General features: G+C 50.2%; 1 protein-coding gene across 1 annotated transcript; it reads right to left on the bottom strand.

The window, feature by feature from the left end:
• Nucleotides 1-13,127: 13,127 nt before the first annotated feature.
• On the bottom strand, nt 13,128-52,829 carry LOC133353950 (lysophosphatidic acid receptor 6-like). The gene is made up of 3 exons (XM_061570479.1): nt 52,696-52,829; nt 22,378-23,429; nt 13,128-15,586 (listed from the first exon to the last, which is right to left on the bottom strand). The coding sequence occupies exons 2-3, from the start codon at nt 23,062-23,064 to the stop codon at nt 15,218-15,220; spliced, it is 1,056 nt and encodes a 351-aa protein (XP_061426463.1). The 5' UTR covers nt 23,065-23,429; nt 52,696-52,829; the 3' UTR covers nt 13,128-15,217.
• Between the last annotated feature and the right edge of the window lie 17,708 nt (nt 52,830-70,537).

Here is a 70,537-nt window from a genome sequence, read left to right as displayed (position 1 = left end):
TTTCCATTCTACGTGACTTTACCGAAAGAACCAAGATGAATCCCTGCAGTCACGAAAGCTTTAAATCGAAATAAAAAAATGCATGACTGTTATCGTTGTTCTGTAACGATTATGTTCATTTATTCACTCGCCATCATCATCGTCGTCATCGTCGTCGTCACGAGGACGTCTTGCTGCTGCTGCTGGGCCCTTGTCGGGGCTGCTGCGCTAACACCGCAGGAACTTGGACTGCACCGGTTCGTGGGGGCCCAGTGCGGAGACTCTCGGGGGCTATTTAACGTTTTGCTGCCCAATGCCGTTACAAATTAAAAACCAAAAAGTACGTTTGTTCATAATACGGTTTTTTCTTTCTTGCCGGGGGTTAGATCGCGTAAATATGAATGTGTCGGTTTAACACGTAGGCCCAATATGGATCAATGTGTCGTTAAACCCGCCAACCAGCCGACACCACCAATTTGTCAGGTTTGTCACGTAAACGGCACATGCCAATTCGTTATGAGTACAGCACACCGGTGTGTTGGAGGGTAAATCCACAACATTAACAATCTGCGAAAGCCTACGTGTTGAACTCAAGTACGTTTTGGGACCTCCCTTGCCAGTATCAAAATATAAAACCAGGTTTTTACCCTTTCCAGCAATAAAACAGGTGTTAAGATCTTCTTGGTTCTTTCAGTAAAGTCACGTAGAAGGGAAATAATAAAATAATACAAATAAAACATAATAAAATACAATTCTCACGACGTTTCGGCCACAACGCAAGCAGCCGTCCTCAGGTGAAGAACAGCTTAAATATACGCTCCAAGCCCGGTGGTGTTCATTCAGACGCTGTCTTTCCGACAGACCTGTTCTTCACCTGAGGACGGCTGCTTGCGTTGTGGCCGAAACGTCGTGAAATTTGTATTATATTACGTAGTATTTTAATTATTTTATTATTTCCCTTCTACGTGACTTTACCGAAAGAACCAAGAAGATGAATCCCTGCAGTCACGAAAGCTTCAAATCGAGGTGTTAAGATGTTAAACACCAAACGGGAACCTTTTGCAAGGAATCATCTCTGTATTCATCGATAGTGGGGTCCTCTTCGTGCTGTTCACCTTTTGGTGTCCTCTGGTCTAACACTTTGAGACGAGGCTCTGAACAAAAGCTGCCTCTGCTGTGGACCAAGCGGTTTCAAATACGATGCATTATATGCTACCAGAGCGTGTTTATTTATTTTTCTTCCTAGCTCTTTCGGTAAAGTCACGTAGAAGGGAAGCAATATTATGTTTTGTTTTTATTATTTTATTGCTTCCCTTCTACGTGACTTTACCGAAAGAGCCAGGAAGATGAATCCCTGCAGTCACGAAAGCTTTAAATCGTGTTTATTTTATATGCATGTTCACCACACGTACGTGTGGTTAATGCCGACGCGATTCCTCGCGAAAGGTTTATCTTTGGTGTTTTAACATCTTAACACGGCTTTTATTACTCTTTGGTTTTTTCGGTAAAGTCACGTAGGTACAAAATAAATTAAAATAAATTAAATCACAACGTTTCGGAGGCAACACAAGCTTCCGTCTTCAAGCTTGTGTTGCCTCCGAAACGTCGTGATTTAATTTATTTCAATTTTATTTTTTACCTACGTGACTTTTGTAGTCACGAAAATTTCAAATCTGGAACGACTTTTATTGCCAGAAAATGGTCAAACCTATTCTTGCGTGAAGTACGTTGGTTATTTACGCTGGTCCATCGCGAGAGCACCGCCTTTCACAGACAGTCGGCAGTAGCTTTGCAGTGCCGGTAGGGGGCGATGTTGCTGAGCGGGATCACAATTGAGTGATTTTTTTGTATTTTTTGGCGGTGATCTTTTGGTTTGTTTGTTCAAATTTGGCTAATTTCGAGCCCCTGACGCCGGCACGCGATCGCCTGCTCGTGTTGAGTGCCGCCAAGTAGGCGGAGAATGTAAAACGTTTGTAGGCGAATAGACCGGCAGTATTAATCGGGGCGGCCCGTCGGATTCCGAGCAGCGAACCTCTTTGCTTTGGCTTGCGTTGTGACTAAAATGTCAATAAAAACAACAATAAGATCCTTGAAACTGTCAAAAGGAACTAAGCTTCAAGATTAGCAAGCAATAGCGACAGTTCTAGAGGCGGCTGCTTCATAGCACCCGGTAATAACGGAACTTAAAAGGCTCCGTGATAGCTCAGGTCGAGCTCTGTGTTTGTTACTCGTTGGTAGTGAACTGGCGAGCGAGTCAGCCTGGTTTGTATCGCCTTACGTGTAAGAAGGCCGATTGTATTTTTTTTTAAAACAAACCGTATATCCCTGTGAAGTATAGCCAGTTTGAATTCATTGTAAGGATGATATATATTTTTACATTGTCTTTATTACAATTTTATGGAGTTTTGTTCCGTACCAAAGCTGCTTTAAAACCCTTTAAATAAAATGTATTTTCTGATGCGGGTATCGTAAATGTGTTCGTGTTTTTTCTGCGTGCATGCACGTACGTTTGTAATAATTCCCGAGTCAGGAATCGAACCCAGGTCCCGATTTTTGCGTGGCGCAAGTGCAGAGAGAGAGAGAACGACTGGGTGGGCAAGGAGGGACTGCAGACAAGCGAGGAAAGCAGCAGCAGCAGTAGCCAGACGGCATTAGCAGCAATTGCCCAAGCCCTGCAGTCCTATACATATGTGTTGGTTTTGGCCAGTTAACTAATTTAAACTAGACTATGTTTTATTTTACCAGGTAAGGCTCGCTGACCTAGTTTTCATAAGAACCTGGCCACAAAGGGCCGTACCATAAATGACGTCACGCACCTAGGGAGGGGGTGGTCAGTAATTTGTGACGATGTGTGACGAGGGTGGGGGGGCTGAGAAATGTGACGTCATATCAAAATGCGCAACTTTAAATAAATATAGACAACACGTTCTACTTCATTAAATAGACTTTGTAATAAATGTTTTCTCCTACAACATCAGAGTGCAGCGCCACCTTAAATACGCACTACAATAACAATAGTTTGAAGCGATTTCAAGCATGTTTTATTTGGGGGGGGCAACGCTTTGTGACGTCATATTTGAGGGGAGTGTCTGACTTTTTGTGACGCCGTGTGACGAAAGGGGGGGGGGGATCAAAAATCGTCCAAAATCGCGTGACGTTATTTATGGACGGCCCCTAAATGATAGCTCAACAAAGTGGCTGATCACGCGAAATGTAGAGCAGCCAAGTCCTGTGAACGCACGTTGTTGTTTCTAAGCGGGGAGCGGGGAAATCGAAGGACTCGGAAGAAAAATCAGGCACCATTGCCGATGCATGTAATCGTTTCGTTCATGCACATTCAAAGTGTTGTTGGCAATGTGGGTCTTCCTTTCCTTTCACTGAACCAACATCTGCACACAGCGTTCATTCTCACACTGCATGGATCGCGAAGCACCACGGAGAGACACGCAAACTCCAAATATCCAGCAGCAGGCGTCAGGGTTGGGATCGAACCCACGACCTCCTGTATACCAGGCGAGGGAGTTAACATCTCCTAGCCACCGTGATGATGATGAAAGAGAGAGACGCAGACTCCAAATATACAGCAGCAGCAGGCGTCAGGGTCGGGTTCGAACCCACGGCCTCCTGTACACCAGGCGAGGGAGTTAACATCTCCTAGCCACCGTGATGATGATGATGAGAGAGACACGCAAACTACAAATATACAGCAGCAGGCGTCAGGGTCGGGATCGAACCCACGACCTCTTGTACACCAGGCGAGGGAGTTAACATCTCCTAGCCACCGTGATGATGATGATGAGAGAGACACGCAAACTACAAATATACAGCAGCAGGCGTCAGGGTCGGGATCGAACCCACGACCTCCTGTACACCAGGCGAGGAAGTTAACATCTCACCACCTGAAGCCCTCTTCGTTGTGGCCAGCAGCAGACCTCGACATTGGTATCGAGCTCCTTGAACCGCATGTGCCGCCATGCTCAAGGATGTGAGGGCTTCAGGGTGCTGCTGTACGTCACGGGAGCCACGAGAGGGGGGCCCTCCCCACGACGTATCCACTCGCTCCCTTGCCAGGCAAGGCTGCGTCTCCGGGAACGACGCTGCTCGCATTTGTACTGCAGAGATAAAGATTCATCCCCTATAGAGTACAGCCTTAACAGACTGTTGGGGCAAGTGCTGTTAGCGAGTAGCACCATTGAAGGCCGGCACGGCACACGAAGGGGTGGGTGGCCAGCACCACGCCCGAACGCCTTTGTCTCCCTCGTGGCGATGTTTACACACCGCACTAAGTACACATTAGGGGCTGTCGTCAATAAATGACGTCACGCACCTGGGGGGGGGGGGGGTCAGACATTTGTGACGGTGTGTGACGAGGGGGGGGGGGGTTTGAGAAATGTGACGTCACATCAAAATGCGCAACTTTAAATAAACACTAGCTGTACTACCCGGCTTCGCCCGGGACTTGTATCCACCACGGCCGGCCGCCTTTGTCTCCCTCACCGCTCTCCCTCCCTCACCACTCTCCCTCCCTCACCACTCTCCCTCCCTCACCACTCTCCCTCCCTCACCACTCACGCACGGCCGCCTTTGTCTCCCCAGTGGCGATGTTAATACGCCACACCAGTTACTCGTTTGAGGCTGAGTCGACCTAGGGGAGGTTCAAATAATCGTCACCGGTGGTGGCCGTGAGCGGGAATGGAACTCGGTTCGCCGGGTTTATAGCGCAGCGTAGCGTTAAGCACTACACCCACCGCTCCTCACACACCACACACGCACACACGCACACACGCACACACACAGACACAAAGACACAAAGATAAAGATCCCCCGTGTAGCCTTAACAGACTGTAGGGGCAAGTGCTGTTAGCGAGCACCTATGAAGGCCGGAACGGTACACGAACGAGGGGGTGGGTGGCCAGCACCACGCCCGACCGCCTTCGTCTCCCCAGTGGCGATGTTTACACACCGCACCAGGTACTCATTTAAGGCTGAGTCGACCTAGGGGAGGCCCAGGACCGATTCAGATAATCGTCACCGGTGTTAGCCGTGAGCGGGAATCGAACCCGGGTCGCCAGGTTCATAGCGCAGCGCGCTAACCGCTACACTACCGCTCCCCCTACACAACACACGCGCGCGCGTCCATAGGTACACATACACGCGCTTGCTGCAGACACACACGACTTTCAGGGTGCGTACGGCAGTAAACGACTGAAAAAAGAAAGCGGCAATGCTGCGCGAGGAACGCCTTAGACCTGCAACACATTTGTGTAATGCGAGCATAAACACACAAACACATACAAACACATACACACACATACATAGACACACATACACACAAACACATGCACACACGTACACACACATACATACACACAGACATACACATACACACAAACACACATACATACACACAAAAACATAGACAATACACACACACATACATGCAGACACACAGACAGACACATAACACACATACATACACACAGATACATACACAGAAACACATACACACAATACATAGACACACACATACATACACACAAACACATCCACAGACGTACATACACACATACATACAGACACGCAGACATACACATAAACACATACAAAAAAACCCACATACATACACACACACATACATACACACAAACACATACACACACATACATACACACATGCATACAGACACACAGACATACACATAAACACATACACACATACACATGACCCGGCTTCGCCCGGGACTTGGATCCACCACGCCCGGCCGCCTTTGTCTCCCCAGTGCCGATGTTAATACGCCACACCAGTTACTCGTTTGAGGCTGAGTCGACCTAGGGGAGGTTCAAATAATCGTCACCGGTGGTGGCCGTGAGCGGGAATCGAACTCGGTTCGCCGGGTTGGTAGCGCAGCGTAGCGTTAAGCACTACACCCACCGCTCCTCACACACCACACACGCACAGACACACACACAGACACACGCAGACACACACAGACAGACACAGACAGACACAGACAGACACACACACACACAGACACACAGACAGCGCGCTAAGCACTACACTACCGCTCCCCACACACCACACACGCACACACACAGACACACACACACAGACACAGACAGCACGCTAAGCACTACACTACCGTTCCCCCTACACAACACACGCGCGCGCGTCCATAGGTACACATACACGCGCTTGCTGCAGACACACACGACTTTCAGGGTGCGTACGGCAGTAAACGACTGCAATAATAAAGCGGCAATGCTGCGCGAGGAACGCCTTAGACCTGCAATACATTTGTGTAATGCGAGCGTAAACACACAAACACATACAAACACATACACACACATACATACACACACATACACACAAACACATACATACACACACATACATACACATACACACAAACACACACATACATACACACAAAAACATAGACAATACACACACACATACATGCAGACACACAGAGACAAACATAACACACATACATACACACAGATACATACACAGAAACACATACACACACATACATAGACACACACATACATTCACACAAACACATGCACACACGTACATACACACATACATAGAGACACGCAGACATAGACATAAAGACATACAAAAAAACCCACATACATACACACACATACATACACACAAACACATACACACACATTCATACACACATACATAGAGACACACAGACATACACATAAACACATACACACATACACACATACACATGACCAGGCTTTGCCCGGGACTTGGATCCACGATGGCCGGCCGCCTTTGTCTCCCCAGTGACGATGTTCACACACGACAGCAGTTACGCGTTTGAGGCTGAGTGGACCTAGGGGAGAGCCAGGTCCGTTTCAAATAATCGTCAGCGGTGGTGGGCGTGAGTTGGAATCGAACTGGGGTCGCTCAACCAGCTTAATGACTATTTGTACAAAGAACATATAAAGAATCGATCATAATAACCAGGCTACAGTCCACATTATAGACTGCCAGTACACGCAGTCAGCTTCATAAGCAGGCTAGAGTGTACATGATAGAGTGGCAGTACGCTCACCGAGCTTAATAAGCAGGCTACAGTCTACATGATAGACTGGCAGTACGATGACCCAGCTTAATGACTATTTGTACAGTGAACATTTAAGTAATCGATTGTTGGCGCATTGGGTTTAAAAGTAATATTAATTGCACACATTGTGGTGGGGGTGGAGTGAAGAGTAGGAAAAACTTTGATGAATTTACCTCAGAGTGGCGTGGTGGGTGTCGAGGCCTAGTAGCGTGCAGAGCCTGCGGCCTCGCCAAAATTGTCCACCCGGCAGAGGCAGGGTACGGGTGGCGTGCCTTCCCCCCCCCTCAGCACTCGAACAATACTGTGTAATGGCTATTATTTAATTATTTACGGAGCCTATGAAAGTGGCGAAGGCGTGGCTAGCCGTTGGCAGGGGCAACCGCCGTCCAATGAAACTGCAGCCCTTGGCGAAGGCGTCGCTAGCCGTTGCCAGGTCCAATGAAAGCGGCGAAGGCGTCGCTAGCCGTTGCCAGGGGCAACCGGCGTCCAATGAAAGTGCGTATGGTCCGAAATCCACACACACACACAGACGGATAGACAGACATTCACGATTTTATATATAACAACACGTTGTGCTTAATTAAAGACTTTTTAATAAATGTTTTCTCCTACAACATCAGAGTGCAGCGCCACATATTTTCAAAATGAAAATATGTTTTTTGGGGGGGAGGGACAGAGCTTTGTGACGTCATGTTTGAGGGGGGGTCTGACTTTTTGTGACACCGTGTGACGAATGGGGGGGGGGGGGGGGTAAAAAATCGTCCCAAAATGGCGTGACGTCATTTATGGACGGCCCCTTATTCACCGTGCAGACTGGCACGGTTGTGCCGGCCTCTCTTGCAAACGTGTGCCCCAACTCCAGACGCCGCCGTGGCGAGATGTCAACTACCTCGCCTGGTATACGGGAGGTCGTGGGTTCGATCCCGACCCTGACGCCTGCTGCTGTATATGTGGAGTTTGCGTGTTGCTGTCACTCTCCGGGTCCTCCGGTTTTCCTTTCCACATTTAGCAACATCATGCGTTGCGAGTATTTGGCTGCTAAAAATTGACACGTGAAAGCCACTTCGTGGGCTATCCTTGGTAGCCAGGTCGCTGCTGCTAAAGAGCTACACCGCTCGATGGGCCTTACCTGGTAAAATAAAAAAAAGTTTATTTTTACACGCTTTTATTTAACCTGTCTGTTGTCGTATCCTCAAAAATTATTCTAACTAAATTTTTACCTACTTCCCAATGTGATTTCAACTGCAAACTTGGTCATACCGATGACAAGACTATATTATATTATTACAATTTAAATTTAATTTTTTACATTTTACACGTTTTATTTTATTTAACTCACTGTCTGTTGTATCCTCAAACCTTGTAACTCAATTTCAACCGTATCGACTGCAAACTTGGAGTAGGTATATCATACTGATGACAATACTATATTCTATCATTGAAAAAAAATTAACAATCTTTTCTACGGCTCTAATTGTTTACACTCAACTCACGTTGGCTGTAAATCTGCAGACAATCATCTGACCCATAGGTGGCAGCCATCTCAAGCCAGAGGACGAGAGGACTCTAGCCGCCACGCATATAAAGGATTTAGAGTGAAAAACTTTGTTTTTACGGGTTATACTTATTAAATCCTTTATATTAAGTTCGCTTGCTTGCTTAGGACCGTGCAAATCTTTCGGTCGTTTTTTAACCCACTTCCCGTGATCCAATCGAGCTGACATTTTGCACACAGACTCGTTGTGCGTGACAATGCATTTTCGTGAGAGAAAAAAAATTCCAAAATTTTACACTGTTTAGGGAAATTTTTTAAAATATTTAATTACCAATTGTTTAATGCTGCCAGACAATCATCTGACCCATAGGTGGCAGCCATCTCAAGCCAGAGGATGAGAGGACTCGACCCGCCCGATGCCACGCATATAAAGGATTTATAGTGAAAAACTTTGTTTTTACGGGTTTACTTGTTTAATATTTTATAGTCAGCTGTGAACAAGCGGTGTCGGTGCACGTGCTGTGTGCTTGGGTGGAACTCTGCGTTCAGTGTTTGGGGGACGTTGACGAAGCCCCTGTATGCTGGCGCGTTTTGACGATTGTTTATGCAGAGAGGCACCGCGGATCGAATCCAGCGGCCGCCCTGGTTATCACTGCGCGTCGTGCGTTCATCGTGGGCCCACGTGCCCCGTTGCCTTCACAGTGGCCGTTGTGTCCCGGCGTTAGCGGTCTAAATTCCGCCGAATGCGAAAAGCGTTGCACCGCAATTGATTCCACTCTGAGATGATAACGTAGCGACCATCAGCCCATGACTGTCAACGCCTGGCAGGACCCTCCTGAAAAAGATTCGCGAGACTCGGCGAGGCTTCCCTGAGTAAGCAAGTTTGAAAGTCTTCTTGGTTCTTTCGGTAAAGTCACGTAGAAGGGAAGTAATAAAATAATAAAAATAAAACATAATAAAATAATTCTCACGACGTTTCGGCCACAACGCAAGCAGCCGTCCTCAGGTGAAAACCAGGTCCGTCGAGGCGACAGAGTCTGAATGAAACAGTACACGAGCTTGGAGCATATATATAAGCTGGGTGCCTTGACAAAGGAATTTGCATATCAAGAGGAATTTAGCATATTTATGGGAAATGCAGGAATGTGATTAGTACTACATATGCATGTGCATTATGCAGAAAGTAACAACAAAAATAATAAAGGGTTGTGTGTCTTTGCAGGCTGTAGCGTAACCGGTGGTGTGGCCGTTCTCTGCTGCCTTTTTGAGGTCACTGCCACTTGAATCGGTTTTCTCCTAGAACGGCGTTTCCGTCGACTATAAAATCCACCATCACAAGAGGCGCTTTGTATCCTTGCACAGGGAGAGGGGTCTGCAGGCCGCTCGTGTCTCCTCTGTGCATGGGGCGTGAATGGGGTCACGTCCGTAACGCCCCTGGTGTTTTGGCTTCATCCGAGGTCGTAAATCGACGGTAGAGTCATCGCCTTGCATCATTCTGGGTGCTTACTCGCGGCCGGCAAATAAGTCTGACGTTTTTTTTTTTTGCGCAACTAATCGTACAACCGCACGAGCGCGATTGTTGTTTCACGAGAGAAATGCAACGGAGAGTGACACGCCGAGTGGCTGTTCCATTCACAGATGTGCAGTTGCCACCGTCCATGGCAAATTTTGAGCGATGGGAATAACAAAAACGATGCGAATGAGGACGACGATGATAATAAGGACGTAACGGCGTCCGCTCGCTCTCGCACAGAGAGGACGAACCGCACAGGAGGGAAAGGCAGCCACGTGGTGAGCCAGTGCCAAAATTCCCCCGCCCAAGTTCTGCAGTTCACTGTGTGTTCAGCTGTTATTCGTCAATTCACACCCCCCGATTAACACCGTTGGTTACGCACAGCGCGAAAGAAGTTTCAACGCGTACATGCAATTAATGTTTGCACGAGGAAGGACACCGGAGCGCCTGGAGAAAAACCACGCGTGCGAGGGGGCAACACACGACCCGATTAGGTCCAGGAGGGGTGGGGGGTCCGCATTGGCTGCGTCGTCTTCTGCCGAAGCCAGGGTATGGCACCACCCCGATGCCCACAGGAAAGGAGTTTCACAACATTAGTCGTGCACCAACCCTCGCTACCGGGTTAGTGCCACGCGCATGGGACACCACCGGCCAACGACAACATAACTCATAAACAAACGCGGGTCTGTTTATAAAATAACATTTAAGTCCATCAGCGCAATCGACCACTCCCCACACTAATATCTTGCAGCAGCGCGTGTTCAACAGGCAGGCAAAGCCTGGGACTGCTTTCAACTTTGTCGAGTCTGCTCCTTGGGTTGCCCGATTATCCAAGGCAGCAGCTGTCTTCAGGCACCAACATGGGTTGCCCACTTGATCACGTGCCACTCGACTGCCCGATTATCCGAGGCAACAGCTGCCTACAGGCAACAGCTGCCTACAGGCACCAACATGAATTGTCTACTTGATCACGTGGCACTCGACTGCCCGATTATCCTAGGCAACAGCTGCCTACAGGCAACAGCTGCCTACAGGCACCAACATGAATTGCCCACTTGATCACGTGGCACTCGACTGCCCGATTATCCTAGGCAACAGCTGCCTACAGGCAACAGCTGCCTACAGGCACCAACATGAATTGCCCACTTGATCACGTGGCACTCGACTGCCCGATTATCCTAGGCAACAGCTGCCTACAGGCAACAGCTGCCTACAGGCACCAACATGAATTGCCCACTTGATCACGTGGCACTCGACTGCCCGATTATCCTAGGCAACAGCTGCCTACAGGCAACAGCTGCCTACAGGCACCAACATGAATTGCCCACTTGATCACGTGGCACTCGACTGCCCGATTATCCTAGGCAACAGCTGCCTACAGGCAACAGCTGCCTACAGGCACCAACATGAATTGCCCACTTGATCACGTGGCACTCGACTGCCCGATTATCCTAGGCAACAGCTGCCTACAGGCAACAGCTGCCTACAGGCACCAACATGAATTGCCCACTTGATCACGTGGCACTCGACTGCCCGATTATCCTAGGCAGCAGCTGTCTTCAGGCACCAACATCGGGGTTGTCTACTTGATCACGTGCCACTCGACTGCCTGAGTATCCGAGGCAACAGCTGCCTACAGGCACCAACATGGGTTGCCCACTTGATCACGTGGCACTCGACTGCCCGATTATCCTAGGCAGCAGCCATCTACAGGCACCAACATTGGGGTTGTCTGCTTGAGCAAATGCTGCTGGGTTGCCCGATTATGATAGGCACCATTGCGATGCGTGTAATCGTTTCGTTCATGCACATTCAAAGTGTTGCTGGCAATGTGGGTCTTCCTTTCCTTTCACCGAATTAAAATCTGTCACCCACACCGCGTTCATTCTCACACTGCATGGATCGCCAAGCACCACGTGTGTGAATGAACGAATGCACCATCATTCGGTAACCAAGAAACCATCAATATGAAACGTTGATCTTAGTTGCGCATAACATCTTAAACTTACTTTTGTTATTTTACATATATATTAAGCAAAACAAATATTGAAGTATTGGCTTTCACAGATCATCGCGGAATACAACCAACATTATTTAAGCAAATAAACTCAACTCATTCGTCAAGAACACTTTGGGTGGCCTTGAAAGGAAACATACATAACGTTTATAATAGGGCACATTTCAGGCAACGGCCCATTCGCCATAGCACACGCAATGCCACGAAACATCACGATTGTATTTGTTTCTAAGGCAATGATTCTCAAAGTGTGATCCCCAGACCAGCGAACCACCACCAGCGGTCCCGCGACGCTCCTACAGGCGGTCCGGGTTACGTGATGCACAACGCAGCTTGTTCCGCAAATCACGACAATAGTTTACATTGTTTCGCACATAAAATCACATTTGACTTCATACGGTATTTCATAAAAAAAAAAAAACGAAAATTAAGTATGTAACTGCCCTAACTACCCTGAGAATTCTTTTCTCGACTACTTTAAGCTCATTTGTTGTTTATTCCTTCCCCCGCACCTCGCATTATCACGGTTGGTAATGAACGGCGCATTTACAGTTTTGTTGCCAGTTAAAAATGGTAAAAACCTATTGCTATATCTTGCTACTGGCAAAGGAGGTCTCATAATGTAAATACTTACCCCGAGCTCTCAATACTCTGATGGTGCGTTGTCTTTGAGTTGTGTGCCTTTTGGCGTCATCTGGTCCAACCCATGTGAGACTGGGCTCTAAGGAAAGCTGTCTCGGGTGTGGACCAATCAATTTCAAGGACAGTGCATACATTATCAGAGTTGTCTTTTAGTTTGCATTTTGACCGCAAGTATTGGTGGGTTAATGCAAACATGATCCCTTGTATAAAGGCGTCAGTTTTGTCGCCAGTTAAAAAGGGTAAAAACCTATTACTACGTGCAGAGTTTTGTTGTCATGATCTGTGCACCACTGGCAGTCAGCCAAACAATTCACCGAACAATGCAACCGCTTGAGATACTTTCGCAGGCAATGACGACGACGAGGCGCAACGTTTCGCTGAATGACGGTTTTATTTCATTGCGTTATTTGGCCAAAGTGAAATGAGGTGATATCGTCAGCAGTGCTGGCGATTGTGTGAAAGGCACTTTAATAATGACATAAAACAAAGACAGATTTAATCTTATTTGTATTCGGGCTCAAAAATACTCGCAAGAGAAAGGCGGCAGCAGCAGCAGTTCTCGCGTTCGAGATCGAGATCGAGGTCACAGCCGTAACACCGGCAGCTCCACCACCACCGGCACTACCACCACTGGCACCACCCCTCCCCAACGCCTTTCTCCCCTCACCAGAGCCCACAACCGCCCACCTCACAGCTCTCGGCAAGTGGGGGGGGGGGGACTCTGTGCGTCGCCCCTCGTCACACACTCATTTACCTCTCTGCAGTTGGTCCCTCTCCCTCCGCCCTCCTGCATCAACATTCGCGCAAACGTCACAAGCGTCGGATCAGATACGCCGAAGTTACTGAACGTCATCCCTTTGCTGCATTCTACGTCTCAGTTGAAACCCGAGGACGTCCCATTACAGAACTCCCTATGGGCAGGCGGACCACTCAACCGCCGCATCGGGGTGACGCTCGGGAGATATTGGGCCTTTTCCAGGCATCCTTCGGTAACCCGACTGCACCGCTGCCACTCTGCGATTGTGCTGTGAATGTTGACAGCCAGCAGCTTGTGAGGCAGCGACTTTGCTTGGCACCGATCTACCGAGCGGTAAGCTTCACTAAAGTGCAAAAGCCACTTTTCACGATGGGACTTTTCCTCATTAGTAGTAGTAGTCGTAGTAGTCACCGGTGACTGCACTGAGGCCGTACAGCATATTACACGTCAGCACCCTGTTTGACCACAGAGGGGCACTTGAGGCTCATCCCTGTGATCCCAACCATGGCCCAAGTTTCACATTGGGCTCGAGGCACTTTGTTACAACTTGCACTCCCCAAGGCCTTCATCCATCAGGGCAATCGTCACAGGCAATAGTTGCCACAGCATTCCCCAGCTGTGTCAAAATCTCATTGCCCAAAAATCTGAACGACAATTCTGATGCAAGTTGCCCTCCTAGTGGGCGACCTGGGGCGGCAACAACGTCCAATCAGATCAAAGACGGAGGTCAGGTGACGTTTTCTGCGCCTGAAATAAATGGCGGCTTCCAAATTCAGCAAGAGTGGGAATCTGGACGGATGGAAGAGAAAGCCTTCGGATAAGTAATGTATTGTATTGAAATAATGGGCTGCATAAAGGAATGACTGTGATCGGACCTGTGACAACTACCAGGCCTGCCTCATCCCGAATAAACAAGTTAATTTACAGTCTGTAGATCAACCATTGTTCAGCATACACAATTTTCATCAAGGCTTGCTCTGATTGGCTAGATAAATGTCACTTCATTCCGGCAAAGCGCCTTTGCCTGTGATGATTGCCCTGACATTGCCAGAGTGGATAATGGCCTTTCGCTTAGCCCGTGTGTTTATTTCATCATTCTTTAGCTTAGCCTTGCGTGGTCAATCCATCATTCCGTCACGCAACCAGACTTGTGACCCCCCCCCACCCCCCTAAAAGGTTCCATCCATCACACTCAACATCCTCGGTCCGACCATGTGCTCGACTCCAAAGACAAAGATCCCCCATATAGCCTTAACAGACTTTGGCCAAGTGCTGTTAGCGAGCACCTATGAAGGCTGGCATGGAAACAAGAGGAGGTGGGTGGCCAACACCATGCCCGGCCACCTTTATCTCCTGAATGGCGAATGTTGACACACCACACCAGGTACTGATTTGAGGCCGAGTCGACCTAGAGGGAAACCCAGGACCCATTCAGATAATCGTCACTTGTGTTGGCCGTGAGCGGGAATCGAACTCGGGTCGCCGGGTTTGCGGTGCGTGCACACACACACACCAGAGTCTCGGCTCTCTCGGGCAACACCACGCTCCAGTGTCTCAGGCCTCTGTGAACAGTCAAATCCTTCACATTCTGGGGTTTGTTGCAGCCCTCGCGCTTGTCCCACACGCGCTTGTCCCAACGAGCCAACAAGCCGCGAGTCGGTTTCTTGACCGTCCCACGGGGGTTTTCGTCACGAACGCAACGCAGCCCTCTCGCTCCTCCCGCGCGTTCACACGCCGGTCTCGGCCTCTCCGTTCTCCTCGAAGAAGCCCACGGAGCGGCGCTCCGTGAGCTTGCGGAACAGCGTCTGTCTGCCGCTCAGCGTCTGCCTGAACGTCTCCGTGGTGAAGTAGTAAATGACGGGGTCCAGGCAGCAGTTGGCGCTAGCGAGCGACAGCGTGACGGGGTAGATGGTGCGCAGGGTGCGCAGCGCCGCACAGCCACCCACCGTCTCCGTGCGCACCATCGTGTACAGCATGAGCGTCACGTGGTGCGGCAGGAAGCTCGTGACGAAGATGGCCAGCGTGGCGCCGATCATCTTCTGAATCTTGTCCTTGTTCAGGGAGCTCTGCGTCAGCATCGATGTCTTCCGAATGGTCTGTGTGGGGGGGCGGGGGCGGGGTTAGAGAAAGGTCAGGGAAGGAATTGTTAATCGGCAGACAGACACTTGACCTCCTATGGTCTGAGCCAAGCGTTATTGCATGTACATTTTATACCAGCACAGCTCCTTAACGCATTTGCCATGTGGAAGAATATAATTGTCAAAATAATCCCATTATCTTCTTGGTTCTTTCGGTAAAGTCATGTAGAAGACATAAATGTTTTATTATGTTTTAAAATAAAACATAATTGTTTTATTATGTTTTATTAATATTATTATTTTATTACTTCCCTTCTACGTGACTTTACCGAAAGAACCAAGAAGATGAATCCCTGCAGTCATGAAAGCTTTAAATCGAAATTTAATCCCATCATCATCACGATCCATGGGCAGGTAGCCCTGATGTGTCCACTGCACATTTCGTCATTTGTTTCCACTTTTCTTCTCTGTCTTGTAGCGTCAATCTGCTCAAGTAGTGGCCACATCTTACTGGCGCCAATCTCTTCGTGTCGCCGTCAAGACGTTCGCTGCGAGGTCTTTCCGTCTCCTTCCATTTCTCCGAACGACACTTTTAATGCCCCTGTTGTTGTCCATCCTACATGTGGGTGTCCACATAGCGCCGGGTTCCTTCTCAGCACCGCCTGCATCATCACCAGTTTGCCTTCTTCTACCTGCAAACTTTGTCTCGCTTCTACGTTGGTCACTCTTTGGGTTCAGCTTTAAATGCAGCAATCCCATTGAACAGCCGTACAGCAGCTGCAGGCGCTACTCTGATGTCCGACTCTCTAGACGAATCATGCACGACCATCCGACCGAGGCGGTGAATTCTGTGTGATCACAGTCTTCTTCCAGTGCAGAGTTGTTGGGTTTTTTTTCCTCTTCTGAATGTGCCTCAATAAACAACGCAAATGGTTATTTCTTTAAAACAACATAGCGGCTAGGGGTAGCAATCAGATTTTTTTGCTGGGAGGAATTTCCTGTTGTTATTAGCAGCTTTCTATACGATACCAAACTCGAGTGGTCGTGCATTGTAGTTGTGGAGCCTATTGAGACGCACAAAAATACACGTGACCAACGATTTAGACGTTTGCAGAAAGCCATCAAAATACCCGAATGAGTGGGCAAACTGGAATGAACAGATGGGGTCTGGGTAGTATAAAATGTCCGTGATCAATCTTACATTCTTGTGTAATCCAGTTAAAGTATGGCACTTTGTGTTAAGAATGGAAGCATTGGAGCCAGCATTTTGGTAATAACAGTTTTGGCCAAGTCTGTGGTGGGAGGGTGTTAACGGTTTGGGTGGCAGTGTCCACACATGTTATTACACCGCATGGCCATTTTTTGGTGGGTACAACGTTGAAGTATTGAATGATGTAAAAAACTTAACCCGTAAAAACAAAGTTTTTCACTATAAATCCTTTATATGCGTGGCAGCTAGAGTCCTCTCGTCCTCTGGCTTGAGATGGCTGCCACCTATGGGTCAGATGATTGCCTGCCACCATTAAGCAATTGGTAATTAAATATAATTTTTTTTTCCTAAAAAGTGTAAAATTTTGGAAAACAATTTTCACGAAAATAAATTGTCACGCACAACGAGTCTGTGTGCAAAATGTCAGCTCGATTGGATCACGGGAAGTGGGTTAAAAAACGACAGAAAGATTTGCACGGTCGTAAGCGCGCAAGCAAGCAAGCGAACTTAATATAAAGGATTTAAAAATAAACGTTAATGTCTTTGGCAGCATTAAAGATCGCAGACGATCCCAACGGTTACATTTACCGGTGAAAACAAAAATCATTACAATGGTCCTGACCATTCCGACTGTCCAGATATGTCACAGAACATAGATAATTTGACCTCATTGTGCTGTCACTTGGCTGAAAGTATACTTGCTATACTTGCTCCTTAAAAATCAAATCCATTTGCTCGTCGACAATGTATGTAGGTATGTTGAACTTCTTTCGTACTCTACGTCACCAGCAGTGCTAATCGGAGGTGCGGGGGAAGGACAACAAACTAAACACAAAAAACACTTCTCAAGAATCTAGATTTTAAGTTTTCGTGACTGCAGGGATCCGGTAAAGTCACGTAGGTAGAAAATACAATTTATTGAATCACGACGTTTCGATTGCAACACAAGCAATCATCATCGGCTGTGACAACCACAGCAAGAAAATAAATTAGTAGTCAATCTACATGATGATTTAAAAGTGCGTAGCCCCAGTGGCTTCCTATCGGAAGGGAGAGCGTTCCAGACGGCCGCCGAAGAACATCTGAAAGCGCCGCGATGCGAGGATGGCCAGCTAAAAGCCGCTGCTGCCACTGCTGCGAGAATGACCGGGGTTCGTGTGGTTATGGTGTATGCTCCTTGTCGACAAACGAACTCTGCCAAGCCGTGTGCAGAACAGCGGCGCAGCTTGACTGCGAGTGAGACCGCATATTGTCACTGGGAAACGCGGCGACTTCCAAAGCAGCTCTGTTGACTCTGCAAAACAGCCAACTGGAAACACAGAGCCACTTTTGTTGTGTTTAAACTCTTTTTTTTTCTTAGACCGGATTTTCATGGAATGCCAGGTTGGGTTGGGTTCACGAGACTCGTGGCAATGATTCCAGGCCTCTAAAGTCATTCCCACGCGGAGGAAATGTCTGGAATTGGCCGACGTTTGCCACGGAGTGAGCAGTGTAGGTCACGGTGTAGGATCTAAAGAGACGGCAGTGGAAAGAAGGGGCAAGCAAGGGGGTGGAGTGGAGGGAATCCGAGGGTCCGAGTCTGTTGCCATGGAGGCCGCAATGTTTGTTTCTTTCATGGCAATTTTTCTCTCTTGTACAAGTTGTCAAAGTTGAAATTGTTTTTTTATGATAGATTATTTTGATTGCTGCATTGCCACATTCTTTATGAATGGCGTCCTTGTTTTAGACACTTCCTCGCATTCACCAGCTGTACAAAGTCTCCGTCACGCATACTTTGGGAGTTAGAAAAATCGCATTCACTCCCCGCAATCCAAACCCGGACCAACTTCAACATCACTATCGCTGTCTTCAACATCCACCACGGATTCAACCCTGTCCCCTTCACTCCCACCCCAAATCCTCCCCCCCCCCCCTCACACAACCCCCCTCTGAAAACAGATGATGGTTAAGGCCCTGGATGCAGCCTCTACCTCCTCCGCATCCTCATCTCTCCCGATCCTCTGTATGTGCGAATGTTGAACTTCTTTCGTACTCTACGTTGCCAACCGTGGTAATCGGATGTGCGGGGGAAGGACAACAAACTAAGGGGCCGTCCATAAATGACGTCACGTGATTTTGGACGATTTGTGACCCCCCCCCCCCCTTCGTCACACGACGTCACAAAAAGTCAGACCCCCCTCAAATATGACGTCACAAAGCTCTGCCCTCCCCCCCCCCCCCAAAAAAATCATGCTTCAAATCAGCTTTAAACTATTGTCATTGTAGTGCGTATTTAATGTGGCGCTGCACTCTGATGTTGTAGGATAAAACATTGATTAAAAAGTCTATTTAATGAAGTAGAACGTGTTGTCTATATTTATTTAAAGTTGCGAATTTTGATGTGACGTCACACTTCTCAAACCCCCCCCCCCCTCGTCACACATCGTCACAAATGTCTGACCCCGCCCCCCTCCAGGTGCGTGACGTCATTTATGGACGGCCCCTAAACACAAAAAGCAGTTTGAAAGAAATGAGTTTTCAATCTAGATTTAAAAGTGCATAGCTCCAGTGGCTTCCTAATGCGGGAAGAGCGTTCCAGACGGCCGCAGAAGCGCATCTGAGAGAGTGCGATGCAGTGACCGTTTTTGTTAGATTACTGGGCCAAAAGCTATTGCGAGGATGACCGGAGTTGGCGTGATGGTTTACGCTCCTTGACGAGATTAGCAAGGTAGTGTGGTTCACTTTGTGGCAAGCACTTTGTGTGTAGTGAGGGCGACCTTATTTACAAATCTCTCTCTTCTCTCGTCCCGTTTACATTCATTTCAAATGTTCCATGCATTCTATCCTTGACATGATTCCCCTTCCATGGAGTGTGGAGTGTGGACACAGTTACAAAGCTGCTGGTTGAAAATAAAACAGCACTGGGTGAATGGAAAGCTTAACCGTGATAATTTTGCGAGCAATTTTTGTTGCGATAAATATAATCTTTTTGTATTTGATTATGTTTCATTTTTATTATTTTATTATTTCCCTTCTACGTGACTTTACCGAAAGAACCAAGAAGAGAAATATAATCTTATGCGTAGGCTTTCACGATCAATATTATGATTTATGATTGGTTTCTTTTTGGTCAGATCGTGTTTGTACAACGTCAATATATAACTATAACCATCCTGCACCACCCAGCGATGTTGCCAATCAAATCGAGATGTCACGTCGTGGGAAATACGCCGATTGATTTGGTGAATTCAGGACCCGGATCAGGAAGCGTTTGCACGCGAGGACCGCTGAGGGAGGCGCCACGGTGGCTAGGAGATGTTAGCTCCCTCGCCTGGTATACAGCAGGTCGTGGGTTCGATCCGGACCCCGACGCCTGCATTTTTGGAGTTTGCGTGTCTCTCTCTCATCATCATCACGGTGGCTAGGAGATGTTAGCTCCCTCGCCTGGTATACAGCAGGTCGTGGGTTCGATCCCGACCCCGACGCCTGCATTTTTGGAGTTTGCGTGTCTCTCTCTGATCATCATCACGGTGGCTAGGAGACGTTAGCTCCCTCGCCTGGTATACAGCAGGTCGTGGGTTCGATCCCGACCCCGACGCCTGCATTTTTGGAGTTTGCGTGTCTCTCTCTCATCATCATCAGGGTAGCTAGGAGATGTTAACTACCTCGTCTGGTACACAGGAGGTCGTGGGTCCGATCCCGACCCCGACGCCCGTATATTTGGATTTTGCGTGTCTCTCTCCCATCATCATCACGGTGGCTAGATGTTAACTACATCGTCTGGTATACAGGAGGTCGTGGGTTCGATCCCGACCCTCACGCCTGCATATTTGGAGTTTGCGTTTCTCTCCCCCCGTGGCAACGTGGATTTTTCTCTGGGTCATCCGTTTTTTTTCTACACATTTAGAAACATCCGTTTAGAGTAGGGGGTTGCTATACAATTCCACGTGATAAGCCACTTCGTTGAGCTATCATTTATGGCCAAAAAACTATATAGCTCAGCCAGTCCTAAACTGGTAAATTAAAATAGATGCCTGCTATTCACATCTGATGAGGTTGGGTGCGATTTGTAGTGAAACGTCGTCGAGAAAAATTGTCCAAAATGTTTGCTCGCATTTTCAACTTTCCTTGTGTTTTTTTCTGAAAAAAACTAATCAATCGGAGTATTTTCCCACAACGTGACAACTTTTAATCGATCGGTTCGATTGTCGGGTAGTGGAGGGTGACAGTTAATCAATGGGCAGTGTAGCTACATGACGATCTAACCACAACGTAAACTAATTACGAATCCTCGAAGATGCATTTGCCTCCGAACCTTGTTTGCACAGAAATTTGCCGAGAAAATAATCCGACGTTTGAACAGGCAGTGACGATGGCAGCCAAAGAACACGCAAATGACCACACGACTCTCTTGAAGGAAGGGAACATCTTCAGGCAGTGACCGCTTGTTAAATTTCGATTTAAAGCTTTCGTGACTGCAGGGATTCATCTTCTTGGTTCTTTCGGTAAAGTCACGTAGAATGGAAATAATAAAATAGTAAAAATAAAACATAATAAAATAATTCTCACGACGTTTCGGCCACAACGCAAGCAGCCGTCCTCAGGTGAAGACCAGGTCTGTCGAGAAGACAGAGTCGACAGACCTGTTCTCCACCTGAAACGTCGTGAGAATTGTATTTTATGTTTTATTTTTATTATTTTATTATTTCCATTCTACGTGACTTGTTGTTTCATGGTTGAGAGCCTCGCAGAACGCCGCGGCTCGAAGCAGGAAAAAGCCCTCACGTGGGCGTCTATCCGCTTCAACTCGACACCGCAAGGGCAGCCAATACGCAACACGCACCGGGAGAGGACTACCGCCAAACTCTGCATGCGACGAGCATGACAACGTAGAGCGGAGGAGCAGGGGACCATCACCGGCGGGACGTCCGCTATCCGCGACATGGCCATCGGCCAGCACCACCGCCGTCTCTCATCAGGGCTGACAACTGATTGTGCTCCACTGTGACCACTCTGACCACATGACCAGAATCTGCCCCAAAAATAATCGAGCGGCCAAGCTGCCGAATGGAGCCAAGCGACGAATCGCCCGCGGTGAGGAGCTTGAGCCGGGATTAAATTCCAAATGGCTCACGTGGTGGAGCCGACACAGACTGAGAGTGGGTTTAGGCCGATGCAAACACTCTCGTGAAATCATGGGGGGGGGGGGGGGGGGGACTTCTGCTACAACCGAACGATGTGCTTGTCAGGAGAAGAAAACCACGGATTATCTCTTGAGATGCCCTGCAGCACCACAAAGCACTCCTCAAGATTTGGCAATGCCAACACCAGAAGCAGAGTATTGTGAAAAGACTGTAAAGGTTGGACAGGAGACACGACTAAGAAGAACAGAAGAAGTTCCCCGTCAACAATAATGGAGGGGATATTCAATCTTGATTTGATCCAGATTTGAAGGGGATATTCTTCAACTTCCCTAAACGCGTCACACATTTGGCTCAAATTTTGTTCGTTCACTTAAGACACGACTGACGAAAGCTCTCTCGCCGAAACACCGCCGCCAAGAGACGCCGCGCCGTCACCGCCGCGCCACCGCGCCGTCACCGCCGCGCCGTTTGCCCACCAGCAGGATCTGGCAGGAGCAGTACACCATGACGCAGAGCGGGATCACGAACCCGACGAGCTCCACGAACACGACCACCGCTCCGATCCTCGACCAGTCCTCCTGCGAGAAGTTCTCGAAGCACGTGGTGGCGGCGGCGGCGGCGTCGTCGGCAGCGTCGTCGTCCGACGGCGGCGGCGGCACGTTGGCCGCGCGCAGGGCGAACACCGGCGCCCCGCACAGCGCCACGAAGAGCCACACGGCGGCGCTGACGAGGCGGGCGATGCGCGGCGTGCGCAGGGGGCGCGAGCGCAGCGGGTGCACGATGGCGAGGAAGCGGTCGGCGCATATGCACGTGAGGAAGAGGACGCTGCCGTACATGTTGACGAGGAAGACCGCCTTGCTCAGCTTGCACGCGAGCTCGCCGAACGGCCACAGGCCGCCGCGCGCGTAGTACAGCACGCGCAGCGGCAGCGAGCCCACGAAAAGCAGGTCCGACACCACGAGGTTGGACATGTAGATGGTGGTCTCCGAGTGGCACTTGATGTGGCGGCAGAACACCCAGCAGGAGACGCCGTTCACGCAGAGCCCCACCACGAACACCAGGCCGTAGGCGACGGCGTAGAACGTGTTCTTGAAGTGCGCGTCCGCGGTGCACTCGGTGACGTTGAGGCCGGGCGACGGTGGCGGCGGCGGCGACGAGTCCATGGTTCGCGCGCGGGGCCTGCCGACTCCTAATCGGCGGCACGCCGCGTCGGAACGAGCGACAAATTCCACGCGGGAAGGGGCGGGAGGTTGGCTGACGGGCGGGCGTGGCGGCGGCGGTGAGGTGGTTCGAGGCGCGAGCCGGGCGCACCGTCCGCTGCCCCGTCAACGCGCTGCCACCGCATTGCGTTCGGCGAGTTACCCGTCGTTCGCTTGAGCTGCCGCGCGTCTCTCGGCGCTACATGTCCGCGTCCGGGCGGACGCGAGCTGTCGTTGTCGCGGTGCCGGGGCTTGCTACGGCACGGCTCTGCCTGCGAGCGGCTGCTGCGGGTCTCGGTTGAGTGCAGGCTCCATCACGGGCAGCTATTCTGTTAAAGGCAGCGACAGCAGCAGCGTTCCCAGTTACCACTTTGACGAGGGCACATTTTTTACAAAGTTTCATTTCGTCGCTCGACATCGTGTTGAACGTACGACACCGTATTGCAGCGAGCGGCGTTATCCACTCGTCATCGTTGTCTTTCTCAAAACCTGCTGGGTCAGTCGGCCGGCCCTTCTCGTGAGGGCACGCGTGCCCACTGGTTCTATTTGCATAGAGGCGGCATACTTTGATTCCTTTCCCGCCACCGAGGCATTTCAGTCGGGGATTTTACCCAACACGCTTCAGCTACCGCAGAGGCAATTGACAATTCAGTCCCAATCCACAGAGATGTCACAGCCAGGCTAGATTTGAAGCCTTCGTGACTGCAAGGATTCATGCTCGTTGGTTTTTTCGGTTAAGTCACGTAGGTAAACCAATTAATAAAATAAAATAAATGAAAACAACTAAGGGAGGGAGGCTTGTGTTGCCTCCAAAACGTCGTGATTTAATTGAGTTGTTTTCATTTATTTTATTTTATTGTTTTACCTACGTGACTTCACCGAAAAAACCAAAGAGGATGTCACAGCCAGGCTAGCTCGCAGTTGCGAGTGTTCCACTACAGGCAAGACGTGTCAGCCTCGTGTGATATTACAACATTGGAAGAGTAGGCCAATGCACAGAGATGCCATATAGCCAGGCTGGACCCTCGTACTGGGATGTTCCATCAAGAACTATCAGCTTCATCGGATCACCGTTGCACCTGTGCGCGTTGTAGAGGACTGCAGTGAAAGTCGGTGCGTTTCCCACGATTGCTGTGGCTGGTATACATTTTACCTCGTCTTTAATTTCTTGTAAATGTTTGTTCCTGGATCGCACGGAAAGTGATTTTGCAGCCACCGATAACTGCCACTGACAAATTGAGGCGTTTTCTGTCATAGCAGCAGAGCCAGACAGGGAAAGGCTGTGTGGCCAGTTGCATAAAACACCTTAATAAGTGACAATCTCCTTTGATTGACATTTATTTATACAGGAGGCGAGTGGAATTTTACATTGAAGTTGTTTTATGCAACCAAACCGCGTTCTTTGACTCTTTTCCAAACGGTGGCGGCCCGGGTTCGTAGCGCAGTGGGCTAACCACGGCACCACCGCTCCCCATAAATCTGGACGCGCGCTCGCATGAACGTGCGGGAATATGTTACGCACAGCCAAACTCTCGCTTTGAAACAGAGGGAGAGAAAAGTGCGTGTGGTAATCTGAAGAACACGGCATTCATTTTCAATCTCTCACCTTCAGAACGAGGTCACTGCTGACTCAAACCAAGGATTTGGGGATGCAGCGTTGACAGCGGCGATGCGCAAATCTCTCTTCGTCGTTAGGAACGTGACCATCATCGTCAAAGATGCACAATCGCAGCAGCAACATTTGCTCTACACTCACTTTTCAGACACACCTAAAGCCCCCCCTATCTCTTCAAGGTCCCCTCTCTCTTCAAGGCCCCCTCTCTCTTCAAGGCCCCCCTCCTCTGTCAAGGCCCCCCTCTCTCTTAAAGGCCCCCTCTCTCTTAAAGGCCCCCCTCTCTCTTAAAGGCCCCCCTCTCTCTATCTCCTGGCTTTCGAGCGGCACTTTACCCCGCGCCTGAGAGCCACAGTCATTGTGACGTCTGTGATGTACTGTGCACGTCACACACCACTGCAATTATTATTTCCAATCAAACTCAAGGCATCCATCAACACCACCCCGAAAAGGCAAAGAATAGCCAGCAAGCGACACCTTGAGGAACGACCCTCCTCCTCCTCCTCCCGCACACAGCTCCATCAATCACGTTAACGATCGGTGAATGAAGTGAAACACAAATTAACTCAATCATTTTGGTCATTGGTAATTGCGCTGAGAATATCAACCCCACCTTGGACTTCAAGTGTCAGAGCCCCGGAATGGATTCAAATCCGGGATCTTAGTGGAGCCACCTCCGCACTCCGACCCCAGACTCACGGGGCTCATGAGAGTCACCCAATCGAGTCACCCAACCGAGTCACTCAACCGAGTCACCCAACCAAGTCACCCAACCAAGTCACCCAACCAAGTCACCCAACCGAGTCACCCAACCACAGTCACACGACACAGTCACGTGATATCTGCGCTCCGGCACGCACACACACAGAGAGAGAACCCACCACCTTTTGAGACGTCAGCGGAGAGGAATTCGAGCCGTGCGAATCCCGTTGTTGGATCGTGTTCATAAACAAGGCACAGATTCCGTCACCCACCTGCCTCCCCCCCTACCAAAGATAGCAAAGACAAAGATCCCCCGTATAGCCTGTAACAAGACTGTCGGGGCAAGTGCTGTTAGCGAGCACCTATGAAGATCGGCACGGCACACGGGAGGGTGGGTGGGTGGCCAGCACCACGCCCGGTCGCCTTTGTCTCCCCGGTGGCGATGTTTACACACCGCACCAGGTACTCATTTGAGGCTGAGTCGACCTAAGAAAGGCCCAAGACCGCTTCAAATGATCGTCACCGGTGTTGGTGGCCGTGAGCGAGATTCGAACTCGGGTCGCCGTGTCGGGAGCGTTCACACACCTGCCCCCGACCGTGGCTACCTCTGGGTCAGCTTTCTCTGCGACGTCGTTTTCGGCCCAGATCAACCCTCTCTGCTGTGGGGCCCCCCACGAATGAATCACTCGACCGTATCAGGTGGAACTTTGCTTAATTCGTCGATCCGGGGCACACACACACACACAGACACGCACTTGAATTCCGATACTAGCCCGACTTGTTTCAAGTTGTGGAACAAAAAAACCCCATCAACATAGCGTTCCGCTCAAGTGAACGGAGGGCAAACGCTCAGCGTCCAGTGCCCAGCCCCGAGCCGAGTGTAACAATCCACCTTTCCTCCAGCACGAGGTAAGGGGCCGTCCCTAAATGACGTCACGCGATTTTGGACGATTTTTGACCCCCCCCCCCCATCTTCACACGGCGTCACAAAAAGTCAGACCTCCCCCCTCAAATATGACGTCACAAAGCTCTGCCCCCCCCCCCGCCAAAAAAAATAAAACATGCTTCAAATCGCTTTAAACTATTGTCATTGTCGTGCGTATTTAATGTGGCGCTGCGCTTTGATGTTGTATGAGAAAACATTTATCACGAAGTCTATTTAATTAAGTAGAACGTGTTGTCTATATTTATTTAAAGTTGCGCATTTTGATGTGACGTCACATTTATCAACCATCCCACCCTCGTCACACATCGTCACAAATGTCTGACCCCCCCCCCCCACTAGGTACGTGACGTCATTTATGGACGGCCCCTAAGCCCGTGGATCTTACACCCCGCAGCTGACTTCCCATCAAAGTGATGCTCGTGTTTTATCTCGCCGGTTGAGGAAGTTAAAAGTTTGATGCTCAAAGTTCCCCACCACCGTGGCCACCCGACCAGCTGGGTCGGTTTGTGTTGGGAACGGGTGGTGCTGAGATTACACCGATAAGTATTTTTTATTTCGTATTCATAAAGCGCCTTCTCATCAAGGCACTAAACATTAAAAAAACACATTAACATTGCGGGGGTGTGCAAGGGAATCGGTGACTACAACAGAGGACGGCTGCTGGTGTTGTGGCCGAAACGTCGTGAGAATTTTATTTTATTATGTTTTATTATTTTATTATTTCCCTTCTACGTGACTTTACCGAAAGAACCAAGAATATGAGTGCGAAGGGGATAAGGGGAGGGGATGTGTTCACGGTAGAGGGGGCGTAGGGGATAAGGAAGGGGAGGTGGTCATGATAAAGGAGTGCAATAGGGGTAAGGGAAGGGGAGGGAGGAAGTGGAGGCAGGGAATAGAATGGGCAATGGACGAGAGGGGATCGTGTTGGAGCAGGCGCCAGCAACCCATCGTGTGGGAGGGCATCGCCACGAAACGTTCTGGGGGGTTCGATTCTCCATCGCTCACCCAAAAGTGAAAACAAATAACTTGGGTGCTGCTGCTGCTGCTCCTGCAGTGTTGGCAGTAGTGGACAAACAAACAAAGGCAACGCAACGCATTCGGCAAAAACACCGTGTGGCGTTCAAAGGAACATTATTATAACATGTTGCATTTTATAAAACGTCGCAGACATATTTTCGACAACGTAAATATATAATGGGCAATACTTCATGGCAATGGACCTTAATGTGCTGTGTAGGAGGGCCACTGCCTGCGATGTTGCTGATTAAAGATATGATTTTCCTTTCAATGCCACATGTGCTTCGCCATATATGTGGTGGGGTAAAGTGTGGGCACTCCTACGTCTCCCAAGACGCCTAGTTCAGCAGTGGCGTAAGAAGGCTGCGTGTTGATATTCATTGTATGAATGCACTCGGTAAGAGTGATAGATTTAACACGTGTGTGTTATGACATGTGGAGAGCGGTGGTGTAGCGGTTATGGCGCTGCGCTGCAAACCCAGTGACCCAAGTTCAATTTCCGCTCACGCCCAACACCAGTGACGATTATCTGAACCGGTCGTGGGCCTCCCCCTAGGTCGACTCAGCTTTAAATGAGTACCTGGTGTGGCGTGTAAAGATCGCTACTGGGGAGACAAAGGTGGTCGTGTGTGGTGCTGGCCACCCATCACCTCGTGTGCCATGCCAGGATTTCATAGGCGCTCGCTAACAGCACTTGCGCCAAGAGTATGTGAAGGCTACACGGGGGATCTTTGTATTTATATTTATTATAACATGTGTACATGCGCCGGTGCGTGTTTGCTATGCGCGCTTGGTGTGTCAATGGAGATGCCCCCTCCCCTATCTCAAGGGATTTGGCACCAGAAATATTTGAGTGCCGGCTGCCTGCCCGGTTGATCCCAGCACACAGGCACAACCCAACCAGAGGTCGCAAATGGGTACCCGTTCCCTACCCGTACCCTACCCGAAATGAGTGACAAACGGTGACTCACCAGTGACTCATGGTCTACCCGTACCCGTACCCGGCCGCACCAGGGTCGCAAACGGCTACCCGTACCTGGCCGGGTACGGGTAGCCGGGTATCGGGTAGGGTACGGGTATCAGGTACCCGGTTGCGACCTCTGGGCACAACCCAACAAGAACTCCCCAATAACACCGCGTGTGTGCGTGTGGCCTTAAAGAGAAACTAAATATATCTATAAGGTAGGCTACGTTTCAGGCAATAGCCGTTGCTCCCAATGCCACTTATTATCTATGTCCTCTTAAGGCCACAGTATTATCGAAGCTAAAACAGAAGACTCATCAATCCACCCGCACGCAAAACGCGCACTCAATGCGCGGTGCTGTGGAGAGTACCCGTGCCGAAATGCATCAGCAGACGATACGAATACGGGACGGAGTTGGTGTATCGTCTGCTTACCAGGTTCGTTATCGGCGCACACATTGGTGGAGGAGAAGTTACCATTGCAACCTCCTCTTTGTCACTGTGATTACAAAGTCTGGAAGCGATTGTCAAGATTTTATGAGCTAAAATAAATGATTACATCCACATCGCATCCAGTAACCGAGTGTGAGATGCAATCGTTTACTCGTGTAGATTTGACGCAAATGGTACGTTTATAAGCTAATGGGTGGAATTGGTGCTTGGGCCCAGGAAAGCAGTGCCTTGTGTGTCCTAGAACAACAAACATTCCCACAATGCATTGTGCCAGCAAAATTGCATTTTTACTTGCAATATACAGTCATCGACTTAGTTTAATGGGGTTTATTTAGTTTAACACGCAGGCTTTCGCGACCAAGATTATTAATAATAAAAGTTTTTTGGGTTAGATCGCGTTATTTATAAATGTGTCGTAACCCTCCACCACCCGACACGGCCAATCAGCAAAAAAAGTGTCACGTTGACAAAAGACAAATAGTTCCTTGCTTTAGCCCACCGGTGTGTTGAAGAGTGAATCCACAACATTTACAGTTTTTTTTTATTTAGATCACGGGTCACACATCGTCTCTGGCTGTCATTTCTTTAGAACTGCTCTTTTCGTGTTTCGTTTGTCCTTCCCCGGCACCTCCGATTAGTGCGGTTGGCCACGTAGGGTGCGAAAGAAGTTCCACATATTCATACGTCAGGGCGTGCCAGGCTGGTTGTTGTTGCCCTGCACGTGCTGAAGGAGGAGGCTGTCACGTGGCTCTGTGGCTACGTGGGCCGACGTTCACTCACGGAACACATTGCATATATATTTATAGTTCTAGATTTGAAAACCTAAGAATATTTATAGTTATTTAATTTTGATTGTGTATTTGGTGCTCTAACCGTGTTAAAGTCACCGATACTCAAAATGCCACTGTTAGTGTAACTAATCATATGCCCATTTACAAATCGTTAATTTACAAACAACAATTACATTTTCTTCAGGACCCATGGTGCAAACAAGTGCAGTCTCCAACCCTTAATATGAAAAAGGGTCATTGCCTGAAACGTCGCAGATGATACGTACGGGAAACATTTTTAAGGGTGCCGTGTGGTTGAAGGGCGTGTTGACCTGGAGCCACGTTGACCTTGTTAATGGAACGAAAGGGGAGGCCAGTCGCAAAGCAGACACAGCATGGGGCACAGAGAGACAATGCGGACGAAGAAGGCGCTATAAACAAGACAAAAATACACACTCTAGAATGAAACAACAACAACCACCCCACAGAGTCACAATGAATTGCAAGAATGAACGGGGAAGGAGGGAAATGTTTACACGCCTCATGGTTACAACCGCAACACTTTCCTCCTCCCACGCATTTTCCTCCCCCACCCAAATATGCCAAGTTGCTTGTGGAATCGCGGCCATTAAATTCCACGAATTGTCCACAGTCTCCACGTGGCACCTGCATTAAGAAGGCCGGGGTGACACGGGACGTGCCTCTCATAGCTGCTCAGCAGCAGCCCCATCTCCACGACTGATACAATAACACGGACGTCATTACATTCCATCTCCAACGCCTGCCCCCCTCAACACTTTCTGCTGCGATGCCTCGTACCGCCGCAGGCTGACATCTACCGTCACAAACACCTCTCTATCGACAACGTACACGTTAGAAGAATAATAATAATGATATTTATTTATTCAAGAAAAGCCTGGAGTATCAAGACTCTTAGTTTCAAGAGGCTCCCTACTTGGGTTTGTTTGACCAATTCATCTTTCAAATGAGTATTTTCCCTTGCGGGAATAAACCAGAGGAGTCAGTCAATTAGTTAATTTTGGGTGAGGACATTCAGCGAAGAAGCTGTTTTTCAATTGCGATCTGACCAAAAACAGCTGATAGTGTAGCGCGCACGACGGGCCGCGAGGACATCCACGTACGTACGAAGGGAAGACGCTCAAAGTTCGGCACACAAACGTGCTCGCAAGCCCACACACCACCATCTCCTGGCCGCCACTCAGAGCCCAGGGGCTTGTCAGTTTCACTTCTCACCCCAGTCCCCGCTGCCTTCTTACTGATAAGGGTGCAATGTGGCCAATCTCTAACCACTGTCATCACCTTCGGTTGTTTGGAAAGCTTGCAGTAAGGTCTCAGTTTACGATGTCAATACCTACAATTACAGGCATGCTGCAATGCCACAATTCCCAAGGCCCTATCGAGCGAACAAACATCATTAGGCTACTCTCCTCTAATGATGCGACTCCCAGGTACAATTGGATGACAAGAAAACTGCTTAAAAGAAACCATAAAAGGAAGTTCCAGATCTAGCAAAGGATAGGGGGCATGGAATGTGTAAATAATTTACAAAGTGGGTATGGTAAACGCGCCAGTTGGCAGAGGTGCAACGATGCATGGATCCATCCGTGTCAAGCTCACGGTGCAAGCGTCGTCGACATTGCGTGCGTACGAGTAGTCGCACAAGGCTGAACATTTGTTGTCGCGCACTCATAAAAGTCCAGTCCATCACGAATCACGAATGCACCACGTTGGTCGCACATCAGTCGTCACTCCTTTGGAATGACAGTTTAAAAGTCTGTTGAAATACCGGCTCGGACGTACGTAATGGGATTTGCGTGACCCCCCCCCCCCCCCCCCGGTAGTCTCGATTGGCCTCAACATTAGCAGCCACATAAAAAATAGGATTCTTAAATTGATCCACGATCCTGAAACGTGGAAGTTCGTGACGTTTGTTGTTGCCGTGGGTCGGGTAGATCACAAGTCTGAGATTAAACGCCGCACCATCACGACTCGTAGGGCACCCAGTTGGCTAGGAGATGTTAACTACCTCGCCTGGTATACAGGAGGCCGTGGGTTCGATCCCGACCCTGACGCCTGCTGTGTATTTGAAGTTTGAGTGTCTCTCTCATCATCACGGTGGCTAGGAGATGTTAACTACCTCGCCTGGTGTACAGGAGGCAGTGGGTTCGATCCCGACTCTGACGCCTGCTGTGTATTTGAAGTTTGAGTGTCTCTCATCATCATCACGGTGGCTAGGAGATGTTAACTACCTCACCTGGTATACAGGAAGTCATGGGTTCGATCCCGATCCTGACGCCTGCTGTGTATTTGAAGTTTGAGTGTCTCTCTCATCATCATCACGGTGGCTAGGAGATGTTAACTACCTCGCCTGGTATACAGGAGGCCGTGGGTTCGATCCCAACCCTGACGCCTGCTGCTGTATTTTAAATTTGCGTGTCTCTCTCACCGTGGTCGTGTGGATGTTTCCTACTCCGGGTCCTCAGGTTTTTACCTCCACGTTTAGAATCAACATGTGTTTCAAGTTGTTTCTTGCTGTGGTTGTCTCACCTGATGACGGACGCTTGTGTTGCGCCCGAAACGTCGCGATTTAATTTTATTTGATACCTACGTGACTTTACCGAAAGAACCAAAGAGTATGAATCCTTGCAGTCACGAAAGCTTCAAATCTCGATATTTGGCTGCTGCAAGTGTCCACGTGATAAGCCACTTCATTGAGCTGTCATTTGTGGCCAGGTCGCTTCGGAAAAAGAGCTACATAGCTCAGTGGGGGTGAAATATAAAATAGTTAACAGTTTAGTCATTTGAATCGTGAGTGAAACGCCAGTTGCTCTTGCTTCTCTCAATCGGCTCTTGTACGTTGTTAGCTTTTTCCTCCCTTTGGCGAGCAATTAATTAATTTATTTCTGTGCTGTACGGCGCTTTGAGACCACCTTGTAAAAAGGGGCTCTATTCGTGTAATTTATTATTGTGATTGTCAAACGACTGCGATGTTTTGGTTCACGGTGGGCTGAATCAGGTGTTCAGATTCTTCATTAAAATATGCGGCGAGCCAGCCTCTTCTCAGGGCTGGTGGGGCGACGGCGGCGGGGGGCGAGGTCGTAATGCCTTCGCAATAAGTCTGGAATAATACTGGTAGAAACCTCCTGGTTACACCAGGCCACAGGGGATTATTGTGTCCGTGCGTCTGTCGTGCAGGGAGGGGCTGGGTGGGGAGGGGAGGGTGGGGAGAGGCTGGGTGGGGAGGGTGGGGCTGGGTGGGGAGGGGCTGGGTGGGGAGGGGAGGGTGGGGAGAGGCTGGGTGGGGAGGGTGGGGCTGGGTGGGGAGGGGCTGGGTGGGGAGGGGAGGGTGGGGAGGTTGGGGCTGGGTGGGGAGGTTGGGGCTGGGTGGGGGGTGGGAGGGGTGGGGCTGGTTGGGGAGGGGCTGGTCACCCCGTGGTGCCCTTATAAAACTCAACGTTTAACCTACTCACGCCGGCTTGTGCCCGCCCTCACAGTCGGGAATATTTTCGGAATACACCACGCCGCCGTTGACCCTGGCCATTGACCGAGCAACCCAACGTTACTACCAGCTCCCTCCGCAGGAATGTGTTACGTCTGCAGAGTTCGCTACAAGTTCCGAACCAGTGGATATTGGATGATGTTAACAAGGGCGAGGTCTGGGTATCTTGTGCGATGTGAACTTCTTTCACAACATACAGAATTAAATTACGTATATAAGTTTTAAACGATGTATTTAAACATTAAATGATGTGTTTTATATGTTGTCGATAAAACTACGGGATCTTTCGTCCTGTACGTATGTTGAACTTCTTTCGCACCATACGTAGCCAATCGTGCTAATCGGAGGTGCGGGGGAAGGACAACAAACTAACCACAAAAAGCAGTTTAGTAATAGGTTTTTACCCTTTTATCTGGCATACGCCTTTTGGCGTCATCTGGTCCAACACCAATGGAGACTAGGCTCTAAGAAAAGCTGTCTCGGGTGTGGACCAATCAACTTCAAGGACAGTGCATATCATTATCAGAGTTGTTTCTTTTTGTTTGCATTTTGACTGCTTGTGTTGTGGTTATTGAAAACATGATCCCTTGGATAAAGGTATCAGTTTTTGTGCCAGATAAAAGGGTAAAAACCTATTACTATATTTTGCTACTGGTAAAGGAGGTCTCAGTGTAAAAAGCAGTTTCTAAAGAAGTGACTTTTCAATCCAAATTATTTTAAAGTGCACGGCTCCAGTGGCTTGCTATTATCGTAAGGAAGAGCGTTCCAGACGGCTGCAGAAGCGGACCTGAAAGTACGCGATGTGGTGACCACCGTCTTTGTCCGAGAGCTCACCAAAACCCGCAGTAGCTGAAGCCGATCGCACACGACTGAGGCTCGCGAAGGAATGCAGCGAGCACTGGACATGGTCGCTAATCGCGTTTCCATCTGTCGCTCTGTTTGACCCGGCACAGTCCGAGAACCGGCATCTGTGTGGTCGGGTGGCAGCAGGAGCTGATCGTTTCGACGTCTGGTTAGGGGCCCATCCATAAATGACGTCACGCGATTTTGGACAATTTTTTACCCCCCCCCCCTTCGTCATACGGCGTCACAAAAAGTCGGACCCCCCTCCTCAAATGACGTTACAAAGCTCTGCCCCCCCCCCCCAAAACCATATTTACATTTTGAAAATAAAATATGCTTCAAATCGCTTTAAACTATTGTCATTGTAGTGCGTATTTAAAGTGGCGCTGCACTCTGATGTTGTAGGAGAAAACATTTATTAAAAAGTATTTCATTAAGTAGAAGGTGTTGTCTATATTATTTAACTTCTTGGTTCTTTCGGTAAAGTCACGTAGAAGGGAAGTAATAAAATAATAAAAATAAAACATAATAAAATAAAATAATTCTCACGACGTTTCGGCTACAACGCAAGCAGCCGTCTTCAGGTGGTGTCTCATTCTTCACCTTAAGACGGCTGCTTGCGTTGTAGCCGAAACGTCGTGAGAATTATTTTATTTTATTATGTTTTATTTTTATTATTTTATTACTTCCCTTCTACGTGACTTTACCGAAAGAACCAAGAAGATGGATCCCTGCAGTCACGAAAGCTTTAAATCGTAATATATTATTTAAAGTTGCGTATTTTGATGTGACGTCACATTTCTCAAACCCCCCCCCCCCACCTCGTCACACATCGTCACAAATGTCTGACCACCCCCCCACCCAGGTGCGTGACGTCATTTATGGACGGCCCCTTAGCGGTATTGCCACGTTTGATCTTTGTAGCACTGGAAGAGCGACGTTTTGACGAAGGACCTCGTGCCGACGGAGAGGAATGCGTTGTCCGGGTTTTGGTCGACGGTGGAAAGGGTGGCAAAGCCCAGGATGCCCGAGCAAGCTGCTCGACTGCTCTTAGGAGACATTCAGCGCACGGCTCGGCTCCAGTGTGATGAAGAGAATGTTGTGCCGGGCCAGTATGGCACAGGACAAGAGAAAGATAATGCGTCAATGCAGAGAGTTTAATAAGGGTACACTAAGGCCAGTCCACGTGAAATTTATAAATTGCCTCCATTATATAATTACACACTCCTTAAGCCGATGTCTGAAACACCTAAACTATGGATTTAATTGGTGAGAAAGAGTACAGTAACACGGTATTTTTTTATGTTATATGTTCATATGCACGCCAGGGCATGTTAAAAGGGCCGGCAAATTGCCAAGAGTTGGGCTTAGAATAACAGGTCACACCCTCCTCTGCCGGACGATGACATCATCTGGCTATTGTGTGCTGGTGTCATCTTACAATGTGGTTTTTTTTCTACATCAAAAGCCTTGAATGGACACTGCAACTTGCACGATAGGGTTGTTTAAGTTCGTCAACATTTTTCCTCTACCGCCTGCCAATCGTTGGGCGATGACGTTGGCCTATCGAGGCGTTCGTTCGCCACTTGTTGAAAAGATTCGCACGGTTCGAATCTAGCGGCCGCCCTGATTAATACCTGCGGGCGTAATGACGCCGACGATAACGCTGCTGCGCTCCGTCCGCGTCACAGAACGGCGTTCAGGATCCCGCGACGTAAATGGCAAGAGTAGGCCGCTGTGCACCGGCGTCAGGGTACAGATTTGCCAAATTCGAAATGTTCCACCACCGATTGCTCAATTGGGATCTCACACACACACACAGCAACAATCATTGATCCCAACTGGCAGACCGATGCGCCGGGTGGCTCTTGAAAATTAGCCTCATCCTGATCTCTTTTAAGTTCGAGATTTGAAGCTTTCGTGACTGCAAGGATTCATACTCTTAGTTTTTTCGGTAAAGTCACGTAGGTAAAAAATGAAATTAAAATAAATAAAATAAAATAATAAAAATCTCTTTTAAGTTCGTCTGGTTAAACAAAATCAACTTGCAACCTAAAACTGACTGAACGCGGACATTTTTTCTTGTTTTTATGACAGTATTTCACCGTGGGGTAATCCCTGGAGATGGGACATCTCGACATCTCGTTCTCTAAGGGTTGTCCCACCAAGGCGTGGATCGACGCTCCACTCACAGCAGACACATGATCAATGTACGAGCGCCGTCTCATTTCTGCTCTTCCGGTGGCCCGAGACGTGAACAGGAGAGAGAGTGGCCTGGTGAAATAGTCCACGCAGTCAGATTATTTATCCAGTTAATAATAAAAATAAGTAATATTTAAAAAAAAACTTTAAAAAAAACACGCTTTAATGAAATGTACCGTACGAGTAATGGCAGAACTCCACGACTCCAGGAAGTGGCCCCGAAGCTTGCCATCACGTCAGGGACCGTGGCCAATCACAGCCAACGTCAGTTTACCATGGACAATTAGAGGCAAGCCGAAACATAAGATATAAAAATGAATGTTTAAAAATATATGTTTTTATATTTTATGATAGAATATAGTATTGTCATCAGTATGACATAAGTATACCAAGTTTGCAGTCGATACCACATTGGGAAGTAGGTAAAATTTGAGTTACAAGATTTGAGGATACAACAACAACAGACAGAGCGAGTTAAATAAAAGCGTGTAAATAAAAAGTCTTAACTCGTAACACGCCGACACACGAGGAACCACAGAGAAGGCAGCAGCCACGAGTGATGCTGGTACCGACGATTGCCCAAGATTTGCGGTTCTCTATATATAGACTAGCTTTACTACCCGGCTTCGCCGGAGACTTGGATTCTTGTCTTTGATTAATATAATACACGGCCTACGCGGAGGGTGGGGGGGGGGGGGTGCGTGACGTCAGCAGGCACACTGCGTGACGCTGCCGCATGCGGGTGACATCACAGATGTGACGTCACCGCTCACTTGTCGTGCAAAATATATCCATTATTGCGCCACCCCCTCCCATAATACAAAAGCCTATATTTATACTTTTTGCATTGTGTACAGTCTGGAAGCGACCCACATGCCAAATTTCAAGTTTGTTGCATGTTGGGAAATACGCTAAACATTTCGAACAGACACACATTCACAAATTTCCATTTTATATATATAGATTTAGGCGTTATCAGCCAATGAGTGTCTTCATGTGGGAGGAAACCGGATGCGCCCGGAGAAAACCTCGCGTGCGAGGGAGAAACACTGTATCCCATACAGACAGAACAGGGTGTAGAATCCACGTTTTGGTTTTACCGCATTCCCCCGACAAGCCAGGGTACACGGCACCTCATCGACGCCCACGGGAAAGGGAGTTTCTCAACATCGATGCCATCCGCCCACCCTCACTGCTGCCTCCACAGCGCTGGGTTACCGGCAGCCACGTGCACGACGACCACCACCGCCCGGCTGTCAATCAATCACCGTGTCCGGATCCTCTTTGCAATGCGGCACAGCCCGGATCATTAACGGGCACGGGAGGAGGCGGAGGGGAGCAGAAGCCAGCACAGGGCATCACACGTGGCCCCTCTTCTTGGCATGTCTGGCAGGTAGAGCAGTTACAATGAATCCATGCTTACACAGAGTATGTATTTATATGTTGGTGTTGTTGAGCTTATTGCACACCGTACGTAGCCATCCACGCTAATCGGAGGCCTGTGCTCATACAACGTGTAATATTTATGAAAAACTCGAATGCATTCGACAATAACACTATAGTCTTAAAAGTAACATACAGAAATATGGGTGACGTTTGAAGCAATTGCCCTTCATAGCACATGCACAGCGAGGCTTGAGGGAGAGTGCCACGGTTGCGGGATGTTAACTACCTCGCCTGGTATGCAGGATGTCGTGGGTTCAATTCCGACCCTGATGCCTGTATATTTGGAGTTTGCATGTGCTCCCCGTGATCACGTGGATATTTATCCAGGTCATCCGGTTTTCCCCTCCACATTTGGAAACACGCGTTTAGGGTATTTGGCTGCTATGAATTTCCACGTGATAAGCCACTTCGTTGAGCTATCATTTGTGGCCAGGTCGCTTCTGAAAAAGTTACACAGCTCAGTGGGCCAGTAAAATACATTTTTTAAAATAATTTACAATTTCTATAAAAGTTGGGGGACATTCCCCGAAACGTTGCTTATTAAATGTGTTTTTCATTTTAAGGCCACAGTGTGTGTCATTGATGAAAGTGTCAAATGTTTTGTTTTTGTTATTTGTGCTTGTGCACCACTGCCAACACAGCAGCAGCATCACCAAATCACCATCATCACGTGAACTCCGGTCATCATCACAGCAGTGGCTTTTGGCTGTCCATCGGACCAACACATTCAACGCATCGCACGCTTTCAGATGCGCTTCTGTGGCCGTCTGGAACGCTCTTCCTTTCAATATTAGGAAGCCACCGGAGCTATGCACTTTTCAATCCTCTAGATTGAAAAATCATTTATTTAAAACTGTTGATTGCGTTGAGTTTGTTGTCCTTCCCCGCGCCTCCGATTAGTACGACTGGCTATGTACAGTGCGAAAGAAGTTCAACAGCCATACGCATGATTTGTGTGCACCTATATGTGCACGTGTCGTGTGCGCACGCTCGTATATTCCTCCACGTGTGTTTTCACCTCCGTTTAAGAACTCGTTCGTTTCCAGCCAATGCCGCTGCTGCTGCTTCTGCAACAGGTGATAATGATGATTGCTGCTGCAACAGGTAATACACAACGATAACAATTTATAATTTTAAGAGCACCTTGGAAAGTCGCGGTGGTGCTGGACTCGGTGACACGAAGTGGGACCACTTCCTCAGCAGCTGCCTTGGGCGAGGCAGCTTTAGAATGAAAGGAAGTGCATTGTCACCAATTCCCAAGGCTATCCCGTTTCCCCCCACGCGCAGCTGTGCCTCTGCAGGAGCGCTCGTGACACGGGAGGCAGTGTGTGGGGGGAGGGCAATGGTGGTTGTTGGTGGTAGTGGTGGTGGTGGTAGAGGGGAGGCTTCTGAACGCCGCGCCCCGCATGTCCTGCTGGCAAATCCGGCGTGGCGCCTGGCGCTTGCGATCGGGATGGAGGCACAAGTGCGGTCGCGGCGGTGGCCTGCTAGGGTCGGTGGCCGACCGCGAGGCCGCACGGTGTAGCACGTCGGACGGTGGTTTTACAGCCGCGGCGAGGAGGGCGCACGGAGCCGAGGGTCGCCCGCCACCTTGTACGCGGAGACCGAAAGCCCGGACGGGTTTCTGAAGTCAGCGTTCGGTCTATTATTATTATCAAACTTGCTGTGAAGTTATACTCAGGGGTTGGAATTGGAATTACATCACGAGGGGAGGTATGTGTGTTCTGAGCGGAGAGATGCTATCACTTTTTGTTCGTACCAGGGGTGGAGTGACCCCCAAAAGAGGTTTATTTTCTAGGGCATGTAGAGAGAAAAGCCACGTGTTAGAAGCAATTCCTTTGTTATGGCTTTTTCATAATTAACAAAAATAAGTAGTAGATAATAAGTATTCATAATCAACTTTTTGGGTTAGATCGCGTTATTTATAAATGTGTCGTAACCCTCCACCACCCGACACGGCCAATCAGTAAAAAAAGTGTCACGTTGACAAAAGACAAATAGTTCACTACTTTAGCCCACCGGTGTGTTGAAGCGTGAAACCACAACATTTACAGTTTTTGAGTTTGACGTTTCGCTGTAAATGTTGCGGTTTCACTCTTCAACACACCGGTGGGCTAAAGCAGTGAACTATTTGTCTTTTGTCAACGTGACACTTTCTTGCTGATTGGCCGTGTCGGGTGGTGGAGGGTTACGACACATTTATAAATAACGCGATCTAAACCCAAAAACGTTGATTATGAATAATATTGGTCGCGAAAGCCTACGTGTTAAACTGAGAAAATGAGTATATATACTGGGTGGTGATGAAACCAATGACTGGGTCTTCGATTTGCTGGCTGATAGAGAGGCGTGGCCAGCGCAGTTCAGCCAGAACAGAGGAGAGAGTTCACACTCTTGCGTGTGGGAACCTTACAAGTTAGCGGAAAGTTTGGGGAGGGAGGGGGAGATAAGGAAAAAAAGATGAATCCGTGATTCCATCCGGTACGCAGTCACAGGGCTCAAATTCGCACTCCCACCGGGGCGTTCCAGCCCGTTTCCACCGCTGCAAATACTGAGATAAAGCAGCACACAACACTGGTAACCAGATCGGAGTACACATACAGAGCGAGGGATACCGAGGGAATGTAGGTAATCTGTCCATTGCACGTGACTAATGAGCCAGGTGCCAAGACCAAACACTTCTCAGGCTCGATAAACTCACTGTCGAACAAATAATATATTTAATTTTTTGCTCCTGGGTAGTAAGTGTTATTTCCTAATTGCTTATGCCTCAAAAGTACAGAAAATGGCTATTGTTCCCCACAAACTTTGCTTTTGTGACCAGAACAGTGATAGTTTGAAATTTACCTATTTTCAATGAGAAAACGCGGTGTGCATTTGTGTCATTCCGTCACGTAAAGTCCTGGTCACAAAAGCAAAGTTTGTGGGGAATAATAATAGCCATTTTCGATACTTTTGAGGCATAAGCAATTAGCAAATAACACTTAACACCCAGGAACAAAACTCGTGTTCTTGCCCTGTCCCGTGGCGACCTAGCGCACCTTCTCTAGGACTGGAACGAGAGCCGAACGGTGGTGCACTCGTGTCTCCCGAAAGCAGCGGAACGTGTTTGCTGGGACACACCGGCGGGGTCACCGTCTTTTCCACCGATGGCCCAACCCGGACGTATTCTCTCGGCCAGGATTAGGTCGATCAACAACTGCGCAGCAAAAGCTGTGATAACGTTCAATACAAATAACCGGGAAACCAGATCTCGGTACAAATACAAACACGGAGCCAACCGTTTTCTAATTTAGGTAATTTGTCGATGATACGTCACACGCATCATCGTGCCACTACTAAACACTCACAGTCTAGAGCGGCGTTTCTCAAACTCTGTTGGCACGTGGACCACTCAGCCCCCCACCTCCTGTTTACAAAACAAATTAACTTCTCTCTCTCTCAAAATACCAGTCGCAAAATTATTCTTTTTTTTTTTGGGGGGGGGGGGGGCATTTAAATCTTAGGGTAAGGGTAGTATATAGTCAGGGAAGTTTACCTAACTTCATTTTGAAATGAAATATCATTCGTAAAATATCAATGTCCGAAACAAAAAGTAAATAAACGTCACCACCATTTTTTTCTTCTTGGTTCTTTCGGTAAAGTCACGTAGAAGGAAAATAATAAAATAAAATAAACATAATAAAATGATTCTCACGACGTTTGGGCCACAACGCAAACAGCCGTCCTCAGGTGAAGAACAGGTATGTCGGGAAGACAGCGTCTGAATGTGAATCCCTGCAGTCACGAAAGCTTTAAATCGAAAGTCGCTACCATTGTTGTCCAGATCGCCGGGGACCACTCACTGGCGGTGACCGCACTCTGAGATTCGCTGCTCGAGACCCATTCCCGTTGCCAGCCTGCACGCGTTCCCCCATCCTGCTGGAGCCGAATTGTCAACTCAAGTCTCCTGAAACTCGAAGATACTGCCGGGATATACGGGGCCTGCCACCCTTTACACTGGAGGCCTAACCAAGACGGCGCTCGCTCGACACGATTACCGAAACTGTGCAGGATACTGGGGCCGTCCATAAATGACGTCACGCGATTTTGTACGATTTTTGACCCCCCCCCCTCGTCACACGGCATCACGAAAAGTTAGACCCCCCCTCAAACATGACGTCACAAAGCTCTGCCCCCCCCCCCCCAAACCATGTTTCCATTTTGAAAATAAAACATGCTTCAAATCGCTTTAAACTATTGTCATTGTAGTAGTGCGTATTTAATGTGGCGCTGCACTCTGATGTTATAGCAGAAAACATTTATCAAAAAGTAAATTTAATTAAGTAGAACGTGTTGTCTATATTTATTTAAAGTTGCGCATTTTGATGTGACGTCACATTTCTCAAACACCCCCCTCGTCACACATCGTCACAAATGTCTGACTCCCCCTCCCCGCAATTGCGTGACGTCATTTATGGACGGCCCCACTGGCTATGTGCGGTGCGAAATAAATTCCACACCACGCACCAGGTTCAACGCAGCAGAACCGGTACCAAATCTCGAAACAAATCAATTCCTGCCGCCTGTACTGCACAAGCTCCTGAATTCTGGACTCTGCCGAGTCAAACCCCAATGTAGAGTCCCAGCTGTTCGGGTCAAGCCCCAATGTAGAGTCCCAGCTGTTCGGGTCAAACCCGGGACAGGTGGCAACTCCTTTTACAAAGTGTTGCTGCAATAGTGCTCACCACTCCACCCCACCACCTACCACCCTTGAAGTGGCTGGCTCACATGGGGCATTTGCACGTCCTCAATGTTGTGCCTGAGAAATATAAACGAGCGGAATAATCTGGTCTTTGATCTTTGTGCGCTCTCGTCAGAGGAGTGTCGTTTTGCTCTGACCAGCTTGGGGCCAGAACAAACTCAACCCAACGAAGGTGAAGGAACACACAGGAACATGTAGGAACACACAGGAACACACAAGAGATAAAGATCCGCACCCCACATAGCCTTGCGAACATTCGCGGCAAGTGCTGTTTACGAGCACCTATGAAGGCTGGCACGGTACACGCGGGGGTGGGTGGCCAACACCACGCCCAAGCCGCCTTTGCCTCCCCAGTGGAAATGTTTACACATTCCACCTGACGCTCAGAGGACGAGTCGTCCTCTCGGAGCCTCTGGACCGGTTCAGATGATCGTCACCGGCGTTGGCCGCGAGCGGGAATCGAACGTGGGCCGCCGGGTTCATAGGCGCAGTGCGCTCGCCGCTACACCACCGCTCCCCGCCAACAACACCAACAATAGTCGCCTTTCATCACTGAGTGGTGGTGACATCAACACGGTGCTTGTGCCAGGCCAGATGAACTTTGAGGTGTGGGAAGGGTCGCAGCTGGCTGGGGATCACAGGACAGGCCCCGGTGTTATAGACCGACTGAGATGACTGAAAGACGCACCACCACATTTGTACGTACAGTACAGCATTTGTCTGTGTGTGTGTAGTGCGTGTGTGTGTGTAGTGCTTGTGTGTGTGTAGTGTGTATTGCGTGTGTGTGTGCCAATATATATGTTGGGAGTGGTAGTGTAGCGGTTAGTGCACTGCTACAAACCCGGAGAATCGAGTTCGATTCCCGCTCACGACCACTGAGAGCGGCGAATAAATAAACCGGACCAGGGCCTCCTCTAGGTCGACTTGGCCTTAAACGAGTCCCTGGAACAGTGTGTGAACACCAGCACTGGGGAGACAGTGGCGGTGTGGTACTGGCCACCCACTCCATGTGAGCAGTGCCACCCTTCATAGGGGGCTCTCTAACAGCACTTGCCCCAACAGGGGATCTTCGCCATTTTGTCTTATCGTGTGTATGTGTATATATATGAAACCACATATACACAGAAAGACAAAGATCCCTCCCCCCACCCCGCGCATATGAAGGTCGTCACGGCCCCCGAGGGAGAGGGTGGCCAACACCACCCCGGCCGCCTTTGTCTTTACACAGCACACCAGGGACTCATGTGAGGCCGTCTCGACCCTCATGGAAGTCGAATGATTGGTGCAGATCATCGTCACCGATGTTGGCTGCGAGCGGGAACCGAATTGGTTCGCCGGGTTTGTAGCGCAGACCCGCTAACCGCTGCACGACCGCTTTAACACGCAGGCTTTCGTGACCAATATTATCCATGTAAGGGGTTTTTGGGTTAGAAAGCGTAAAATATAAACGTGTCGTTAAACCCACCAGCACCCGGACAATTAGCAAGGTTTGTCGCGTAAACAATCATCAGTCTAAATTTTTATTTGCTTGTGTTGCAGTCGAAAGGTCGCGAGAATTTTATTGTTTTATATTTTAATACATTTAATTGTTTTATTATTTCCCTTCTACGTGACTTTACCGAAAGAACCAAGAATAACAATCAGTCTGTCCGCCTGATGATGCTGGTTGTAATTACTGGCGAAGCGTCGTACTCGAATTGTAAATGTTGTGGGTTTACTCTCCAGCACACCTCTGTGCTGAACTAGTAACGAATTGGCACGTTCTGTTTACGTCACAAACCTTACTAATCGGCTGTGCCGGGTGGTGGCGGGTTTAACGACACAACATTTATATATTTACGCGATCTAACCCAGGACCCTCTATTACATGCACACGACCGCTCTCCACTAACAGACACACACAGATACTCTACAAAGACACACAAACTATCCGACACGCACAGATACACTTACTGACGTTGGCATGTGGTGAAGGTGGAAGCGGGTCAGGGGTGGAGAGGCTCTGTGTGTGTGTGTGTAGGGGGTAGCAGCCGCTGGGAGATTACCAGGGAGTGGTCCAGGAACTCTTCCTGCTCCTCCTTGGACCTCATTTGTCGAGATGCGGCGACGATACCGAGATCGGAGTGGACAGCCTTGTTATGACAGTAAGGCGGCGATCTGGTCTAGATTTGAAGTTTTCGTGACAGCAAGGATCCATACTCTTTGGTTGTTTCGGTAAAGTCACGTAGGTGAAAACAACATAAACAAGAAAACAACTCAATTAAATCACGACGTTTCGGAAGCAACACAAGCCTCCGTCATCAGGTGTGACTGATCCAGCAAAATTACACACGCTACAGTCATTTTGCTGGAGCAGTCGTGATTTAATTTAGTTGTTTTCTTCTTTATGTTGTTTTCACCTACGTGACTTCACCGAAAAGAAACACCCAAAGAGTAAGGCGATCTGTGTCAACAAGACTGGAGCATCAGGGTGCATGGAGTGAGGCAGCCAAGCGGCTTCTAACCCGGAAGATTTATACTGCTAGGAACCTCCTGGTTACACCAGCCCACAGGGGATTATTGTGTCCGTCCGTCCATCCATCGTGCATCAAAAATGGGAGGGGTGGGGCTGGGTGGAGAGGAGAGGGTAGGGAGGGGCTGGGTGGGGAGGGGCTGGTCACCCCGTGGTGCCCTTATAAAACTCAACGTTTAACCTACTCACGCCGGCTTGTGCCCGCCCTCACAGTCGGGCATATTTGCGGAATAAACCACGCCGCCGTTGACCCTGGCCATTGACCGAGCAACCCAACGTTCCTACCAGCTCCCTCCGCAGGAATGTGTTAGCCTTGGGGTATTAAATCATAGCGGGATGGCGTGGAAATGGGCTTGGGTGACATGAACCGAGGAGTATATGGTGAAGTTTATCAGGAGACCAGAGATTAGGTTATCGGGAGACCAGGGAGGGATGCACGGCCAGATTATAGAGAGTGTTGAGCCGGTGGGATGAAGTGGAAAACCACGGAGGAGGATGAGAAATGTTTCAGGCTGCAACCTTTGAACACGACTCGAAGTGAATTGAATGTCCCAGCAATTCGTTCGTAGCAATGATAGATTGCCACACAGACACAATATAAGTGGGCACACACACGTTCAGTCAGTTGGCAGATCGCGTGTGGTGACGTCAAGTGTGTTGCAATCCCACCTCTTCCAAGACGTTTGGGCAACGTGGAACAGAAGGCCAAATGCCCTCTGCAGAGGCAAAATCTAAAGCTTCTCCTCGTGGGAGGACCTTACACCAGCAGTGGTATGAGCAGGACATTTCAGGGCTGCACCTTTATCCGTTTCAATGTTTACACTTCTACACACGCAAGTAAATACACAAATACACACACATGCCATACATGTGCACATGCATACATAAACTACATAGTGTACAAAACATACAACATACATTATGCCTTATAATGCTCATACAAAGACACAGGCCCTCCCCCCATATATTCTTTAAACTGTTGGGGAAAGTGCTATTAGCGAGCACCTCTGAAGACCAGCACAGCACATGAGGGAGTGGGTGGCAAACACCACGCCCGGCCGCCTTTGTCTCCCTAGTGCTGACGTTTACACACCACAACAGGCACTCATTTAAGGCTGAGTCGACCGAGAGGAGGCCCAGGACCGGTTAAAATAATCGACACCAGCGTTGGTGGCCGTGAGCGGGAATCGAACTCGGGTGGCCGGGGTTCGTAGCATAGCGCAGCGCTAATCGCTACACTACTGCACGCACAAACGAGTGGGTATATAATTAATGCTGAAAGCAGCCGTCTTGCTCCAGTCCAGGTATAATATGCCAAATTGTCCAGGATTATAAAACGCACATTGTTCCTGCTGTGTTTTCAAACAAAAGTTAGGGGTGCGTCTTGCAACCACGTGTGCGTGTGTCGAGGGCTCGTTCAGGACGCTACTGGGCAGTTGGAGGCAGTCGCCCTCCAGAGGAGCGACGCTCACAACAACGAGCGGAGCGCCGGGCGGATAAAATACAGGAAGTTGGCACAGTAGGGGGTTACAGCTGGTGCATCTGCTAGTCGTCTGAGTCAGCCAACCATGGCACCTGGGTCTGTCCCGTGACCTCCTGTCAGCGAGCCGTCGACACTTCACGTGGTAGCCCCAAAGTGCACCTGGGCTGGCACAGGCACCGTGGTGACGTCACAGTCACTGAGTGGCGAATGGCGGCTATGGGCATTGGATCAGATTTGTACAACTTTATTGACACCAGGCACAAGTTTGGGGCGCTTCTTACTTTCTGGGGCATCTTATAATCGAGAGATTATAGCACTCAAAGTTAAATGTCACGTGAAACATTTGGTAACGTATCTGGTGGATCCCTGATTTTCACACTCCAAGTGATGAATAAGAGACATCCCCCCTGTAACGCTGTTCAGTGTCCACTGCACGCGGCAATGTGGATGCTGACATCATAACAAAATTGGACTTAAAAAGCGCTCTTCATCCACAGATCACAGAGCACTGAAACAAAATACGGGTAAATAAATATAAAACACAACAAGTATAAAAACACATCGATTAAAATTACTAATAATTATAACAAAAGGAGGGCAAGGGCCTGAAAATGAACTTTGGTGAAGAAAGCCTTCTTCACTGGGAATGTTTTTGGTGGCCCATGGGTGGTGTGCGCTCGCCGCTGAGGTTAGTGGTGGTTTGAATGCGGCAGGCGCTCTGCTCTCCCTGGTTGTAACCCAGAGGTCGCAAACGGGTTTTGATTCCTTACCCGTACCCGGCCGCACCAGGGTCGCAAACGGGTACCCGTACCCGGCCGTACCCGGCCGTACCCGTACCCTACCCGTACCCGGCTGGGTACGGGTAGGGTACGGGTATCGGGTAACTGATTGTGACCTCTGGGATGAAGCCATGTTGCAGGCGCGGGTGGGTTGATTCTAGGAACTTGAGTAGTGAGAAGAGACAAGACGTTGGGAAATGAGTGACAAACAGCTACTCACCAGTGACTCACGGCCTACCCGTATCCGTACCCGGCCGCACCAGGGTCGCAAACGGCTACCCGTACCTGTACCCGGCCGGGTACGGGTAGCCAGGTATCGGATAGGGTACGGGTATCGGGTACCCGGTTGCGACCTCTGTTGTAACCACACAAAGCGCAGACTCACTCGGCACGTTAAAGATCACCGGGCGCCACTCGGCCCATTGTCCCGCCGGGCGTCGCGGTCAAAATGTGCCACATTTTACAAAAGTACAAACCCGCTAGTGACTCAATTTGGTAAACCCACAAAGTAAAATCGTTGCCGACTGCCAGACCATGATCCGTGTGTGAACGTCGCGGATTCTTTCGCAGTTGCCCTGCACCATCAGATTGGCGCAAATACCAAATGTACGCAGTGCCGGATGAAGCTAGTGTGGGGTCTGTGTAATACGGTATAAAGGGGCCCTAAATATAAAACACGTAAATATTAAAACATTAATTTTAAACTTGCATAATGAAATAATTGTATTTTTTCATTTTCTATACAGCCAGATAATATGACAAATCGCTAACCTTAAACACCCAGTCGTTCATACAAGTTGAAGGCGGTATAGTACTATAGCAATAGTGCAAGTGCAGAATCACTGAACCGGAATTGATAGCTTGAAAGGATTCTAGATTTGAAGTTTTCGTAACTGCAAGGACCCATACTCTTTGGTTCTTTCGGTAAAGTCACGTAGGTGAAATTAAAAAGTAAAAAATAAGCTTGAAAGGAGTTCGGGCAGGGTCCTTGAAAGTGCGGGGCCCGTAGCATTTGCAGCTACTTTTGCTACGAGGATAATTCCGGCACTGAATTTACGGAAGCATTAATGATTAGAAAGAGTCTAATAAAAATAAAAATGCACAATTCACTCGACCCTCTCCCAACTGGTGTCAAATCACCCACAAGCCCCAGGCAGTCAGCTGGGCTTGCCAGTCACCACCAACTCGGCCTGGCACAAGCTCAATGTGCTCGCAAGCGCTGCGCGCGGGCTGAGGTCATTCCAAATGTGGCTCCGTAAAAGTGCGCGCGTGCACACACACCCCACCCCACCACTCCCCTTGATAGGAATCATTTCCATTCAAGATAACACTTCGTTTCCCGCCCATGTAAGCATTGCGTGAGCAGCGGTGGTTATAATTGTTGTGCCGTGCAAGGATTACGGGGCCGTCCATAAATGACGTCACGCGATTTTGGACGATTTTTGACCGCCCCCCCCCCCCCCTCGTCACACGGCGTCACAAAAAGTCAGACACCCCCCCCCTCAATAATGACGTCTCAAAACATCGCCGGTGATAGCGCTTTCTTTAGAAACCTATAGATGAAATTGTATCGAGTGCAATAGCTGACAATTGCCCTCGGTGTTGTTACTGACGGATAAACGGCCAACGTAGCAGCAGCAGCACCACAAAAACATTTATATGCATTCAGCCGTGACACAAAACACAAGCTACAGTGGAAGAAGAGTAGGCCAAACACCCTCGAGAGGGGCTATATTGGGCCGATTATTACCAAAATCATTGATGGCCTCACTAAACCAGTTTGTTCCCTCCCGGACTTACCATCGTCCGAGTCCATGCTAACAATGCCTTTCAAGTTTGGGCACGCTTTTCGCCCCTGATGATTGGTAAACACTTCCCACGTGAAGCTGTTCGCACACATTCCAATTAAGGAAGGGCGTCAACTACAACCGGTGCTTCCCATCTCGTGTGAGAAACACAAAGACAAAGGTCCCCCAGATAGCCTTGGACAGACTGTCGGAGCAAGTGCCCTTAGCGAGCACCTATGAAGGCCGGCACGGCACATGAGTGGGGTGGATGGCCAGCACCACGCCCGACCGCCTTTGTCTCCCGATGCTGATGTTTACACACCGCAGGACCGGTTCAGATAATTATTCACCGATGTTGCCCATAAGCGGGAATCAAACTCGGGTCACCGGGTTCGTGGTGACCCGAGATTCGCCACTGCTCCCCCGCGTTGTGAGAAACGCACGCACACACACACACGCGCACACGATCTGTAATCGTGATCTGAACGGGACACACTGGCACACTTTGAGACATCCTGCCCTAAGATGCCGCCCCCATTGTGAAAACCTCCACGCGGTACCATTCGCTGCGGAGTTTCTAGGATCGCCACCACGCTGCGCTTTCAGACGCGCTTCTGCCGTTGTCTGGGACGCCCTTCCTTCCGATATCAGCAAGCCGCTGGTGCTATGCACTTTTAAATCATCATCGAGATTGACAAACACATTTATTTAGAACTGATTTTTGTGTTTAGTTTGTTGTCCTTTCTCCACACCTCCGATCAGGATGGTTGGCTACGTACGGTGCAAAAGAAGTTCAACATACATGCAAAGCAGACCTTGCACTACCCTCCCACGTGACCCTCCTGGATCTGCACCTCTCAAAATCCTGCGATGTGACAATCCACCCAGCACCTGCATATGGAACTGGTTTCATCGCTCCATCTCCCATGAGTGGACGTCTTCTCAACATTTGTTCCATTCCTCAGATGGATACTCGCCACGGTGGCTAGGAGATGTTAACTACCTCGCCTGGTGTACTGGTCGTGGGTTAGATCCCGACCCTGACGCCTGCTGCTGTATATTTGGAGTTCGCGTGTCTCTCATCATCATCACGGTGCCTAGGAGCTGTTAACTACCTCGCCTGGTGTACAGGAGGTCGCGGGTTAGATCCAAACCCTGACGCCTGCTGCTGTATATTTGGAGTTTGCGGTGTCTCTCTCTCTCATCATCATCACGGTGGCTAGGAGATGTTAACTACCTCGCCTGGTGTACAGGAGGTCGTGGGTTAGATCCCGACCCTGACGCCTGCTGCTGTATATTTGGAGTTTGTGTGTTTCTCTCCCCGCGGTTGCGTGTGCTCCAGTTTGTCCCTCCAAATTTTGATCATGCGTTCAGACTATTTGGCAGCCATACATTTCCACGTGATAAGCCACTTCATTGACCTATCACGTGTGGCCAGGTCGCTTCTGAAGAAGAGCTCCACAGCTCAGTAGGCCTCTCCTGGTAAAGTACTTTTTGTTAAGTTTTCGCTTCGATTCATCATTATTCCTAGCACAAAATGCATTAAAAAAATATCCAGTGCACGGTGATTGTGGTCAACCAGAATGGAATACGGAACATGTAACGGACTCAAACACACGAAGCAGGAGGAGGAGGAGGCATCGTCAACAGCGATGGACAACACCGCTGCTGCTGATGATGAAATCGTCTGGCTCGGCCACCTTGGTGTGGGATTCCAGTTGCTCAACATCAACGTCAGCCACACGAAGACGACTGTCCACCACCAAGTAGACTGGCCAAAGAGCTGGACACAGGCAACGTGCTGTGACGCTCAACAACGAGCCATCATCATAAGTGGCGACGAGTCGGCCTTCACGATTGCCTGCCCACTCTGCAGCGATGTGTTGGCGAGTCGTGTGTGGATGGGAGCCAAGCAAAGAATGTTGTCCACAGGCTCAGTGCAGTCTCCTGGGTGACGGAGAGAGAGAGTCCTTTCCGTGAGGGTTGGAGTCCTGCATCAGGGTCGGAGTCCTGGGTGAGTATGAGCCAAGGCGGTCGTCATTATAATATATATGCTCAAAATGTCCCCCCGAATATATTGCTATAAAATAGATTTCTGTTTATATGATTGTGGTTATGGTTGTATTTTATAAATCCCTAATCTCTGCCATTACATACAATGAAACAAGAAAAGGTAAAAAAACAGAGCAATGTAATACAATACACTATTAGACATTATTGTTAAACATAAATAAAAAGTCCATCCTATGTGTTAGTGAATTTTTAAATTATTCGAGGCAGGAAATGGCTGGAAATTCGTTTTCAAATTTAGATTTTTTTTTCTGAGGGGGGGGGGGACCCCCAGACCCCCTGGAAGATTTGGTCCCCCCCAATGTTGACTCCATTGCTACGGCCTTGGTATGAGCGGTAGGCCTGGGCTATGTACGCACGCTGGAACTTCTTTCGCACCGTACGTAGCCAACCGTGCTAATCGGAGGTGCGGGGAAATGTTAACTAAACACAAAATGCAGTTCAAAAGAAAAAATTTAGTTTCCAATTTACATTTAAAAGCGCACAGCTGCAGCGGCTTTCCAATATCGGGAGAGAGGGTTCCAGACGGCCACAGAAGCGCGTCTGAAAGAACGCGGTGACAGGCGCCTTTGTTCGATGGCCAGCCAAATCCCACTGCTTCGAGGATGACCGCAGTTCGCGTGGTGGTGGTGGTGGTTTATGCTCCTTGATGAGACCAGCGAGGTATCGTGGTTCACTTTTGAGGCGAGCGCTTTGTGTGTGTAACGAGTGCGACACACCTCCGATGATGGTTGGCTACGTACGGTGCGAAAGAAGTTCAACATACATGCAAAGCAGACCTTGCACTTACCCTCCCAAGTGACCCTCCTGTATCTGCACCTGGAAGCCAACGCGGCTTGGCGAGCACTGGACGGGCACGGTCGGATCTGCGTCGGGCTGGGAGTGCGTGCCGGTTCGAGTCCTTGGGGGAGGTGCGGGTTAAGAGTCCTGGGAGAGGGTGAGCTCCCGAGCCGTCGAACCTACGTTGAGCAACAACCATTCGTGGCCAGGTCGCTTCCGTAAAAGAAGCTAAAAGCTCAGCGGACTTTACCTGGTAAGATACAAAACTAAAGTGAAGTTTCACTTGAATATGTTGCAAGTGATTTGTTGACACATCCTAGACTTTGCACTCCCATCGTGTTTGTGTTTGTGTAGTTTGTTTGTCGTGACGTTCTGAGCCGCACCGACTGGACATCTGTGAGAAAGAGTCTCACAGCTCATCGGCATTCACCCCGAAGTCCAAATAAATACGCAGAGTCTGTTCCAAGTGGAAGAGAGAGAGCGGGAGAGGGAGAGAATGAGAGTTCCCACACATCGCTTCGTCCCACACTCCCACCAGAGTGCCGCGCCAGGGAAACCCACTGGGGGGGTCAGAGTCTCCCCCCACGCTCCCTCGCCACCCACTCGTCTGGGGAACATTCAATCCGGCGCCTCCAGCCACAAGGAACAACGCCGAGCCAGCACCCCCCCCGCCCCGGCTGGGCTCAAAGCGGCAACTTTACGAGCCATTTGGTGGCAATTCCACATTCCCGCGGAAGAGGCCAAGTACATCCATCGGGAAGGAGAAGTCAGGAGTCGTGTTGGCGTCCGAGAGTTGCGCTCATTGTGTCGGCCCCCGGAACAGGAGTGTTAGTCGCATGCACTCGCTCCATCGCTCGCTCGCACGCGGTGCGATCACTTGCTGTGCGCGTTGCGCATTGTTCGTGCCGCTGCGTTCACGCGCCGACAACGGCGACAAGACGCAGCGCACCGGGGACGCGACTCACCTCCATCGTGGGCGGAAGCTCCATCACTCCGCAGCGTCACCAGCAGCGCGCTCGCCACGCTCCTCGCCACCACCACCCCGCTGATTCTTCTCCGTTGTAGCAGCAGCAACTGCTGCTGCTGCTCCCTCTGTCTGCACGGTCTGGAGTCCGCTTCACCGGGGGCGGGGCCACGGCTACGAGGGCGGGGCTACAGGGCGGTTGGGGGGCGGGGCCACTGCTCTGGGGGGCGGGGCCACTTATATGTGGGCGGGGCCACTGATATGGGGGTGGGGCCCAATGTGCTAGAGGCGGGGCTACGGGCAGGGGGCGGAGCTAATTATCGGGGACAACAAAGCCGGAGGGCGGGGCTTCAGGGTCCGGGGTCGGGGTTGATGGCGGGGCTGCAGAGGTGTGGGCGGAGCTCCAGGGGCTGGTGGGAGGTGCTCCAGGCATAGGGGCGGGGCCACCGAGCTGGGGACTCCAAAGCCAAGGGCGGGGCTACAGCGCCATGGGGCGGGGCTCCGGGTGCTGTGGGCGTGGCTACGAGGCTTGGGGGCGTGGCTACGAGGCGATGGGGCGTGGCTACGAGGCTTGGGGGCGTGGTTACGAGGCTTGGGGGCGTGGCTACGAGGCTTGGGGGCGTGGCTGCGAGGCGAAGGGGCGTGGATACGAGGCTTGAGGGCGTGGCTACGAGGCGAAGGGGGCGTGGCTACGAGGCTTGAGGGCGTGGCTACGAGGCTTGAGGGCGTGGCAACGAGGCGAAGGGGCGTGGCTACGAGGCTTGAGGGCGTGGCTACGAGGCTTGAGGGCGTGGCTACGAGGCGAAGGGGCGTGGCTACGAGGCTTGAGGGCGTGGCTGCGAGGCTTGAGGGCGTGGCTGCGAGGCGAGGGAGGGTGGCCGCTAGGAGGCGGCAGTGCACGCGGCAAGCGGGATGCGACCTGGGCCCACGTGGTCAGCGGACAAAGCGATGACGCCCGCGAGTGACGAGGGCGGTCGTGGGAGCGTCGCTGCTGAGATCGCGAATGACGAGGGCGACCTGGGCAGCTCTCTTCCTCGTCGTCTCTTTCCACAAGAAACATTCACTTCGTTTCGACACAACCCGTCGGATGTGTAAACAGACACAATATATATCCATAATACAGGGTTTTTTGGGGTTAGATCGCGTTGATATATTAATGTGTCGTTAATATATTTACGCCATCTAACACAATTTTTTAAAAAAAATTATGGATGATTCTGGTCGCGAAAGCCTATGTGTTAAACTGACACAATGTGTATGTTTGTGTGGAGAGAGAGAGATGTATGAATTAAAGGAGATACATTCATTGCCTGCGTGACCTATTTTGTGAATAAATCGTGAGCATCGCAATGCAGAATGTAATGCAACTCTTTCCTACCTACCTACGGAATCACAATTGTTGCTACGTTTTGATTTCTCTTTTCCGTTATATATTGGGCAAGATAGAGTACAATATTTCATAAACTTCGTATATCCTAATATTAAATGCTAATAAGTCAACATACGGTATAAAATGACTGATCTAAATATTAAATTACGTATTTAATGTTGTCGATAAAACTACGGAATGTTTCGTCCTGTATGTATGTTGCATTTATTTCGGAGGTGCGGGGGAAGGACAAGAAACCAAACACAAAAATAAATTATACAGAAATGAGTTCATCAATCTCGATGATGTAAAAGTGCATAGCTCCCAGTGGCTTTCGACACGTGCCAGATGTTCACAGAGCTCACAACGCCGACGCCGCTGGGTTAAAAATCTTAGGTTTTTTCGGTAAAGTCACGTAGGTAAAAATAAAAATAAATAAAAGAAATAATAATAGAAATAAAATAATAAATCACGACGTTTCGGAGGCAACACAAGTCTCCGTCATCATACTCTTAGTTCTTTCGGTAAAGTCACGTAGGTAAAAAATGAAATAAAAAGTAATAAAATAAAACAATGAAAATCACGACGTTTCGGAGGCAACACAAGTCTCCGTCTAATGACGGAGACTTGTGTTGCATCACTTGATGCAGCTAATCTGGCTGTGACGGTCCCACCTGATGACGGAGACTTGTGTTGCCTCCGAAACGTCGTGATTTTCATTGTTTTATTTTATTATTTTTTATTTCATTTTTTACCTACGTGACTTTACCGAAAGAACTAAGAGTATGAATCCTTGCAGTCACGAAAGCTTCAAATCTAGAATCTCCGTCATCAGGTGGGACCGTCACAGCTAAATCTACTGTATCTTGCCAACAATCTTCACCGCCATACAGCAGTGGAAGCACTAATGTTCTGCAGCTGCCCGCAGGCTCGTTATTGTTCGGCCCAGTGCATTGTGGGTTGCCTGGTTCATTCATTGCAAGACACAATCCGGTGATTGTGTCCTACCAACACAATCACCTGATTGTGTTGACAAGACAGCAATAGAGGCAACACGCAATGCGCTGCACCGATGCAGAGAAAGCGTAAGGGGGCGCCACGATGGTGAGATGTTATTTCGGTCGCCCAGAATGTAGGAGGTCGTGCGTTCGATCCCGACCCCGACCCTGACGCCTGCTGCTGTATATTTGGAGTTTGAGTGTCTCTCTCATCATCATCACGGTGGCTAGGAGATGTTAACTACCTCGCCTGGTGTGCAGGAGGTCTGACGCCTACTGCTGTATATTTGGAGATTGCGTGTCTCTCTCATCATCATCACGGTGGCTAGGAGATGTTAACTACCTCGCCTGGTATACAGGAGGTCGTGGGTTCGATCCCGACCCTGACGCCTGCTGCTGTAGATTTGGAGTTTGAGTGTCTCTCTCATCATCATCACGGTGTCTAGGAGATGTTAACTACCTCGCCTGGTGTACAAGTGGTCGTGGGTTCGATCCCGACCCTGACGCCTGCTGCTGTATATTTGGAGTTTGCTTGTCTTTCTCTCCGTGGTCGCGTGGATGTTTCTCCGGGTCCTCTGGTTTGTCCCTTCACAGCATCACGCGTTTAGAGTATTTGGCTGCTATAAAATTTCCACGTGATATAAACCACTTCTTTGAGCCATCATTTGAGACCAGGTTGCTTCTGAAAAAGAGCGATAATGCTCAATGAGCCTTAACATAAAACATTCATTGTTTTTATTGGACAGCTCCCTCTCGCACACTGTAGACCAGTGCAGAGAAAGCCTGTTTTCCGCTGATATGTTAATGATAATAATACTAATTTACATTGTAAAGCGCATTTCATCCATAGGGTCCCAATGCGCTGTGCATGAAAAGGAGGAAATAAAGAGAGCCAGGGTGAACGGGGAGAACGAGGGCGTGAAAAGCAACGTAAAGAGGTGAGTTTTCAAGACGCGATCATGTCGTTGATAACAAGGTTTGGAGACTGTACTTGTGTGTATCTGTGTATGTTTAGGTGCCTGAGTCGGGTAATCTTCCTTTTTGAACCAGTAAAGCCGTGCTTGCTGAATTCAATAATGTTCAAGACATTGCATTGAGACTCTCATATCCATTAAGTGCCTGCTATTTCCTGCCAGTAACGTCTTCATCACAAACACCTGTCGGGTGATTGCCACGATGCACCCTTTGATGTAACGAGGCGCGCTTCTTTCAAACTGCACGACATTCAAAATGTCGACAAAATACGTCTTCACTTTGACCCACAAAAATAAAAAAATAAACTGCCGTTTAACTCAAATGAGTGCAGCTGTTCCAAGGAAAATTGGCATTTCTTTTGTACATTACATTGGGACATTAAAGTCCAACAAACCGGCATGAAAGTTGTATATTTTCAAGTAAAACTTTACGATGCACGCACGCATTAGGGCGCCACGGTGGCGAGATGTTAGCTACTTCGCCAGGTATACAGGATGTCATTGGTTCGATTCCAACCATGACGCCTGCTGTATATTTGGAGTTTCCGTGTCTTTCTGGCCGTGGTCACGTGGATTTTCCTCCTGGTCCTCCGGTTTTTCCCCTCCACATTTAGAATGAACATCACGCGTTTAGAGTATTTAGCTGCTGTAAATTCTCACATGATTAGCCACTTCGTTGGGCGTTGTATATCTCAGTGGGTCTTACCTGATAAAAAAAAAAGAAAAAAGTTTAGTTTATTTGTGTTGCCCCTGCTGGTCCATCCCTGTTCCCTATGGCCCCAAAGTCAAGACGCTCACAGCGTGACCCGTGGCACCACCACGCGATGGGGAGTAGAGCCAGTTGCCCAATAGGGCAGCAGACCGGGGGGCAAGATGGGCGTGAGAGGGAAGGGAGGTTGGGGCGTAGGTCCCCAAGACAGACAGAGAGGAGGGTACGGCTCAAGATGAGCAGCAGGAGGAAGAGAGAATAAGTGCCGGGCAACGGGGCAAATCGGAGGTGCGGGGGAAGGACAACAAACTAAACACAAAAAGCAGTTTTAAAGGAATGAGTTTTCAATCTAGAACACAGGAGGGAGCTGGTAGGAACGTTGGGTTGCTCGGTCAATGGTCAGGGTCAACGTCGGCGTGGTGTATTCCGCAAATATGCCCGACTGTGAGGGCGGGCACAAGCCGGCGTGAGTAGGTTAAACGTTGAGTTTTATAAGGGCACCACGAGGTGACCAGTCCCTCCTCACCCAGCCCTACCCCTCCCACCCCCCACCCAGCCCCACCCTCCCCACTCAGCCCCTCCCCACCCTCCCCTCACCACCCAGCCCCACCCTCCCCACCAAGCCCCACCCCCTCCCCCCACCCAGCCCTTCCCTGCACGACGGACGGACACAATAATCCCCTGTAGGCTGGTGTAACCAGGAGGTTCCTACCAGTAATATTTAAAAGTGCATTTCTCCAGTAGCTTCCTGATATGAAAAGGGAAGAGCGTTCCAGACAGCCGCAGAATCGCATCTGAAAGTGCGCGATGCGGTGACCGTCTTTGTTCGAAGTTCGATGGTGCCGAGATGTCGGGGACGAGAGGGTGGTGATGATGATGAGAAGGGAGGGAGGGAAGAGAGGGAGAAGTGGGAAGGAGTGAGCAGAAGTAGGCTGCACGGAAGAGGAGCAGCGTCTGTTCTCACAGGGGGCGGTGGCAGGGAGTCGGGGAGGGATTGAGAGTGGGGGTGGCCACATGGAAGTCACGTGGTTTACAAAGAGGAGGCTTGAACTGGCTAAGATGGTAATAGGTTTTTACCCTTTCAACTGGTACAAAAACTGATACCTTTATACAAGGCATCATGTTTGCAATAACCACAACACAAGCAGTCAAAATGCAAACAAAAAGAAACAACTCTGATTATGATAATGATATGCAGTCTTTGAAGTTGATTGGTCCACACCCGAGACAGCTTTTCTTAGAGCCAAGTCTCCATTGGTGTTGGACCAGATGACGCCAAAGGGCGTACAACTCGAAGACAGCGCAGTATCAGAGTATTGAGAGCTTGGGGTAAGCATTTACACTTTGAGACTTCCTTTACCAGTGGCAAAATAGATGGATTTGTGTCAATTGTTATTGTTGTATCGTCTCGTCAAGGATTGCCATGATACAGGGATACTGCATCGTACGGTATAAGATCCTCGATAATCGTGTCATCTGTTTCGCTAAATACATCATCATATTGTGATCGTTATTTGCTCACATATGACTTGCTGGAAATGTAAGTGTTAGGGGAATATTTGCTCCATTTATAAATCCCATTATTTTTTTTTTACAACATGTTGCATTACCAGATGATAATTCTGAGACACTGATAAATGACATTATGACTGCAAAACATCACTGGACATCAGCGAAGGGAGGATCCGTTTGGCGTTGTGTAAGTTCGAGTTGTTTACGTTTTATCCAAGACCCGTTCTATCCCAAAACCTATTAGTGACAGCAGTGGGCACTAATTTGTCAAGAGGAATGTGCAGGGAGTCAATCCACGCCGCAGAGAGTAGACAAACACAAATGCAGGGATTACACAGTGGCTGCACGATGTCATCCGTGAGCCACTGCCCTTTTTGGATGGCGCCAACAATTTTGCAGTAAGTGGAGGCAGTCATCTTGTGTACGTGTGATGTGTCATACCCCGACCGCTATGCAAGTGTAAAGTAGTAACTCGGCAGGAGACGACTTCATGGGTAGCACACTCTTTATTTTCACCAACTTGTAGTTACACGGATGACTAACACCCACTTCGTTACACGGGTGACTAACACCCACTTCGTTACTCGGGTGACTCACACCCACTCAGCTACACGGGTGACTAACACCCACTTCGTTGCACGGGTGACTGACACCCACTTAGCTACTCGGGTGACCCACACCCACTCAGCTATACTGACACGGGCTCTTACGCCCCGTAGCCTTCCGGGACACACCCAGCCGGGGGTGCCCGTCTCGGCTCTGGGTACCACCGTCCCGACCCACACGGGCGTCGGACTACGGGTCCCCCAGTCTCGGCTCCGAGCCACACAGGGCCCCGGTCCTCACAAGGACGACGGGACTAGGGGTCTCGGGCCACTACCTCCTCCACCCCGTCTTCGGTCTTCAACTGGTTAACACTGACCACGAGTGCTCTCGCGCGTCTCCCTTTATACCCCTCCTGCGGACGTCGCTGAGAGCACCCACTTATCTGACCAATCACTGCGCACTCGCTACGATCCTCTTTTCCCAGCTTGTGTCAGCGCGCCTTACCACCCGCGCGCGCGTCCATACCACGCCCACATCGCGTGCCCAACCCCGCGCCCCGTGATCCATCACTGTCGGCGCACGTCAATACCACCACTACATCACCCCCTACCACATAGCTCGCAGCCGACCCGGCTGCTAATAAAATATACAACACCCCTATGTGTGCCCCGTAACATAACAACAAAACCCTAACAACACAACATGAACACCGCAATCCGCAAAACCCAGCAACCGCCACGCCCACAACAAGAACAATATGCGCAATCCGGCGAGTGGCAACGATAATGTGTATGCGGAAAGAGTAACAATAAAAACAAAAACAAATATTTTTCATTTTCTCTTCTTTTCTCTCCGACTCGTGCAGCGTCCCAATGTGTCCGAGCGTCCCTTGAACGGGACATTACCCCGGCAGAGGGGGACCCTGGCAGCGAGGTCGGGCTTTAAACAAAAAAGGAAAATTATATTTTCTTTTTCTTTTTCATGAAAAGTGTTGCGTCCTAGCCCGAGTCCGCCTTGCCGGTCCGTCGTACGGCACCAGACGCAGTTGGCCATCCGGTGGCGCCGGCAGTTCAGGAAGGCATGGGCCAGGCATCGGGGCTCCGCGCGAGCCGCGGGGTTCCGGTTTCCGACGGTCAACAGCCGTCAGGTCCGAGACACCTGGGGGTGGGTCAGGTGGAGACACGTGAGGATCAGCCTGCGACACATCCCTCCCCGAGTCGACGGTCACATCACACGCTCGGTCGTCACGGCACAACCCGGGGTCACGCGGCGCCGCGTAGGGTTTCAGTCGGGAGGGGTGCACGTACCAACGGCGTTTTCCCCATTTAATCTGTATACTCTGGGGTCGTGCAACCCGCACAATTTCCACCGGTCCCCTCCATGGTCTCAACAGTTTGGGGGACGTAGCCAACGGTGCGTGTGGACAATGCAGCCAGGCCTTATCGCCCGGTTCCCAATTGTGCGTATGCACCTTCCGTCCATGCAATCGCTCGTTCGCGATCTGCCGAGACCGCGAATTCAATCTCGCAGCCTCTCGCGCTTCAGCCAATTTGGCGATGTTAAACTTGATATGGTCTGCCAATTTAGATTTTGCACGTGGCTGGGAAATCCCCAGTTGGACGTCCATGGCCGGATCGGCCTCCCGCCCATACATCAGAAAAAATGGAGAAAACCCCGTCGCCGCATGAGGTGCCATCCGATAGGCCGCTAGTACCCCCGGTACCTGTAAGTCCCAATCCACCTGGTCATCGCATACCTGTTGGCACAGCATAGACGTAATCGTCCTGTTCAGACGTTCAACCATACCGTCAGTCTGCGGGTGGTACGGGGAGGTACGTACTTTCTTTGTACCCAACAGGTCGCACACCTCGCGCAACAAAACACTCGAAAAATTTTTCCCTTGATCCGTCAGCAAGCGTTCGGGGGCGCCTTTGTCCAAAACATAACCTTGGACAAAGGCGTCCGCCACTGCCGCAGCCGACTGGTTGGCGAGTGGCCATGCCATGGGCCAGCGAGTGAAGTACTCTACGCCAACCAGCAGGAACTTATTTCCCCGAGGCGTAGCGGGAAAGGGCCCCAAGATGTCCAGCGCGACCAATTCGTTCGTGCGCGAAACCTGAATGGATTGCAGCGGTGGATTAGCCGCTATTGGTGGTGGTTTTCTTTGGGCGCACCCTACACATCCCTTAAGAATGTTCGCCACGTCGTTGCCCATCCCCGGCCAATAGTAGTCTCGCTGAATGAGGGCGAGCGTTTTGTGAAACCCCAGGTGCATGAGTCGTTCATGGGCAGCCAGGACGACCCTACCCCGCATAGCAAACGGCACCACGAGCACGTGACGCCGGGACATGTTGTCCCACCTCATCAAAAGGCCCTGTCTGCACACCCAGGAACCGACCCGCGTTTCCCTTCCCTGGGGATCGTCAACCTTCCGACGTAGCGTGAGTAGGGAGCTGTCGGACATTTGCAGACGGCCCCACTCGATGAGAGGCAACGCTAACAGCGAGTCCCTCCCCGTGGGAGCGTCGACCCCCGTAGTATCCGTGGCGGCGAGCACAACTTCCGCGGGGACAGCGACAGAGGGTTTACACCGCGCCGATCCTAACAGACATGCGCATTCCGTACGCGGCGGCAACCGCGACAATGCATCCGCATTCGAGTGGCGCAACCCCTTGCGGTAAATCGTCGTGAATTGGTAGTCCTGAAGGACCTCCAACCATCGGGACAATTGGCCGGATGGCTGCGCCACCCGCATAGCGTATTGGAGAGCCGCATGGTCCGTGCGAACCGTAAAGTGACGGCCATAAAGATACGGCCTGAATTGCTGTATAAAAAACACAATCGCCAGCAATTCACGACGTGTCACGCAGTAGCGTTGTTCCGCGGGGGACAGAACCCTGCTACCGTAGGCGACCACCCGTTCGACCCCCCCGACCACCTGTGAGAGCACTCCCCCGATACCCGTGTTACTGGCATCCGTGTCGAGCACAAACGGTTGCGTGAAATCGGGGTAACACAAGGGGGGAGCCTGCACCAAGGCGTCACGAAGGGAGCAGAACGCGGCCTCCTCTTCCGACCCCCAGTGAAACCGCACCCCTTTAGCCGTCAAAGCGTGCAGGGGCCTGGCTATGGTGGCAAACTGCTTGACAAAACGACGGTAATAGGAGGCGAATCCTATGAAACTGCGGACTTCAGTGACAGAGGTCGGCGTTGGCCATGAGCTGACGCATTTCGTCTTAGCAGGGTCTGTCGAGATCCCTGAACGGCTAACGATATGGCCCAAATACCTGACCGATTCCCGAAGCAGAAAACATTTAGCCGGTTTAAATTTAAGCTTAGCGGAACGCATCCTGAGAAACACCGCTCTTAGTCGCTGGAGGTGCTCCTCAAAAGTCCGGCTGAAAACGATGATATCATCGAGGTAAATCAAACAGGTGTCCCATTGGAGGCCTGACAAAACCAATTCCATGAGCCTCTGGAATGTGGCAGGAGCGGAATGTAAACCCATGGGTAATCGGTTGAATTCAAATAGGCCTCCCGGTGTCCGGAAAGCGGTTTTTGGTTTAGATTCGTCATCGAGGGGTAATTGCCAAAATCCCGAAAGCAAATCGAGCGTCGAAAAAAACTGTGCTCCCGCCAAGGCATCCAGAGACTCATCCATCCTGGGGAGCGGATACGCATCGGCCATTGAGATTTTGTTTAGGCGGCGGAAATCGACACAGAACCGCAAGGACCCATCCTGTTTTTTAACCAAGACGATAGGAGCACCCCACGGACTGGAAGAGGGCGCAATGATGTCGGCCGCCAACATGTCATTAACTGCCGACTGCACATGCTCCTTCTCGGCTGTACTGAGCCGGAAGGGATTCTGTCGAATAGGGGCCGCGTCCCCAGTAGCTATGTGGTGGCGCAACAGGTCTGTGCAGCCAATATCATACTTGTGCCTGCTAAACACGTCAGCAAACTCGAGTAGCAAGCCCCTCAATGCACCCGACTGCACACTGGACAAGTTACTGGACCCGGCACACAACGAGTCCAACCACTCCGTCCCCTCCTCACTTTGAGAATGCGTATTGGCACTCGAATCAGCGTGAGCAACGAGCTGTTCCTCGACGGGTAGCGGCGCGGCGTGAGCCAGCACCGTTCCCTGCGTAATCACGGCCGGCCGCGACCCCGTATTCAGGACCATAACGAATGGCTCACTGTCCCCCCTCACCATGGTCTGGGCCACCGCTAAGTCGAGGCCCCCTTTAGCTCTGTTAGACGGCCCCAACAGAACTCCCTGTGCCCCCGCATCTGCCCCGAGGGGTTTCCTCAACCGAAGGGGTACCAACATTTGCGAACCCGGGGGCAACGGTACAGTCTAGGTTGCCAGCGCCTGCACCGTCGCACAAACCGTGCGTATCTTAGTAGGACTCTTCAAAAACTCAACCCGCCGTCCCGACGGAAGCTCAATGCAGGCCTGGTCTATGAGAATTTTGATGGGCATTTTAGACAGAAAGTCCGTGCCTAGTAAACAAGGAACGGCCAACGAAGATGATACAAAAATAGGACCCGCCAATTTTATATCGCCAATACAAATAGTCGCCCGAATCTGGCCGATGATTCCCAAAGATCCCCCGTTTGCCGCGTAAAACGGTACGTCCACCGGCAGAAGGGGTCGACATTGGACGGGAAGAATGTTATAAATAAGGTCCGAAATGATAGTGGCCGACGCACCCGTGTCCACAAGCACCCGGACCTCAACCCCGTCAATGTACCCCGTTACCACGGACGACCCGGCCGACGCAGCCACTATCCTGTGGGCCAATTCGGACCATTCGACTGCTTTCGGGCCGTGTACGGACCCCTCTCGCCGAACCGAACCCCCGGTGCCCATACGCGGTCCCCCCACCGCTAAGCGGCGACCCGAACGTGCCGTGCATGTGGACCGAACGTGTGAGGTGCCGCGACTTGCCGGGTTCAGCTGGGATGTCTTTAGGCCCTGGTCGTCGTCCGGACGTGGTCCCGCGGTACGCTGACGTGGGGCCCGGCACCCGGACGCGACGTGGCCCCGAAGGCCGCAGTTGTAGCAGACGACGAGGGACGTCGTAGGTTTCGGTTGCTCCAGCTTGCGGTGTGAACGTGTGGGTGAACGACCTCCCGTTCTCCACTCCCCCGGTCTTGAAACGGCGAAGGCCTCCTCCCGCGGCACAGCAGGCTGAGGGCCGATGATCGTGGCGGCCGGTGCCCCGTTCCCCACCGATGCGCAGACGACCGTCGGCTTTCGCTTTAGGACTTCGTAAGCGTGAATACTTGTGGCAATCCCCAGAGAGCAAATGTCCATCTCGTCCGCCGTATTAATGGGAACTCCCAATCCGTGAGCCAACGCCAACAGCTGCTCCGTCACCATGGCGTCCTTCCCCTCCTTGTCCATGCGGGGAAAAGCTGAGTCTGCCAGGGCGAGCAGCGCCGTGCGATAGGCGAGCGTTGTTTCTCCAACCACCTTCCGCCGATCGTAGAACTGGTGGCGACAGGTCGAGGGTGGCCCGAACACCTTGGCCATCAGGTGTAGCGCGGCCTGGAGCGTTGAGCGGGACGACCTCGGGGCCGATGTGAAGACTGCAAGCGCGTCGTCGTCCAGCATCGCTGGCAGCGCGCGCAGGGCAGTGGTGTCGGACCACCCCGACATTTCTTGATGCGCGACGAACTGTCGCTGGAAGGCTCCCCAGTCGCCCCCGTCCGCCTTGAACACCGACAGCGCGGGCAATCGTTGCTGTAGAACTCGATCGTCGTCGTTGGAACGATTTTCCCGCGCGCCGCTGTGGTTGTAGAAGATGTCGGCTCCGTCTGCAGGCGCATAATGGAGATCTCCGGCGCGCGCCGATGACGCGGGCTGCGCTGTGTGGAGATCTCTGGCCACGTGGTGTCCGCGCTTCCCGCCAAGCGGTGGCGGGCCCTCAAAAATGGCGCCAACTCCAAAACTTTTGGCGCGAAACGCCGTCTGGCGGGATCCCTCCAGCCGCGCCGCCTCCTCCAACCCCGCAGCCGTACCACCGCCCGCTGGAACGGAGATCTCCGCCAAGATCGCAGCGGCGGCGAGCAGCAACTCCGCCAGGCGGGAGTGTGCGTCCTGCAGGCTGGTGTCGGAGGCAAGCGGAGCATCGGCCATTTCTGCGAAGTGCTGCATCGGCGGCAACTCCTCGTCCTCTCCTCCCGAGGGTGGTGTCTCCGGTACGCCGTCGTCTCCCCGGTCTTGCACGTGGGAACGAGAAGTCTTCCTTGTGTCCATTCTCCTTGAAGACAGGTTTACTTCTGACGCCAGTTGTAAAGTAGTAACTCGGCAGGAGACGACTTCACGGGTAGCACACTCTTTATTTTCACCAACTTGTAGTTACACGGATGACTAACACCCACTTCGTTACACGGGTGACTAACACCCACTTCGTTACTCGGGTGACTCACACCCACTCAGCTACACGGGTGACTAACACCCACTTCGTTGCACGGGTGACTGACACCCACTTAGCTACTCGGGTGACCCACACCCACTCAGCTATACTGACACGGGCTCTTACGCCCCGTAGCCTTCCGGGACACACCCAGCCGGGGGTGCCCGTCTCGGCTCTGGGTACCACCGTCCCGACCCACACGGGCGTCGGACTATGGGTCCCCCAGTCTCGGCTCCGAGCCACACAGGGCCCCGGTCCTCACAAGGACGGCGGGACTAGGGGTCTCGGGCCACTACCTCCTCCACCCCGTCTTCGGTCTTCAACTGGTTAACACTGACCACGAGTGCTCTCGCGCGTCTCCCTTTATACCCCTCCTGCGGACGTCGCTGAGAGCACCCACTTATCTGACCAATCACTGCGCACTCGCTACGATCCTCTTTTCCCAGCTTGTGTCAGCGCGCCTTACCACCCGCGCGCGCGTCCATACCACGCCCACATCGCGTGCCCAACCCCGCGCCCCGTGATCCATCACTGTCGGCGCACGTCAATACCACCACTACACAAGCACGGATGACGTAGCGCTTGCAAGTTTTTGCATGCTAGATCAGCAGTTAGCCAGCATTGATTCAAAGTGATTCAAAGAGACGCCGCGTGTCGCAATCGGTCCAGAGTGTTGCTCGTCTTGAAACAATGCGGCTGAAAGTTACGCACTCCCAGAAGGCCGTGCGGTTGATGGGTTTTGTCGGAAACACTTTTACGCATTTTTTTGTTTGCGTTGAGACGGATACGTGAAGTAAGACGTCATGTATGCTCGTTGATTTCGTTAACCCGTGGAGCTGTCCCACCAGATTCTGAATGACCGCGCGAGTTGCTGAAAGCCCGCCCTTGCAACGGGCAGGTGGAACTGATGAAAGCTACTGCAGAGTCGCACAACCGCACGGTTGCCCTGCGTAGGTACGCAGCGACTTCTCTATCTCAGTGCATTGAGGCCAAGGCGATATCATGGCCAATGCTGTAGGTGCGACCGTATGTTCGTTGGCCTTGCCCCGCACCTCCCATCAGCACGGTTGCCTTACGTTCGGTGCGAAAGAAGTTCTGCACACAGTACATACACAATTTCCCCAACCATACTGCTCACGGCTTCCTTGACAGCTTCTTCTTATTCTGTCTCTGGTCGGCTCTGCTTCTCACGCGTTGGACATTCATTGCGCCCTCCCCAAAGAAATGTGTCTTCAATGTTGATGTCACATTCTGGTTCAAACCCCCCCAGGGTACGCACCTCATATTGCTCGCCAATGTCATCCCCTGGACTGGCATTCCAAGTGTTCTCTCTCTAATCATCCGTACGGGAAACACAGACATCGCTCATTCTTCACCGCGCCTGTTTGCGTTGTCTGAGTCAGACTTTACGCATTCTGCAGTCAGCCCATTTCTGCCGAAGCTTGAAGTGGTGCAATTCATTGGCTTGGGTTTCCTGAATATATATTTTTTGGAATGCGCAATGGTGTAACGCGACGTGGTCGTAGAGAGTTCATCACCACACCCACTCGGCACTTGCTGAAGGGCTTAATGATGACCCCAGAGTTTTTGGGGACATGCTACATATCTGACGTTCCACCCTAATTCGTGCCCACTGTGAGCCATGTTGTCGTATCGGCTCGAGGCCTTTTGCAAAAATGGCAAAATTATCTTGCCGCATGTCAATCACTGCAGCTCAATCTACGGGATCGACGCACTCACCCTTGAACTTGGGAACACGGCGTCAGCAGCGGCATAATCGCCACTCATCGTAGATGATCACGGTTTAAATCCGGCAGGCCGCCACTGGTTATCGCTGCGGTTGTATTTAACCGTGAACAAAAACGAATATCGAGAAAATACCACGTGGTGCCCCTCGTGACGGTGAACTTTAACCGTCACGTGACCTCATTCCACGTGAGTTGGAGGGGGCATCGTGTGCCGGCGTCACGGCTCAAATTCGCACTCATTTATACAGACACACATTCATACACATACACACATTTATACAGACACACACATTTATACACACACATTCATACAGACACACACATTTTTACAGACACACACATTCATACACACACACATTCGTACACACACATTTATACAGACACACACATTTACACACACACATTCATACAGACACAAACATGTAGCCGCAAATGATTCGCTTGGGATTACACACGGCGACCTCGTCGGCAGACTATATCCGTCCGTGAAACATCGCGGGAACACGAAATGTGCCTAATTATCGCGGTGATCATTGCCGTGCCACGTGGAGCCCTTTAGAGAAGCTAAGCCGCTTCGTCACAAATTGCCACTGCAGTGCGATCAAATGCGTGATGGTCAATGGAACATAAACACTAAAAACGACCTGAATCTGACTCGCCCTTGTGTCTTCATCACGTCCACTACAAGCCCATGGCTTTTGACTGCTCATCAATGGCAATACTGTGAAGTCAACAGAGGCGATATTCACACTGTGGCATAGACAACGTGTGACATTTGCATGCACCGCCTCGTGGTCTCTGCTACTGCCGATGCGTCGTTGTGTCTGTTTGTAGGTACGTACGTTGAACTTCTTTCGCACCGTACGTAGCCAACCATGCCAATCGGGGGTGCGAGAGAAGAACAACAAACTAAACACAAAAATAGTTCTAAGGAAATTACTTTACAATCTAGATTTAAAGTGCGTAGCTCCAGTGGCTTCTTAATATTGGAAGGAGGAGCGTTCCAGACGGTCACAGAAGCACATCTGAAAGTGCGCGATGCAGTGACCGTCTTTGTTAGATGACCAGCCGAAAGCCGCTGCTGCTACGATGACCGGAGTTCACGTGATGCTTTATGCTCCTTGACGAGATGAGCGAGGTATTGTGGTTGATTTGTGGCGAGCGCTTCGTGTGTAGTGAGTGCGACCTTTTTGCGAAGTATTTGTTCGGCGACCGGAAGCCAACGCAGCTCTACGAGCACTGGACGGACACGGTCGGACCTTGCAGAGTGTGGTAATGTATGTATGTTTGTACCGTGTGTGTAATACAAGCATACATACAAATAACGCGACTGGGATGTCGAGTGTTTGCTCACGCAGGCTGTGACGTGGGGCAGATGTTTTCCTAGTGCCCGGGCCAGGCCCAAAGGTCGGTGGCCCTACACGTGGCCTTGGGGTGCCAGGCGCGGCTTGTTTGTCATGGGGCTCGTTTGACCCCAGTGCGGACGGAGGGCGTCGGCAAAGTGATGACATTTCCCTTTTAACATCAAGAGCGTTTGTTGTATTTTGTGCCCGCAAGAGTCAATTGAGTCTGCGTCCAGATAACCAGAATGGAGATCAGGGCTGGCTGAAACCGCTGGTATTTGGAATCATGGGGATGTGGACTTGTTACTAACCCTAATTGAATGATTATTTGACAGACAGGGTACTGGCGGCTCAGCTCTCCCTTCAATGGTCTTAAGAGTCAAGTACAAAAATGTTGGTACAATATTTCAGACCCAGTGGTGGGGCATCCTTCAGCCTTTCATCATTGATTTACAGTATATAAAGGGTGAGAGCTAGAGCTGAATACATAGCAGATCAAAGCAGATACTACTGTCATCCATTTAGTGTTGAGTTTATTCGTGTTATAAGTATTAACCAGGATGGCCATGGAGTTTGGACCACGAACCTCTGCAACAAGTGGCAAACGCACTACCGTCAGGCCATGTCATGGCCCTCCTAACACTGTTCAAACAAATCGAACAAGTAGGGTTTCATGACCAATTTGATGATTCATAACTTCATTTTGGCTCAGAGTGTGTACGTAACACATTCCTGCGGAGGGAGCTGGTAGGAACGTTGGGTTGCTTGGTCAATGGCCAGGGTCAACGGCGGCGTGGTGTATTCCGCAATAATGGCCGACTGTGAGGGCGGGCACAAGCCGGCGTGAGTAGGTTAAACGTTGAGTTTTATAAGGACACCACGGGGTGACCAGCCCCTCCCCACCCAGCCCCACCTCCCCCACCCAGCCCCACCCAGCCCCACCCTCCCCACCCAGCCCCTCCCCACCCTCTCCACCCAGCCCCTCCCCACCCTCCCTACCCAGCCCCTCCCTCCCCTCCCCACCCAGCCCCACCCTCTCCACCCAGCCCCTCCCCACCCAGCCCCTCCCTGCACGACGGACACAATAATCCCCCGTGGGCTGGTGTAACCAGGAGGTTCCTACCAGTATAATGTGTCATAAACCCTCCTCCACCCGACGCAGACATTTTTTTAAAGTCACGTGATGAACAAACGTGCCAAATGTATGAATGTTTTAGCACCACCGGTAGTATAGTTGTAGAGGAGCGATCTTACAACATGTAATCATTGGGTGTGGACGTTTTAGCTTGGTTTACACAGCCAGTATTATCAGGCAGTTTCCAGAAATCTGGCAATGTCTATTGGAGGGCATTTTCAGGTTTCTGGCAACTTCCTGACGATGCTGGTTGTAACTAGCGGTGAAACGTCCTCTACGCAATGTTAACGGCTGCGCGGATCGCTCTGTGACACCACCACCAGAGGTGCTGTTGTGGCATTCATAAATTGGCTACGTGTGTTCGTCACGTGACAACTTTGTTATTTTATTTATATTATTACTTTGATTAATTTTATTTTTTACCTACGTGACTTTACCGAAAAAACCTAAGAGTATGAATCCTTGCAGTCACGAAAGCTTCAAATCTAGAATTAAAAAGTCACTCGATATGTCACTTAATGTCACCTTCTCCTAGCAGGGGCTCCGCGATAAAAACAAAAAAAAGAAAAAAAATTTCGAATTCGGTAAAAAAAAACCTTCAGTATTTTAAAAGCCACAATGCAAGCGGTGAACACGAGACGGTGGTCATTGATACGCAACATCACGGAGCAGTCCTTCAAGGGCCACGTGCTGCCCCAGAGCCGCAGGTTGTCGACCACTTGTCTGGAACCATCAGAAACACCACGAGACAATTTGTCAAGTGGTAAACATCGTTCAAACACCCGTTCGCTGGCCGAAAGCATCCTAATATATATAGAGGACTGCAGAGCTCGGGCAATTGTTGGCACCGTAGGCTACTCGCCACCTGGGCGGATAAATCATCCTACTGTCTCGGTACCTCGACGACTGTGAGAGACGCGATTCACACGAACGACGCTGCCGTCAAATACAAAATGAAACGTCCCGATCGTGGGTCGATCCCACATCTACGCGATGTCCCCGTCCCAGAAAGACACTCGCAAGGAAAACTCAGGAAGGGTCGTCAAGATCTGCTGAGAAGAAATGCCGAGTTGGCAAC

Source organism: Lethenteron reissneri, chromosome 45 (genome assembly GCF_015708825.2).
Source record: "Lethenteron reissneri isolate LAM-NWPU_2019-01 chromosome 45, ASM1570882v1, whole genome shotgun sequence".
NCBI lineage: Eukaryota > Metazoa > Chordata > Hyperoartia > Petromyzontiformes > Petromyzontidae > Lethenteron > Lethenteron reissneri.
Note: the sequence above shows the minus strand (reverse complement) of the source record. Positions and strands in the feature narration are given on the sequence as shown.

Coding starts and splice junctions, on each gene's coding strand:
- LOC133353950 (XM_061570479.1), bottom strand. CDS start 23,064: ATGGACTCGTCGCCGCCGCCGCCACCGTCGCCCGGCCTCAACGTCACC. Junction 15,587..22,377: donor GCTCCTGCCAGATCCTGCTG/GTGGGCAAACGG, acceptor CCCCCCACACAG/ACCATTCGGAAGACATCGAT.